This window comes from Mchenga conophoros, linkage group LG10, assembly GCF_057382185.1.
Source record: "Mchenga conophoros isolate Kocher_MC1m ecotype Shallow Benthic linkage group LG10, M_conophoros_male_GT1.1, whole genome shotgun sequence".
NCBI classification, from domain to species: Eukaryota; Metazoa; Chordata; class Actinopteri; order Cichliformes; family Cichlidae; genus Mchenga; species Mchenga conophoros.
The window spans coordinates 4121108-4183151 of NC_140535.1; the positions used below are offsets into that span (position 1 = coordinate 4121108).

The 62044-nt window shown below is 40.9% G+C and overlaps 2 protein-coding genes across 4 annotated transcripts; one reads left to right on the top strand and one right to left on the bottom strand.

Annotated features, from left to right (window-relative positions):
* The first annotated feature begins 295 nt into the window (after positions 1–295).
* On the top strand, positions 296–3774 carry ckma (creatine kinase, muscle a). Its single transcript, XM_085288250.1, has 8 exons — positions 296–443; positions 1632–1839; positions 1963–2117; positions 2280–2412; positions 2505–2676; positions 2787–2910; positions 3004–3193; positions 3278–3774. Exons 2-8 carry the CDS (start codon positions 1647–1649, stop codon positions 3454–3456), a joined length of 1146 nt encoding a protein of 381 aa, XP_085144376.1. The 5' UTR covers positions 296–443; positions 1632–1646; the 3' UTR covers positions 3457–3774.
* A 94-nt stretch (positions 3775–3868) lies between these two features.
* Positions 3869–37651, bottom strand: mark4a (MAP/microtubule affinity-regulating kinase 4a). 3 transcript variants are annotated; one of them, XM_085288248.1, is made up of 18 exons: positions 37025–37651; positions 34484–34681; positions 33059–33112; positions 29231–29279; positions 28916–28981; positions 21943–22013; positions 21793–21849; positions 21126–21362; positions 17581–17700; positions 17399–17498; positions 17186–17295; positions 16309–16495; positions 15837–16048; positions 15043–15146; positions 12133–12417; positions 10055–10137; positions 9438–9482; positions 9127–9338 (listed from the first exon to the last, which is right to left on the bottom strand). In XM_085288248.1, exons 1-18 carry the CDS (start codon positions 37076–37078, stop codon positions 9274–9276), a joined length of 2097 nt encoding a protein of 698 aa, XP_085144374.1. In that variant the 5' UTR covers positions 37079–37651; the 3' UTR covers positions 9127–9273. The 3 variants fall into 3 exon arrangements, with proteins under 3 accessions (XP_085144373.1, XP_085144375.1, XP_085144374.1); XM_085288247.1 differs by lacking the exon at positions 10055–10137 and having other exon boundaries at positions 3869–9338; XM_085288249.1 differs by lacking the exons at positions 10055–10137; positions 37025–37651 and adding an exon at positions 36133–36273 and having other exon boundaries at positions 3869–9338.
* Positions 37652–62044: the final 24393 nt, after the last annotated feature.

Consider the following 62044-nt stretch of genomic DNA (forward strand, 5'->3'; position numbering starts at 1 on the left):
AAGGAACCCTGACCTCCAAAGTGTGTTTGACAAAAGTGAAACTCAGCTTATTTCAGTGGCCTTTCCCCATTACCACCCCAGCCTCACTCATGTGACCTCCTCCTCCCCTTTCACATGCTCCCACACTCCAACTACAGCTATGTATGGGCCAAGGGTTGGTGGGGGGGTGTGCGGAGGCTGACGGGGGTGAGGTTACAGCTGCAGCACCCGTCTTGAATGACTGAGCTGTAAATGTGTCTCTTTCATAAACTGTGCAGTATCAGTGCAGAGGCTCTGGCCAATGAGGCTGCAGTAGGCACTAAAATGGCCAAGCCAATGGCTAGTGTCTGTGTGGTATATAAAGAGGGGCCAGAGACCTCCAGAGTTGGGTGACCCCTATTTTGGCTGTGGTGAACAGGATCTGATCCCAAGGACTGTTACCTCTGTACTTGTCTGGTGTGCAGGTAAAGAAATGATTAGTTTTGTGTGGTTAAAGAAGAGCAGACGTGGAGATATGGATTGGGAGAACAAGCAAAGCATTTAAAATAGCACAAACAATTAGTTCTGGCTACTTTTTCTTTTAATGAAAAGCTGTGGACATGAAGTCCATGATGAAATCAAAGGATAATTGTGCAACAAATCTGGTACATTTGCATCCATATGATGCATTAAAAAAAGAGCTAATTTCATTGAATTGTTCTCCGTTAAGATTAAGCTTAAAGATCATGCTTTAACAGACAGGCTGTGGTTCCAGTGATAACTTGTGTCACTCCACTCTTTATTCTCGCTCTCTGCATATGATTTTCTTTTGGACAGTGATTTATGTGGACAGGTGCTTCGCAGTTTGATACATGTAGGAGAGACAGACTGAAGTCCCCCATGTGTCATCTGCGACTTTTGCTGTTTCAAAGTTACACTTTTGGAGCTTTTTGGCTGTAAACTAATCAGAAAATTGTCACATTGAAAGGGATTACTGATTTAAAGAACGGCTAATTTTGTAAATCAGTTTGGGACTGAGGTGCAGATCATATTTCATGTGATGTAACGAGTGCGTCATTGCATGCATCATGTACGTACTCATGTTGAACAGCTTATCAGGTAATGAGAGTAAGAAGAGTATATATTGTTGGATCGCAGTAGCTGGACAAGTGTGCTGCTAATCAGGCTTCTTTCAGCATTGTGACAATTATACTGTTGCAGAAATCCTGTACAGTGACACAAAGACCTTGTAGTGCTTTCAGTGAAAACACGCCTGTGCTGGAACTGACCAGTCAAGTTTTCATTTATGTGCATTTATGTGTCAATGTGCAATCAGGACAGTTGTGATTGTACGTATAAAGCTTTGCTTGTAGATACTGAGGACATAAAGGGTACACATTCAGATGTACTTGTGCTAAAAATACCCAGCCAACAGGCACTCCTCCCTGTACTCTGTTTCAAAGTGACATCTGAGCTGCTGGAAATTGAGTGACACTTGTTACCAAGATTCCTCTGCCGACACCGCTTAAAACTTGCAGCTGTCACACAGAATATCCCGTATCTCCAAATGCTGCAGAAATTTTGTGACTATTTCGATCACCTCCAGAATCTCCAGATGAAACAGTTTATTATCGTTCCAAGATTTAGTCAAAGGCTTTTCCCTCATTTTGCAGTGTTAGAAAGCAATCATGCCTTTCGGAAACACCCACAACAACTTCAAGCTCAACTACAAAGTTGAGGAGGAGTTCCCAGATCTGTCCAAGCACAACAACCATATGGCCAAGGTTCTGACCAAGGAGATATATGGCAAGCTGAGGGACAAACAGACACCCAGTGGCTACACTCTGGATGATGTCATCCAGACTGGTGTAGACAACCCTGGTGAGATATGTTTCATATCAGATAAAGAAATCTGTTTCATTCCTGATTAACATTAGCCATAAAAACTAATTCTTTCATTTCTGTTCCCCCTCCGAACACACACTTCTTACTTACATTCTTCAGGTCACCCCTTCATCATGACTGTTGGCTGTGTTGCTGGTGATGAGGAGTCCTATGAGGTCTTCAAGGATCTGCTTGACCCTGTCATCTCTGACCGTCATGGTGGATACAAGCCCACTGACAAGCACAAGACTGACCTCAACCATGAGAACCTGAAGGTACCGCAGATTTCATGGAGAAGTACCTTAACAAAAGACTTACTGCACAAGTCTTCAGATGTTGAACTGATTTAATGGTTTAGCACATCTGTGCATTGCTCCAGGAACTCTGTTATTTATTTATCTTTTTTCACCTGGGACTCAAAGTTTATTTGTCTTTAGGGTGGTGACGACTTGGACCCCAACTACGTTCTGTCTAGCCGTGTTCGTACTGGTCGCAGCATCAAGGGATTCACCCTGCCCCCCCACAACAGCCGTGGAGAGCGCAGAATTATTGAGAGGCTGTCCATTGAGGGTAAGTATTCAAAGGAAAAGGACTGCGTCTTTGAATTTAAGCATCCAGTGTCAGTATGGACAATATTATCCCTGCTTTGCTCCTAACTGCAGCTCTGAACAGCCTGGATGGTGAGTTCAAGGGAAAGTACTACCCCCTGAACACCATGACTGATGCTGAGCAGGAGCAGCTGATCGCTGATCACTTCCTGTTTGACAAGCCCGTGTCTCCCCTGCTGACCTGCGCTGGTATGGCCCGTGACTGGCCTGATGGCAGAGGCATCTGGTGAGCACTGTCATTAAGTGTTAACAGGCTGAATGTGAAACATTTTCCTTAGAAATCTTTTGTCTGCATTATCTGTGTGTTCCCCTAAATGTGAAACTATATCTGCTCAGGCACAACGAAAACAAGACCTTCTTGGTCTGGGTGAATGAGGAGGATCACCTTCGTGTCATCTCCATGCAGAAGGGTGGCAACATGAGGGAGGTGTTCAGGCGTTTCTGCGTTGGCCTGCAGAAGGTATGCAGATATAACAGGCCTCGGAAAGCCGGGATGAAATGAAAACAATTGTTCAGGATGTTTCCACGATTCTTCTTCTTTCAAACCTGCCAGATTGAGGAGATCTTCAAGAAGCACAACCGTGGCTTCATGTGGAATGCGCATCTCGGGTACATCCTGACCTGCCCCTCCAACCTGGGCACTGGCCTGCGTGGTGGCGTCCATGTCAAACTGTCCAAGCTGAGCACACATCCCAAGTTTGAGGAGATCCTCACCAGGCTGCGTCTGCAGAAGCGTGGCACAGGTAAACACTCATATGCTTGTGGACCAGCTTGAACAGCCCAGTGAAATCTCCACTGCGACTCTGACTTTTGCCCTTTCTCTTTAGGTGGTGTGGACACTGCCTCTGTGGGTGGTGTGTTTGACATCTCCAACGCCGACCGTCTGGGCTCCTCTGAAGTGGAGCAGGTCCAACTGGTGGTTGACGGTGTCAAGCTGATGGTTGAGATGGAGAAGAAGCTGGAGAAGGGAGAGAGCATTGACAGCATGATCCCAGCCCAGAAGTAGAGAGGGACAATCTTCCGTTTTTCTCGTGACCGTTCATGTGTAATCGAGCCAACTGATGGACACGCAGAGGAAACAGCCGCTCAACTAGAGACTCTTGACTCTGAAAACTTCTTTCTCTTCTTTCCTGCTTTTTCTTTTCTCTGTCCTCTTTTTTTTTTTTAAGTTCTCCCGTGTTGGTTGGTAACATCCTGGGATCAGCCTCCACTGAGCTGGGCTTGCCTGGCGAATGTGGCATCACCTACTTTTTGTTATAAAAAGTAAAGATTATTGAAGCTGCTCATACTGCTCAATAATAAAGTGCCCTGTAAAACAACTAAACGAGTCGTTTTTTGTCTTGTTGCAGTATAATCGACAGATAGAGGTTTTGGAAAGTAGTAGCTTTGAAAACAAGATGGCAAAATGACGGAAAAAATTGCCAACATCAGTGAATTTTATTCATCTTCAGCTCCATGTTCTCCTTACGCATCACACCCACTCATTTCAGGTTACAGTTTGCTTCTGATGGGAGGAATTAAACAGTAGAAGAGAGTAAAATTACTCATACAGGTCAAACTGTGTGTGTTCTTAAGTCTCTTTTGCATGTAACATTAACTGTATCCAAAATCAGTTTTGAAATGACAGTGAATGTTAAATACTGAGCCCCTCGGGTTTCTAATACTGTCATCATCCACCATTTAAACCATTTAGACCAGTGATACACCTTTTCCGAGCAGGTATACAAGTATTTACCCAAACGCTCACGTCACCAAAACCTCTTTTTGAGAATTCTTCACAGTAGAATCCCCCTGATTCATCCATCTTATACTATGAGTGAGTTGTTTAACCATAAGTTATTTGCTTTTCTCTTTTTTTCAACCTATTTAGTTCAAAAGTTCCAGCTGAAATGCTCAGCAAACAACCTGAAACGTTTCTATGGCTTGAATGCAGACAGGGACTTGGAAATTCAAGTTAAAACTGCACAATTTATTCCAACTGCAGCTGTCCTCGTGCAGGATCTAAATCATTTTTCTTATGTACGAGGTGCACTCAAAGAGTTCACAGACTCCTGTTGTGCAGCATGGTACGGTCATGTGTATGTAAAAGATGTCAAGTAGGACTTTAAGAGACGTGATTCCACATTTTGTCACTCTATCAACATGAAAACCTGTGATAGACAAAGTTCTGTAGATAGGCTTTTGCACTTTGTACCATGGAGCTGAGGCAGCATGTGGGCATCTTTGACCCAACATTCAGACCCAGGATCTGGCATGAATTTGTCCCTCGGTGTCATATTATTGTTGGGTTTTTACCTCACAACATAAAGAGGCGAATTTGTTGTGATCTGGTGCTATATAAATAAAATCAAACTGAACTGAGTATTTCCAATGTAGAGTTCTATAGTAGCAGCCTACTACAGAACAATCAGCTCAAATGCACGTGCAAGTGTTTGGACCATACCAGCTCACCGCCTGCTCTGCTACACAGAGGTGCGTCTCTGCGACCTTGTCTTCTTCGCCGCAACAAGTCTTGTAATTCTTTGACTGCACCTCATACTCTACGCTGTGGTATGTTTTACGGCATATCCAAAGGCTTCTATAAACTCAAGATGCCCTCTTGAATGAGTGCTGAAGCTATCCTGTTGCAACAAGGTGGAGTGAAGTTACTGTGTCTCACATGAGCCCTTCTGTTACTTTTTGTGAAGGGGGGTGGGGGATATTCTGGCATTTCATTTAGCAACTCATATCTGAAAAGTGACTGTGTGTGTCTGCATTTCACAAAGCTTCCAGTCCAAGGTGTGCATCACATTTCATTTTTTCCAGTATAACCCAAACTCTGAACTCATGCAAGATTGCAGCTTGGTTTTGTTCCCCATTATCACTGACAGAAACTGCTTTAATCTAGAATTACTTCCCTTGCTCTAGCTATAAATAAACCTTGAGCTCTAAGATATATACTATATTCATATATTTTATATACAGCCATCAACTGACTGATATAAATCCTGTTTTTTTTTAATGATATTATTCTAAAAAATAAATAAAGTACCTGTGCAAATATCCACAAATCGAAGTGTTTCACATTTAAGACATTGGCGCCTTCCAGTGGCTAGTTCTGGGTATTACCTATACAGGTACACTGGAAGGAGCTGATTCAAGTCAAAGCAAAGTGCATTGAGGTCTATATTACCTAATGCTAATATACACCACAATGAAAAACGTCCAGGGAGAGGACAAGGACAGACTCCTGATGTCCACTCTGGTGTCTGCTTCTCACCCTGAGGGGGAGGGCAGGTCAACATCGACTTCCCCTGCTGGGCTACGTGAAACAGCAAACACCATACTGGACTGAAAATGTAGAACAATGTGAGAGAGTGGATGATGGCTGACCATTTCCCTGCAATAAAGAAAGACGAATGCTCGACCGGATAAAGTTGGCGGTACGTATGGAGGCGGCGAACAGAAGGTCAGCGATCCCTGTAAAATGTAGGGGTGGGAATGGAATGGGGTGGGGCTGGGTGGTGGGGGTAGGTCACCATGAGCAAAGCCACAACTGAGAGACAGTATTAACAGTAAATCAGCAGCCAAACAATATGATCTCTGTAGCCTACGCAAATATCACAGTACATTATTCACTAAAAACAGGGAGGGAGAATAGAAAGCTCTCGCACTTTTCTCTCTCTCTTTTTTTTGTTTTTTACTTTTTTACATTAAATGTGTATTTTATGAAGGCGCTGGGAGTAGTTCACTTTAAAGGCAACTGGACTAACAAGAAGAAAACACTGTCCACACTGCCTTCGTCGTGCCTTTCCGAATACAGAGCGCTCCCCCCTCCCCTGATCCCCACGGTCATCAGTAATGGACAGAGCAGTTAATACACGTACCACAAGAAAAAGAAAAGAAGAAAGAAAAAGGGCGGGCGTTAGAGGAGTGCACGCCGCCTCTGTGTGTGTGACGGCGAGTGTGTAATCCAAGCGCTTGCGCTGCTGCTTGGCCGATCCACTTTTTGGCGTTTCCCACCGACAGAACTGAGGCGACGACTAAAGTGAGATCACGACTGAGGTGAGATCGCACGGCACAGAATAGAAGCGGCAGAAGAGCTGCCCTGCACTGAAAATACACCAGAAATACTGAATCTCTCTAAGTCTGTGGTGGGGTGAGTGACGGCCCACCTCTGCTAATGACAACTGACTTATTACAAGGCTGCTAAAGAAAAGTGAAGGTTGGTGAAATCTAAATGACTCGGTTGGGGGTCGGTCAAAAATACTGAAGGACGTTGATTTTAGCCAATTTTAGCTCCTGTATTTATTATAGAGGGTCATTAAGGACAACTTACTGCACCGAATTATCATATGTAATAATTTAAGAGCGTTATCCCAGCAAACATAGTGAAATATAAATGATGGACATAGCCAGAGTGAAATCAGCAAATGGTTTTTAGCTTTGCATTCTGAAGCCTCAATGGTAGCTTTGTGGCAGCTGCCTTAATAGAATCTTTTTGCCCACACATTATTGCAGTGGACTGCATACAGGTCATACAGACTAACACATGGATACAGCCTCTGTGGCTGACCTATTGGTTTTTGGATTATTCGGGCAATTCTATATTATTTGCCAGATTATTTCTTTATAAATTATCCAAAAGGTACCAATACCACAAACATAGTTCAAGGATCCAGTTCAGTAGCTCATATTAACAAAGATTGGCAGACACCAATGAGCTACAGTTGCACATCTGTTAACACATCTGTAAAGGGACTGTAAAGGCCAACACTGTTTCTGTACCACAGTGCAAGCATGCTATTAAGTGCTGTGAAGAAGATGAGAGTCTATGGAGATTGATTCACATTTGGAGCCTGCCTCAAGTGGCCACTAGAAGAACTGCAGTGTTTGGCACTTGAACTTCTTTTCATTACTGGAGGTTATAACTCGGTTACTACCGGTAATGGGAAAAGAGCACCATCTGTCTTCCCTTTTTTCAACCCACGTGATTGACAGCTTAATTTTGACAGTAACTGTTGGCCTTTTGACTTAAGCATAACGTAGTTTGAGTCATAATTTAGGTGTCATAAATTGGTTTAGATTTAGTTTTGACTGGTAACAGTTGCTCCACACCATTTCCAAAGGATTTTTTTCTTTGACATCAAATGCAAAATGTGTCCACATGTCTGATCTTCTCTTCCTCCCAAGTGCTGGATATTTTGATTCTCACATAAGAAACAGGGAGCATGACAGCTAGCTGTGACGTAGTTGTACCATTTCACAGTGGCAGATCATATATGCGCATCTAACCTTTCTACACTTCTACACAACTTCATTAGTTCTGATTGGATCTCATCTCTCCAGGATGTTTTCATATCAGTTTTATCTGTGGATGAAAGTGCATTTCATCACACTTTTTGTCCTCCTGCATTAGCTTTTATTTAGTTATCGCCTTGTTTATGTCTGAAAAAGCATTTTGTTGATGACTCTCTGTGATAAATGATCAGCTGATCAGGATAAGAAATGTTTCCCTCGTGGTGAGAATGTTTTGTCCTCTCTTTGTAATCAGCACATTTTTCCCTTTGGAACTATTTTTCAACCCATGTTGGATGTTTAGAATGAGCACTGATCTAACTCACCACTGAAATGTTTGCTGGGATAATAAAAGGAGGAAATCAGCTGGACTGATTTAGCGTTAAAGAAGGCTGAAAAATGGAGCTTGACCTTACAGTTACTACTGACCGACATTAGCTAAATTTGAAGCGTCTGCTCTCGTCACTCAGAGAAACTAATGTGACTGAGAGGCCATAACTCCGTGCTGCACTCAAGCTTCTGACTGGCTGTTTCAACGGCCCGTCAACCCCATCCCCTGACCTTAATCCGGCGTGTTTGTCACTGCTGTATTTACCCGACTCAAAGCAACGTAACACTGCGGCTGCTCGTCTGATTGCTGAGTTGGACCATTTCCTTGTTTGTGCATGTTACTATTTCAGCAGGATAACTATCGGTGAGGGGGGAATATTAAAATTTTTAAAAACAAAACAGTAACACAATGTAAAGGTGACATATAAAAAAAAAGTGTTAAAAAAAGGATGGATGAGGATGTCAGACAGACAGGAGGTGATTTTCTGCAGTGGTGAAAGTGACAGTGAGTAAAAACAATGACCAGAACAATAAATAACAAAATAAAGAGTCATTATGGCTAGGAGTAGCAATAAAAAATATTCAACTTATTCCATCTGATCCAGGTCCAGTGGGAGCAGTAGCTCAGGGAAGGGAAAGCTGAGCTGTGTTGGGTAGGGTGGAGAGAGAAGGGGGCAGGGGGTAGGAGGGTGGATGTTTTAGTCTGTATGACTTTACGGATCAGGTGTGTGTCTATCAGTGTGTGTGTGTGTGTGTGTGTGTGCGTGTGTGCGTGCAGGGGGGAGGTTAGTCTTGAAAGAGACAGAAGGAGACATCTTTTCTTTCGGGTCCAGCCCCTCACCTCTTCTCTGTTTTTTTGTTTTCCTTTTTTGATTTCCTTTGCGCACATACATCAACAACACTCACACGGAACCACGCACTCGTATGCAAACGCACCCTCTCGATCAAAGTTCAAGGTCCTTAGAGATTTGGGTGGCAATGTCCCGAAAAGCTAGCGGCGCCCCCCAGAGTCGCGTGTAGCGCACCCCGTTAGAAGTCTCAGAGGTGCCTGTGGAAAGATGGCACACCTCGGCCTCGAAAGCCACGCGGCCCCCTGCCACGCCGTGGGTGCAGGAGAGCAGAAAGGGGCCGGCGTGGTGGACCTGGCAGCCACATCCGAGAGCTGCCTCCCGCAGAGCCAATACCACCTCCGCAGGGTCCCGCCGCCCGCCGCCTCTCAGATCCCAGCCACGTCCGACGGCCCGGGGCTCGGACGCTTTTTGATACCCAGGTAGATGGCAACTGAGGAGAGGGAGGGAAGAACAGGAAGAAAAAGGTCAGACATCTGACATCCTCTCTGTTTCTAAACGCTATCGACACAGGCAGAACTTATGTACTTACCTTGTGACCGCAAATCTCCTGATTCCCTCAGATTCATTTGTGACCCTGTTGGACAAACAGGCATCGTAAGAGGTAATCCACCAGAGCACAACGAGCCTCATGATGAGACGGCATTAACAAGTGGATATTAAATGTGGAACTGAGCAAGCATCAGCAACAACAAGCATGTGATGTTGCAAAACAACTTGTCCTGACAAAGGCACTCCTCACTCACTCACGACTTCTAAAGCATGCAGATATAAACAGTTTCCTTCAGCTTCTGTGTTACGACGTTTTCATTTTACTTACTTTCATTTACTCAACTTCACATGGAGAAAACATTAAATGATTTTTACCCCACCAACCACAAACTGGAAACACTATTCCTACAGGTATACACAGGATGCTAGTGGATAGTCTTTATAGACGATGACACTGATTCTTCCTTGATTGCAACCATGCTTGAAAACAAGTGTGTGGGACCTGGACAGAATGAAGACCATTCACGAGGCATGCAGACAAGCAGTATGAAAAAACATCAGGCATTTCTGAACTTGAGCAAATTCCAGTGTGAGCAGGCAGACAGGAAATGGGCGGCACAGGCAGACAAGAAAGAAGAGCGAGACATGGAAACTTACTAACTGTTTTTGATCCTTGTGGAAGAGTACAACCCGAGACTGATTTGTTTGAGCCCTGGCGCTTGGACGGGTCAAGATTGACCCTGATGCCATGACACGGAGAAAAGAGAACGAGATAAAGATGGAGAAAAAAGAGGGAGTAAAGGGTAAGAGCAGGGGATTTGGGGGAGGAGTAAGAGAGAGTATAAGTGAATCACAGGAAAGCAAGTGGTGGAAAAAGAGTGCAGCGCTGCAGCTGATTGGCAAGGATGAAGCTGAGGTTTGATAAGATTAGACATGTGTGATTATGATGACTGGGAGGGAGAGGGGATAATCCGGGGCCGCAGCAGGGCTTGCTGAAAGGCCTGGGTGGATAAAATGTTTTGATAAGCATGGATCCATCCCAGGCTGTGCTCAAGATGAAACACAGAACTTTACATCAACTCTACATGACTTTGTTTCATGCATTTGACGTCCTTGGTTTGAGTTCATAAGAATCTTACACCAACTGGAACAGCAAAGAAAGCCATAAACAAAAATCAAAAAACAAAAACATGTGAGAGACACTTGTGTCCTTTTTTCAATAACCATATAAGAATATGGAAATTGAATAAAAGCTATGTACATGTAGCAAGGGCTACACTATGAGGTAGTGTAACAGATTCATTATTAAGACTGTTTCCTACTGTGCTCAAAATTAATAAGATCAAGTAAAATGGATGTCTCATGTCAAGCTCTGTAGTGAGCCAGCACAGAGGTTTTATCCTTTTTTGTTCTTCTGCATGTTTATGGATTAACACAACTTCAGTCACGAGTGAGAAGCAGCAGTCCAAGACAAACGGCAGCAGCTGTCTTGAGAAGTGAAATTTCCCAAGAAGTACTCTCACCCAACGTCACATTAACACAACATAATACCAACATAGCGTTAGCTTAGCATACAAACACGTGTATATTGGGGGTGTCCAAATTCATAGGCTGCATCCTCCCGAGGGCCCGGCCTTCACAGTCTAAGTGGGCCGGGTCCTCCGAAGGCCAGGTAGGCGGAAGTGAGCAGCTGTGAAACTGGACGGTCTAGCCTTCAGTTTTGCGTCATCGCTGCCTCGGTGGAGTTTAATAAACTTGGCCGTCTGCTCCTTGCTATCTAAAATATAACAGGACCCTGGTGTAAATTCTCGATCATCTCACACTTCTGTTTAATCAGTTTTCCCTTTGACATTTACTCAGCTGTAATCTCAGCCAAACCGATTTACTCATGAACAAATAAAACACTGAAAGCCAAACAATAACATCCTTCAACTCTGGGGAAAAGGAGCACGCATTTGGAGGAGTCTATGAATTTGGACAGCCTTCGTCGCGTTGCTGTGATGTAATCGGCCTACAAATGTGGCCTCAGGAGGATGCAGCCTATGAATATGGACACCCCTATTATCTTCTTAATAAGTAGTAACTGCTAATGTTATAGCAAGTGGTTTCCACAAATGTATGATGCAGGGAGAAGCTGTGAGTCTGCTTCTGTTAAAAGTAAAAAAAACAAAAACAAAACAGCTCCAGCTTTCTTAAAAAGACTACAGCTTTTGTAGAGTATAGCTTATGTCAGTGCTTAAGGATACAGGTAACAGAACTACACTCACATACTACAAGCTACTGTGTTCAAAGCCTAACCAATGAAAATTTCAAGTCATTCAGGAAACGACCAGCTGGTTGATTTTACTTGAATTTGTAATATTTAAAAAACTTGAAGGCGTTTGGAGGTGAACTGGAGCACAGCTTTTATAACGTGCTTCTAGTCTTTATGCTAAGGTAAGCTAATGTCTCATAGCTCATTTATATTGAAGGAATACATAAGCCATACTATTAAATGTTCTCATCTCGAGCCATTACTTTAAACAATATCATTCTATTGATTATTTATTATCCTATCACTTGCAGAAGAGGCGGCTTGTACAAAGAGCAGTTTTCCCAGGCTGTAAATACTTTCCTGGTTAAATCAAAGAAGTTTTGATTTCATCGCCTAATGAAGACCTACAAAGCTACAGAAACTGTCATGTTTCTTGTATTCAGCAGTACTACTATACAGATCACACGTAGTGCAAGTCTACCTGCGAGTGAGTTTCGAGGTCAGCTTGGTGAAGAGGTTGGAGGTGGCCCTGGTGCGGGCATGGGTCAATGGGCTGGTGTCGTGGTGCGACAGAGTGGGTGAAGTGGGCGGGGCCGAGTAGACCGGGGGACCACGATCCCTCAGCTGTCCCCCGTGAAAGGTGCTGCGGATTGTGGAGCCTCGAGTCAGGCGGCATCGGTCTGAGGAGGAAGATGAGCCTGTAGCTCCAGCTGCAGAAATGCTGAGCGTGGAGGGAGACGCTGCCGGCATGCGGTGGCCCAGGGAACTGGAGCGAGGAAGAAAAATAAACAGGATTTAGTCTTTAGTCTTATTGACTTATAATTTTTGATAATCTGGCCTTTGAGTCTGACGTCATTAGCCGTTTCCGGGTCCAAACTCCGCCTCTAGTCCCAAAATCAAACAAACACTGACAAACTGTCTAAATTCATCTTTAATAAAATGATCAGTGTAGCTTCTTCACAAGGTGTAACAATTAAGTTTAACATCCAGGCATCCATGAAAGCAGGATTTATGGAGTTTAACGGCGTTGGGAGTTAGCTCGCTAGTTTCCATCTAAAGACGACATAACATGTTCTGACTCAGGGATTTCTGAAAAAATTACACAATTAGAAAGTACAGCAGTGATGTTTGTAGGGTTACTGAGGGGGGACTAGCTGGTATATAATGATGTGCTACGTAGTGGCTAGCTACACGGCTATGGTTAGCATAACATAAACACATTAGCACAGTGAAGCTGGAGGATGAATGCTAACTTTTTTCCACTTGATAAAAGTTAACGTGAGGGTTCCTGATGGTTAAGGTATCCTGAAATGCAATCGCATTTCAGGATGCTGTAAACGGACCAAACTCCAGTCAGGAGAACCACTGAGATAATCCATCCACAACACAAGGTTAGTCATTAATACAGTGGTTTGCAAAAGTATTCGGCCCCCTTGAACTTTTCCACATTTTGTCAAATTACAGCCACAAACATGAATCAATTTTATTGCAATTCCATGTGAAAGACCAACACAAAGGGGTGTACACCTGAGAAGTGAAACGAAAATCATACATGATTCCAAACATTTTTTTTACAAATAAATAACTGCAAAGTGGGGTGTGCGTAATTATTCAGCCCCCTTTGGTCTGAGTGCAGTCAGTTGCCCATAGACATTGCCTGATGAGTGCTAATAACTAAATAGAGTGCACCTATCGCTTACGGATATTTGCCATGTTAATGCAGTTATGGCGTTAAGGTCATTTTAAAGAGATTAACGCTGACAGCACTAATTGTAAGGTTTTAAAAACTGAGCTTTAAAACATGCTGTTGATGAATAGTGGTAAAAAAAAAATCACAGTTAATTTTGCAAATTGGCCACATTATCAACAAGACAACCACGTCATGGTTAAAAGGATGTCGTATTCTTTTCAGAACGTACCAATATGTTGGCATCTTCAACTCCGTCTCCACCATCTCCAAACCATACATCACAGCAGGTCATTACCATCTTCTAAACCTTTTTACTCTTGCTGCTGTCCCACCACACACCTCACTGTCCTCATACATGTCCTGCACCACCCACATACTTTTCTGCCACTCCTGAGTTCCTCATGCTGTACCACAGTTCCTCTCTTGGCACCCTATCACATGCTTTCTCTAGATCCACAAAGACACAGTGAAGCTCATTCTGACCTTCTCTATACTATATCCCAAACCAAACATCCCATCTGTAGTGCTCACTGTTCGTCACCTGTCTTCTTAACCTAGCTTCAACAACCATAGTTTCATGGTCGACCTTTTCCCTCTACAGTTATTACAGCTCTGTACATGACCCTTGTTCTAAAAAAAGCATACCAGCACACACTTCATTCCTCGAGGATCCTTTCACTCAGACTGTGTTAAACAATCTGGTCTCTGCTAGACGTTTTCATATCTCCGCAGGTATGTTGCTTAGACTGATCCCCTTTTCATTTTTCATCCCCTTCAAGCTGCCCTCCTTGCTAACCCCCTTCATTTCTTATTTCACTAATTTTCCTCCATCCTCTCTCTCCCATTTTCTACATACATCAGCTCCTCAATATACTCTTTCCATCTTCTCAACACACTCTTGTCACTTGTTAGCCCATTTCCATCTCTATCCTTAATTCCAGCTCTGTCTCACTGCATAGCCGATTGATACAAGTCTTTTTCTCCGTCCTTAGTGTCCAGCCTCGCATGCAGCTAACTATAAGCCTCATCCTTTGCCACCTCTCTCTTTGCCTCTCAGTGCACCTGTCTACTTTCTTCTTCTTCCTGACTACCTACTTTTTCTTTGCTAACCTCTTCTTTTAAATATTGTCCTGTACTTCATCCTGAACCATCTCAATCCTTCTTGAACTCTGCGAAACGCTCTTCCTTCATCAACTTCCACCACTTAATCCTTGCCTCTGCCTTTACGCACTTCCTCTTCTTGGCCAAAGCGATCCTATAGACCTCCATCCTGACACAGATACAGTATCAGCCAGCTCTCTCCCTTTACATTTACAGCCCTCTCACCTCCACATTCCTGCCTTCTTTTTTCCTATTGCTGCCTACCAACATGCCTTCCACCTCTCCTCTTCCTTTGTCTTTGGTCAACAGCACCACATTGACTGATAGCCTACTGATTTGGTATGGTAATCTCTTGCTTTAGGATCTGCATATTTGATTCAGCCGAGATTTTATGCTGGATGCCCTCCCTGGCATAACCCTCACCCTCACCAGGACACTGACTTGTGGTGCCCTGTGACTCAGTTCGTAAATATTATCAGAACAAAGGACTAAAAACCCCAATCCAATCCACCTTCCTTTGAAGGTTAATGATACCAAATATCTGCTACCCGCTTAAAGTCTCTGTGAATCTGTACGACTACTGACGACACAAAGTGGTACCTGTTGTCTTTGCCGTTCTGCAGAAGAGAGTGTCTATCAGTTCCTGAACGGTCGGTGCACACATATGTATTCCGGCGTGTCATGGCGCTTCCGGGGATGTTATTCTATCCGAGGAGAAGAGTAATTTCAGAACACATATTAGCTTAGAGAGTTGTTGAGGAAATTAAACTGTGATTCATACAGTGAAGCTGTACTGTAATGCAAATCCATGACCTGTACTGAACTTTGACATTTTACAAAGATATCTGTTGGAGCTACATTGGAAGCAGACAGGACCACGGCTGAGTGAATATAAAACACCTAGAATGCATTTTTTAAATGTTACAATATTTATTACAATGTTACAATATTTATTACAATTTACAGACCTCCAACAAACCATTTTAACCTTTTAACAACATGAAAACAAGATTTGTATCTAAAAATCTACCTTAAAAAAAGGTAGACAAAAAATATATATATAGTTTTAAGGATAAAAAAGCCATAGCTTCGCGATTATGTAAATAATTATTTTAGGCCTTTCCTTATTTTCCATTATATATACACATCTATACATATATATACATATAGACATATATATGTCCTTCTGACTATACACAGCACAAGGTTTGTGTTTTTTTAACTTGTCTAAGAAGCTATACAACCTTAATGACTACTTATGTGAGTGCTAACAGTAGTAAAACTATACTTGCTGAGGAGTAGTGAAGACCAACTTTCCGATTCTTGCAGTAAAACCTATGCTCTTGGTTCGATGCCCAGCTTTCTGCTTCTTGAAGAGTAAATGTGTCACTTACCGTGGTGGCAGTCATGTCTTTGCGACGGTCTGGGATTTCAGACTTGTTGGGGTTGTTGGCACTGCTAACCATTGGACTAGAGGGAGGCAGGCTGCGGCTCCCCATCACACTGCAGCTAGCCTTGCGCGGAGGCATCCTTCCCTCCCGCAGTTCTCGGTCGCCCGTGCTGGTTGGGCTCCGCTTGGGGTGCATGACGGGCATGGAGGGCCCGCCTTTGTTGTGGAGGACAGCAGAGCACAGACACATAGGAATTCATATAAGGAATATTCTGTGGATGACTGGGTGAAAGCAGAGCTGTCACAACAGTGCTCACAGACCTAAATAAGACCCTCATTTGAATAACTGCCAATTAGAAAACCTTCCTTGTCATATCAGCCGAGACCCAATGACAGTTTGTGGTCACTGGACAAGGAGGAAGTTCGTGGTTCCAGATTTCATCACAGCTCAGAAAGAGTTTAGAAAAGAGACTCACAGAAGTCACTGTGTCGTCGCTGCCTGTGGTAGGTGGAGGCACTACGCTGAGTCTTGCTATGTGACGAAGAGGTGGAGGAGGAGGAGGAGCCAGTGGCTGAGGAGTGCTTGTTGGTCCCGTTGGTGATAGGGCTGGGTCGTACCCTCGCCAGGGACAGGCTACTAGCAGTGCGGGCGTCACTGCCGTCCTATAATGTCCCAGTGATATTGGACAGAATGATATTAGAAAGTGTGACAGTGCAGAGGGTTTGAAGAGATAAGGAGATGGTATGTAGTGATTTCAGACACAAAGATTGGAGTCAGAATTTGGAATAAGGGCTCTGAGAAGAGATATGAAAAAAGAGATTTTTGAAAACACACAACAAACAATTAAATAATATTAATTTTGTCCCATTGGACCCATTGATCCTTGCCAGATACGGTCTGCATCGATATGCACTGCAACATTGACTGAGCTAAGTAGAATGTGTGGCTATCTGGCTTTATGTTGTTTATCTACAAGCCTGGTAAAGGCATCATACTATTCTAAACTAGGCAAACTTAAACACTGATGCAAACGATTCCAATTCCTGGTGATCCAGCACTAACATCTGCACCACCGTACAGGCTGGAAAGGCGGTGCAGTGGTTAGCACTGTTTCCTCACAGTCCAAAGGTTCTTGGTCCAGTGTCTTGCATCCAGTGTGCATGTTCTCTGTGTGCGTTTAAACCAGAAACTTCATCCTCAAGTTCAAAGGTAAACTGTTGATTCTAAACTGGTTATGTGTGAAGATGGAAGGTAGATAAAGCACTGAAGCGCTGTGTGGAAAAGGTTAATGTACCTTATAGTCAAATATGCATAAATAAATAATACAGGTAAGATACATCTACAGAACTCACATCGCCTTTGCGGCCAAGCAGTAGGTAGGTAGCGGTGACCTCGTTATATTTTTGATTAAGCAGAGAGTCCTTGATTTCCTCTGGAGTGAAGCCCATCCCGACCATAACCTCTGAACCAAAAAAATAAACAAAGATGAAGGTAAGAAAACACAGATGACCTTGTATCCTAATTACATAGAGCTCAGTGGACAGGCTGACAGCCCACTGACTCACCGATGCGAGCTGGATCACTGTAGTCCTCAACAGGTTCTATATGAGGCTTCAGTTCATCCCCCTCGTACCCTGCATTTATCCACTTGTCCTTCATGACTTGCTGTAGAAGCGGAAAGACAGAAGAGCTTCACATTAGCGGGAATTTCACAACACGTCTGCTCTGTTAATTGTGCGACGCTCACCTCAAGTGTGCAGCGTTTGGCGGGATTGAGCACCAGGAATCGGCGAAGGATGCCTTCACAGTCTGTGGACATATAGAAGGGCACGCGGTACTTTCCCCTCAGCACGCGCTCCCTCAGTTCCTGTTGGCCACATCAAATACATGTTTTTCCATATTTCCTTCAGCATAATACGAGAAGAACAAGACCAGGTCATTCATGTTCATTACCAATAGTGACATATGTGACAAATGAAATATACATCGGTCTCTACCATTCCTTTAGTGGAGCTCTGGGAGGAGGGAGGCATTCATTCATTGCCAACTATTAAATTTGAGATAAAAGTTCTATTCTTCATTTTTTATTCAGCATGGCCGACTGCACGGAGTAATGATATTACAAACAGAAGACTGATGATGATGCCTTAGTGTACAAACCATCTGAATGGAGTCCTTCCATGCTGCCGAAAGTCTAGCTACATTTGCCACATCCTTTCCTCTGACAGCTGTTTACTTTGATTCTCCAGGCATTATGGTATGTCAAAAAAGATGTTGCTGAAACGGTAATGGCTGTGAACGGCTAAAATCTGCAAACATACACTAAATGAAACAGTAGATAAAATCACATAAATGAGAAGAATTTTGAACAGCAGTCTTGAACTCAGCAACTTTGTACTATTGTTCAAACTCTTTTTAATTTTAGCAGTATGTACATATTTTTGGACATATTAAATAACTAGCCTGCTTTCTGAGAAATGCATCACCAACAAGAAGCACTCTGAGAGCCCAAACCTCCGCCAAGGCAGCTCTCTGTCTGGGCAGTATTTTAATGAAATGGAAATAGAAATGGAATTGGTGAGGTCAGAGGTCAAATGTGACATCATATTTGGATGCAAACTACAAGGTGAAGGCCTGTTGAAATCATGTGTGACATCTCCAGAACATAATGTCAGCATAAGCAAATATGCACATTTGTTTTAACATTTATGATTCTTTTATTTTTATCACTTAGAGAAATTAGAAAACGTCTGAAATGCAAAACGCAAGAAAGATAATCGTGTGCTTGTTGTTGCTGCAATGTGGAAACTGCACAGAGTACAGTGCTCCACTTGCTGCATGATGGACAGACCAGATATCTACAACAGTTGTCAGCATTTTACAGCATGCAACAGTTTTTAGAGGCCTCAGTAGCTGAATGGCAACATTTATATTTGTCTATTAGCTGATTAAATATGGCCTGAATACACCACCATTTTAAATCCTATCAGTTCAGTAGTGTGATGGCTTCCTAATCAATCCTAACTCTTGTAATTAAATGCATTTTGACTGTTTTGGCATTTATGTCTGATATGTATGTGCCACCCACACTGTCTACATTTTAATAAACATGCACCAATCAGCCACAACACGGCTTACTGGTGTGCCTTGTGCTGCCAAAACCTCTGACATGTCAGGGGATGGATACAGGACCTCTGCGGGAGTCCTTTGGTTTCTGGCACTGGAATGCTACTTGGGCATCCTTTGTGGATCCTCCAAACAAGCATCTGTGGTTCAGGATTATTTGGTGCATTCAGAGGATGCTTGGCCAAATTTGAATCAGAGGATATTGCATGTTCAGTCAGCAGCTAATTGTCCTGTTTTTGAGTTATGTTTGAGGTATGGGAGGTGGTGTGGGATTTGGAAGTGCCAGGAGGGCTGTTTGGTCTGCAAATAACCCACTTCCTACCCATTTAGGTGGGTGGTACTAGTCAAAGTTACTTTCACATAAAGATAAGATAAGATAAGATAAGATAAGATAAGATAGAACTTTATTAATCCCTCGGGTGGGTTCCTCTGGGAAATTCGACTTCCAAAAAGCACAGCAACGACCGAAGTTACAGTTACATACAGAAGACGTTACAGGTCTGTGAGAGCCAGAGATTTTCCATGTTTGAGGTGACCAAATACTTATTTTCCACCCTGATTTACGAATAAATTCTTTACAAATCCTACCATGTGAATTCATGGATTTTTTTTCACATTCTGTCTCTCACAGTTGAAGTGTACCTCTGGTCCAAATTACTGACCTCTGTCATTATTTTAAGTGGGGGAACTTGCACAATCGGTGGCTGACTAAATACTTTTTTGCCCCACTGTATATGCATCAATCTATCAATCGTTTGTAGGAAGATTCAGATAATTATTTTTTTAAAAGCTAGACATTTTAAATGAGAATAAGAAAGAAAAGTATTTCTTTGTGCCCCCCTTTCCCTGTTAATGCCCTACCGGCCCCCCTGGCAACACTTTGCTAGACCCGCCCCTGCACAGTTACCAGCTGTCAGCTACCTAAAAAAAAGGATCCTGGTGTTATTTGTCTCTCAGAAACAGTTCATAACTTCCCTTCAACTCATTCATGTCACCTAAAAGGTAAACCTGTTTCTCCATCACCTGTTCAGCTCTGATGATTCAGTAAGGACATCTCCTGGTTTTATCTTCATGTTTCCCTCTCACCAGATAACCAAACCGACATCATGGCCAGCAGCTTTACAGCTGTGGCTCCAGCAAACATCAGCTGATACTAGAAATTAATATTAAATAAATTCTAACAACAGCTGATCAAGCTTAAACATGCTGCTGTTGTTTAACGCGACCTCCGCTGGTTTCCTCTTTCTGGCGCAAAGTGAGCGATAAACAAACAAGAGAGCCGATCAGCTGATCATTGATCAGTTTCATGACTGAAGTAGAAACAGGAGAGGGAGGGTGAGAGAAGAAGAGGCAGCTGTGCAGCACAGACACAGAATAACTCCAGCTTTGTGTCTTTTTCCATTCTAGCTGAAGTCTGGGACAAACTGTTCCTTTTCACCTCAATACGAAACGCATGATATTTTCCCTGGATACGAGACGATTCTGTTTTTTTACGGGATGGTTGGCAACTCTACTAACTAACCTTATGAATAAAATAAAGTTCAACATCAGTAACATCATAGCACCCGCCCAGCTGTATATAAACTCTGTCAAGCTAGCTAGTACGCAGTACGAGTTATTGTAACTGACTGTAAAAAGTCAGCACAACGAAAATAAACTCCACCTAAACTTGGTTTATATCTGACCCAGATAGACTGCAGGTCATAACTTCTTACCTGAAGTTCAGTTCACCTGACACTCGGACCGGCGGCCGCCTCGGGTCTCTCCTCCTCCTGCGTCCCCTTTCCCTCATCCACCTGCTGCCTCCACCACTTGCTAATGTTACTGAATCTGTGGAAGCTCCGCGATAGCCACCACACGAAGTAACGAATAACGAGCCTATCTAAATCCCAGTAACGATTAACGCGTTCCTGATTTTGGCATAATAACTAGTTACCGTGCGCGTTACCACAATAATAACGTAGTTACTGTAACGCGTTACTTAATAACGCGTTAGTCCCAACACTGGTAACTAGAAGATCAAAGCTATTGAATAAATCAGTGATTTTAATGTTGTCGTGTACTAATGCATGAAAACCTATTGCTGCTACAATAAACCACCAAGGAAAACTCAAGTATCCCCAGACAGACAAACAGACGGATAGTTTCCTCCAGCCTTCCACTTGCCTTCAGATTCTGCCCATCAAAGGGCAGCGAGCCGCTGACCAGCGTGTAGAGGATGACTCCCAGACTCCAGACGTCTACCTCAGGCCCGTCATACTTCTTTCCTTGGAAAAGCTCAGGCGCAGCATAGGGCGGTGAGCCACAGAACGTGTCCAGCTTGTTGCCCAGGGTGAACTCATTGCTGAAGCCGAAGTCGGCAATCTTGATGTTGGCATCGGCATCCAGCAGGAGGTTCTCTGCCTGACTCACACATCCATTCACGCAGAGGAGGAAGCAGAGAGGGACAGCAGGATGGAAAGGACAAGGAAGAACAGGAAAGATGGATGGGAGAGAAAAGAGAGTACAATGAGAATAAAGTTGTACTGAATACAAAGAGTGCAAACAAGGAGAGGGAAGTTGCACTTGTGTGTTATCCACTAATGCACAAGTTCAACTGGGCATGACTTATAGTGTATATATGTCACTGTGCCCACTGTGCATTTGCACATTCTACCCTCCCATACACTCATCAGTGTGATTAAAAACCCTTTACAGAGACATAGATTAAGACTTGTCAGAGATTACAACTTTGAGTTCAGGGTAATCTGTCAGTGAAATAAATTTTCTAGTCCTAGACTAGCCTTAATCCCCCTCTGAAAGTTGCCCCAGACATTCCTCTGAGGTTCCTCACCTTCAAATCTCTATGGACAATGTTCTTCGTGTGGCAGTAGTGGACAGCAGAAACAATCTGTGGACATAGAAAGACAGACACCCTTAAAGTACCGACAAGAAAATGCAACAACTGGTGTAACGTTGACACCGAGAGGTAACGTATTCATACTTGTCGAAATTTGGCTCTTGCTTCAACTTCCTTCATTCTCCCATGAGACACGAGGTAGTCAAAAACTTCACCTGTGAGGAGCATATCAGCACATCAGTCAGGTAACAAAGCCAGAAGCTTTATGCTGTTAGCTAAGTAAACACTGCTGACGTACACAGTCAATTTTAATCACATCAGCAGCTTTTAATATTTAATAAGATGCAAGCACTGTAAGTTAATTTTAATATCCACAAATCATGTAATTGCATGAAAACATATAATAAACAAATAATACATGCAGACCAAAGGAACAGTTTGATATTTTAGGAAATGAACGACTGAGGCATAACAGAAGAGGGTAGCAGCGACCTTGGCTCCATCCGAAGGTGATGAAAATCCATGTGAGAATAGTTTTAAGGTTTATCTTGTTTGATAAGACCAGACTACAACTTTGGAAAGACTAAATAATACTTCCTTCTGTATGCTGAGGCGTTGCGATGCTACAGTACTAATAGGCCTGGTATGCACATTAGCTTAAAGTGGCTAAAATTAGCACATCCTCCTAAAAAGATGGCTGTCTGTAACAATGACTGGATATTTCTCAAAGATATTTTAAAATATAAAATGCATATACGTGTCTTGTTTCATGGTCAAACTGACACAAATTCACTGAAATGTATTTAATATTTCTGTTAGGCGTTCCCATTTGCTTGTGTGACCTGTATTCACATGGCTGCCATCTATGGCAGCCTCCAACTACTAACAACACGAAGGAACATCCATAACTACTGAAGCCATACAGGTCTGGTTATGTGGGCCATAAAAACTTGATAAAAGTCTTTTCTGCACCCTACTTCAATATCACAATTATCTCACTTCCCTTTTTTAGAGACAGAATACCTCCTGACGCCTTCTAACATATAATGAAATAACATAACAAACTGCTTAATCCTCAAAACAATCAAAACATTCAGTTTTAATACTTTCTAAGCTCTTTTGTGTGTGACCACATCTATGAAAGCAGAAGGTTTGGCCACTTTTTACGTGATATAAAAATGCCACATCGTGATATCATTGCTATAGTTAACACCATGTGTATATCTTCAGTAGTGTGCATGGTAACAAGGTAAATCTGGGAATATCTTTTTAATACCTAAAAAAAGGAGCTACTTCAACAAATCTGAAAGAAAGCACAGTACTTGGCAAAATATCCAAGAAAACTGTCCCTGCAGTGGAAAAAAACAAACATATTTTACCACTTGAGGCAAAAACACACCATAAAGTACAACCAGGCTATGAAGGAGGAAATACTAGCAGCTGGTGATGTGTCACCCAAAGTAAACATATGACTCCACTGAGCGTCCCTGGAGCACTCTCTAGGTGCGCCCCATACGACAGGAAGAGCAAACAGTGGATGGAAATTACTGATGCGGTGAGATGGAGGAAAAACAGGGCTTTATGCAAATTGTTAAAAAGCTTGACCGAGGATACAACATCAGCTGGCAGACAATACTTGTCAGTTCTATTAGGTGACAAAATTAAGCAACTCCTGAGGAGTTACAGGGTTTACTTGTTAAGTGTTAAGCAGTTATTTTATCATTTTTTACACATTTTACTAAGGAAAAATCATTTGACGGAACTGAACGTGCTTTATTGATGCACAGAATTCAATGAAGCTATTTGCCGATTAGACTGATGAAATCCCAGCGGTGACAGGGATTGGGGCCCCGTTCCCTGGAGTCTACACGCTATTGGTGGAAATGAAGATGGATGCTTTGATAGAGTCTGAGTAACATGGGAGATGCAGAGATGGCAAGAAAGGTGAATTGCATGAAGGCCTCTGCGAGGGAGAACGATCGGTGAGATTTAAAGTAAGCAGAGTGGAGGCTGATTCGGCTGAAGAAGGCAGGCAGAAAGATGATTGGACTGGACCACAGCTGCTGCAATGAGCTTGAAAGCGTGGGAAAGTGGAAGTGATGCAATGCTTAGATTAGCCACCAAACACCTGGGAAGCAGACAGATGTGTGACTACAGAGCTTCCTTACTGAACGCATAAGCTTCATTTCTATTGGAAACACCACTTTTACACTTCCATTTGACTTATGCTGTGTCACAGGCAATAATACTATGTTACTACTATTACATTGCTCCTGCTGCAGTATTTCAGTAGATTTACACTTAAAATGAGTAATTATGTAATCAATGTCAGCAGGGAAAGGATGGAAAATGGATTGCTAGATGCAAGCAACAAAAATGTTCACCGTTTTCTTTCAATATTGTAAAAAAAAAAAAAAAAATCTGATCATATATTTTATTGACATACTGTGATATCATTTTGAATTTATATCATCTACCCCTTTTCCCAGGAGTGCATGCCCCAGCAAATTCCCCACCAGTGTTAGACAGTACAAGGCTGAGAGAAATGTGAAAAACAAGACCAACAGATTCTACAGGACTCAGTTAGCATTTTAAATGTTAAAGTTCAGTCCCAAAAAGAATGAACGCATGGCTTGTTTGGAAGGGTTGGCAAGAGAAAGCCTCTTTATTATAAAAAGACCATAGGACTTCTGGAACAATGTCCTTTGTACAGATGAGACCAAAGTGAAGATGTTTGGCCTGTCGCAACATTTGGAGAAAACCAAACAGCATATCAGCAAAAACACACTGCATCAGCTGTTAAGCCTGATGGTGGAGGGTTGATGATCTGTGCTTGTTCTGCAGCCACAGGACCTGAACAACTTGCAGTCACCAAGTCAACCACGAAATCCTCTGAATGCCAGAATTTTAGAGTCAAAGGTCAGTTTGTCTGACAGTTAACGTTAAAAGTGAGTCATGCAACAGAATAATGATCTCAAGCAGAAAATCTACAAAAGATTCAAAATGTTGCAATGGCTCAAAGTTCAGACTGAAATGCCCGAAAAAATCCAACATTTTTAAGAAGCGTGCACCAAAAATCCTCCACAAACATGTAAGAGATTTATAAAAAAGTCCTGCAGACAATGATTCATGAGAATTATTGCAGCAAAAATTGATTCTACAAGCTACTGAATCATGGGGTTTATCATGGGTTTTTCACAGGACTCCACATCTGCTTTCTTATATCTGCTCGAAAAACTAGCTGTAAATCTGTAAATATGCATCATAAAAATACTGAAAAACATAACCCAAGTCTGACCTCTAATATTTCTCTACAGTAGCTTAGCTGTTGTTTTAATACTATTGTGTTTGTGCACTATTATGTACTCTTAAACATGCTGCAGGAAAAAGCATATTATGGCCTTCACAGGCATTTTACACCACTACGACTCCGTAATACTTGTTTTTTACCCCCTGACTTAAAGGCTTGTACAAAAAACAAAACAAAACCCCACAATGCCTCTGACATTCGCCAAGGTCACAGTAAAAAAATGATATGGTCTCAGACACAACACAGAAAAATGGGATTGGTGACGAGAAATTGACACAAATAGAAACCAATGGACGCAAACAGGAAAGGGATAGTGTACAGATACGTGTGCTGGCGGGTATTAATGTGTCTAAAGTCTGTTTAAAAGCAACATTATTACTGCACTGAGGCTGCTCACTTATTTATGTTGAGGTCCCATATGCTATTAACTTTAAATACAGAGCAGCTATTAGCGCATAGCCCACAGCCATCTTTTTAAAGAGTCTGTCTATCACATATAGCCATAAAAAGGTTTAGGCACACTATATTCCAATATGTCATAGTGCCTGAACATGACATATGCATTTCTGGACAGCTATCACTTGAGTTCAATCGCCCACCAAAATTATTATATTTCACAATTTTAGATTAAAAGATGTGATACTGTAGTTTTGGTTATTTAGATGTTATTTAGGCTTCTTTAAATTAGCTTTGTTACAGAAGGAACGTTTCCTTTCATTTCTTTTGAGTTCAAGATCGACAACACTGCCATTTGTACTATACGTATAAGGTTACAGCCCTATAGAATAGGCTGCTTTGTTCTGCTAAGGTAAGCTAACTGACAACTGGGTCTCATAAGATACTCTGGAGATGAGAGTGGAACAGACTTTCTCACCCTAAGAATAACATCTGTTTTCAATTTTTTGAGGGTGTTAATGCAATAGCATTGAGGCACATTATTTATTGCTCATCAGATGTATTATTCTTATTGGGTGTGCCAGTGCATCAGCATGAAGGCACACTATTATTAGTCAGATTTACTGTTGAGTATGTCAGAACACTGAAACACTGAGGCACATTAGATATTAATAAGTCAGACTTATTTTTATTATTCTCCTTCTTCAGCCTAACTTTTTTTATGCGCGTCTCTATATCAGGATGGGAATGTAACGACAAATTTTTGCAAATTTGATAATAATAATTATTATCATTATAATGGGAGAGGATACTGAAAACGCAGAAACCCAGGCCCAGTAGTTTAAGTTTATAAACAATTTTGATTTTTTTCTGGTGTTTTCCTGCCACAGTGTGATGATGCCATCCACTGTAAATAAATAACCAGAAAAAAATGCTTTCTTTCTTTCTTTTTATATAAAATATTTTTTAATGTGAAGGTGTTTTTGTCCTCTTTTATCTAGTGTTTTTCCCATTATGGTTGGACTTCTCTGGTTCTCCCACCAAAGTCCAGCCTCCTGCAACTGCCTTGCTCATTAAGAGCGATTCGATTAATAGCAAATTCTAGCTGAAAACTCGGAAGTGCAGGGTGTCTTTAATCATAACTAAACATAAGCAAACATGCACTTTCATTGAATTTCTGCATGTAGCGACATTTTTCTAGTCAGGAATTTATTTTCTTTTAATATGACACCAATGCAGAGAGTGTCTACCAGGCACTGGAAATACCCCAGGAGCTATTGATTATTTTGTACATATTTTTACATATGTAGTGTACATAAATTCTCTGAATGATGAGAGACAACGTCAAAGCGATTTTTCAAATAGTGAAGAACAAATCCAGCCGAAGTGAATGAGTGTTTGGAAGGACTTAAACCCCCTGACACTGTGTTTCTATAATGGATCAATTAACTGAGTCTGACAGATCTCAGTCTTGCTATTGATATTTCTCAATGACCAACTTCAACTACATCCCAACAACATTTTTATCAAAAATACAACATAACATTGCCAAAACACAAGGTTATGATTTACTCTTTCTATTGTGAAAATGTATTATCGGCTTTCATGTTTGTAAAATTGGTTGTGCGCAAGCAAGAAAACAACAACTGTGTGGATGTAGCGCGCCACATAATATTAAAGCAAACCAGGAAGCTATTGTTTTCAGACTCATAAGGCATGAAAGCAGTTCTCACAGATGGAAAAAGTATAAATATTCCTCAATTAAGTAGAAGTACAAATACTTGTAAAGTTAAAGTAGCAATTGAACTTAAAAAGTGAAAAAGTAAAAGCTCTGAAATGTACTTGAAGTATAAAAGAAGGCGCACTGACATTTCATACTATGAAGCATCATAATAGCTACAGATCCATGGATTGCACTAGTGTGTTGCTAAAAAAACCCCAAAAACCTAAAAAGTTCAGCAGTGCCCGCACCAAGACTGAAGCTATTGTCAATGGTGTGATACTGCTACATTCAGTGGAAGTCACTCTTGAAGCTCTTAATGAAATCCAGTACGGTGGCATTTCTCCGACTTAAGTAACCATGGAACAGGGAAAATATTCCCAATCATACTTTGACTGGAAGAATGGTGGCGTGCAAACAAAATTAACTGAGGTTAGAAACGCCAAATGAGACAGCAGAAACCATTGCACAATACCTCCCTGGTACCTCACTATAATTTTTCTTATACAGATGAGACATTATTTCTGTAACATTATTTAATTCCAGAGGTTTTTAAGTTATTTTTTTTGCATTTGTTGACTTGTAAAAGCCTATATGACATTTTCTATTTCACCATTCATTAATCGCACAAAGAAGGCATCTTTTAAATATGTTAAAATTTTCTTTAAACAAACAGTATTATTAAAATTCTTCATGACTGGGCCAAATGTCCTCTTTTTTGGAAATCAAAATATGGTCACCCTACACTACTGACACACCTGAATCAACAAGACATAAGTTATTGATATTACATGAGCTATCAAGGATGATTACGGTCAATGAATCTAATCAACATTCTCATCTTAAATTGAATTTGATGTCTGATACCTGCGATATAACCTAACATTGACCATGAACACTAGCTGCTCCAGTCCAATATGGTACATTACTATAAACCTCACCACAGTTAGCAGCTAGCTTCAAGTTTCCAGTCTATAAAATGTCACTGAGCACTCCTTATCTTTAAAAATATTCTCTCTTCTTCCTCTCCTGCCCTGTCATTGTTACACATTTTTCTGTCTCTGCGTAAAGTTGTTTCACATTCTGTCTTTCCTGGGAAATACAGCCTCTGTACCGTTAGCTAACACACACCCTGTGTGACTAGCCAAACAGACACACAGAAAGCTAGCTTAGCTTTGTGTAAATACTAGAAAGGGGAAAGAGCCACTCTGGCTCTGTAGAACATACCAGCCATTGATTATATCTTTGAGAAAAATCCCTTTTTTGTGCATATATTAGATACATGAAGTCAAATAAGAAGGAAAACCAGGGTATTCTTTCAATTCCATCTGCTAAATAAGGCTAACTGGCTGCTTCCACTATATATATATATATATATATATATATATATATATATTTTCCTCTATTTACATGAGAGTGAAAATCAATCTTATTAAGCTAATATTAAACTGAACCCTTTTTTAACCTGTTCTGTGGATATGGATGAAAAAAGGAATCAGTGTTTTTAAAAAATTGTACCACTTTTATTTTGTTTTATTGCACATCCTAAAGAAAGACCGCATCTGTAAAATCAGCCACATAGTGCTCTCACAAACAGTTTTCATTTTGGAGCTTAGATGCCAAATCTGCAACCCTATACATCATTTGGGCTCCATCATAGCTTTCCTGGACATGATGGTTGATGTACCTACCTCCACTGGCATATTCCATGACTAGGTAAAGGGTCTTATCCGTCTCAATCACCTCGAAAAGCTGCACTGTAGCCCAAAACAGAACCAGATCAACATCAAAACACAAAACAAAAGCTGTTAATGTTATAAAAAATGCACAGGTATCTGTCTGGCTCTCTTAATATGGAGGAAAGTCATTAGTGCAATGGGAGGTATTGATACATGTGAGATGTCACTCTGCACTTCAGTCAGTGACTGCTTAAGAGCTCAAACCTTTTTACTACTGGCTGCGCCCACACCTTGTGACAAAGTATGGTAATGTGTACATTAACTTACCTATGTTTGGGTGATTTAAGCCTTTCATTATCCGTACCTCCCGAAAAAGCTGGAAGAAGAAACAAAATTTACATTTCATGATAAATAAAACCTCAGTGGAATTAGGTGCTCAGGAGAACTGGTTTCAACTATGGAACCAGTCTCTATACAGTGGTGGAGAGGGCATTTCTGCATTCACTTTGTAGAGATCCATGTCAGTTAAACTAGAGTTTCCCAGAAGTTTTATGATCCCAGAGAACCATGAAAATGTCAAGCAATTATAAGTAGGCTGAGCTTCTCATTTGAAGCATGTTGCTGTTAATTCCCACATGTGACACTGAATACTAAAATAGTTGAAATGTCAGTAGAAACTGAGCACAGTTAAACACTTCATGTAAACTATTTTCTCCATTTCATTTAATTCACTTTTAAATTAAAATAACAAATCTGTCATTTTCTAATTGCACAATTTAGAACTTTTTAAAGATAAATTCCAGTTAGGGGCTCACATTTGTCCATTGCATGTTGCTCTTTGTATATACATATACATATCATGCTCATTTCCAGCCATACACTTTATTCTTGGACATCTCTAAAGTAGCTCATCATGATTCACATTAACAAATTTTTTTTTTAAATCTAATACTGTATGTTATGAAGGTGAGGCTCTCCCTAAAGTGTGCAATATTAGCTGCATACATCTTAATGACCCCTACCTAAAACCACGATTTCGTTTCACATGCAGATTTAGTAAGTCTGTCGAAGGGCAGCATCCAGTGCTTGCGAGCACTTGCCTTGACAATTCGCCAGTTTAAAGGTTCCAGAAAATTTAAAGTAACATCATTGTCAGGAGAGCCCGAGACAAACCTTTCTCAACAAACGGGGAGCAAGTGAAGCAACTACAAATGAGATAGCAAGATACTGTAGAACTGTTGACTGACATATTACCTGGTAGTGAATACATTGATGGGTTATCTAGGTAATCACAAACAGGCAGGAGTTAGCTTTAAAGCAACAGGCAATGAGTGTGAGCGTTAGAAATGTGTTTACTGAGAACTCAGCATCTATGCAACCAGAAACCCTTTATAAAACAGAGGTGCTGCCCAGCTGGTCAGTGGCATGAAAAAAATTGCCTCACTTTTCAAAATTGGAAATTATAGCCCTTTTGTACAGTACATGTACAGTCTGTGATGTAAATAACGGTGTGCCCTATAATGCCCACAACGCTTTTATAACAAAGAATTTATAACTTATCTTGTAATGCATCTCTTCTGACATGAACAGAGTACACATATAGTCATTCGTCTTTATAGTACAGTAATGTGCAATTCATTTTACCACAAAAAACCAAAGAGGAGCAGACAAATGTATAACAATCCTGATAATAAAATGATTTTCATTTTAAGAGCAAGCAAAGCCCACACAGCAGTGTGATGAATGGAGCCAAATTCAGACCAACATCTACTCTGACCCCCCCTCCTGTCTGTGATACTGTGAGGCACATATTTGTACACTTCAGTCAGGGGCTTTAAAATTGATGCCAGCTCTCCCAGTTCCATGAACATACAGTAACAGTACCACTGTCATAACAAAAGGCAGTTGGTGGCAACTCTCTTCCATGATGTCAACTACAAAAAAAAGGAAGAAGAAAAAAACGATGGTGCGATAAGCAATTCTATTCTTTTTTTTCTCACTCCCCTTTCCCACATCTCCCTCCATCCCCTCCTCCTCCTCCTCCTTCTCCATTCAATTCCTTCAGCAGTGCCCCAATATCACTGTTGCCATAGCAACCTAGGTATTAAGACCAAGCTCCTTCCCAGCTTCTCCAGCTGTGCTAGAGGGAATCTTGGGATGCGTAGCGCTTAAGTGTCTTATCATCCAGGCCATCCCATTAATTCCTTGCTCATCACAACGAGGCTGAGAAGAGTCAGATCCATCAAAACAATAAACAAACCCCCAACACTGCAAAGAAACAGCAGGTCTATGTCAGGATGCATGTGAACAGTGGTTATAAGCTTCCTGGCCGTAGCTAGGACAGAGCAGAAACGCGCTGAAATAGAAATTTCTGCTTGGATGTGATGTGTCTTTAACACACACTTCATTTCAGACAGGACTGTCGTATAAAGAGAAGACAATTACTTCCATCTGCAGCAATTTATATTTGGCGGCAAGGCTCTGTTCTGTGGCCTCTCCACCAATTCTATGCACATGTATGGAAGGCAGGGAGAGCAATAAGACCCCATAGCATTGTAAAGTAGACGATGGATGGCACTGATGAAGTCAGAAATAGCCAGAACAAGAGGAACTGGAATGGTGGTGAGCTGCAAAGTGGCACGCACCTGTAGCAAGTGCGGACAGGTTGAAGCAGCTCGAATATCTAAACGAGATTGACCAGTTACATACATACAAAGGTGTCAATGATGTGGGATGTCACTGTTAGCTTTTGTATTCTGCCTGAATTAACATGCTTAAGTTCGGACTTTGTTATCTTTCAACTAATCTCTACAAAACCATCCACATTGTGTTAATATGGCCTCTTTTGTGTGTTTAAATCTAAGGACTTTCACTAGCCCACAGGTATGTGAAAAACTATAACCAGTGGCCAGGTGTTGAGTTTTCTCCCTAATTGGTGAAAATTCCTTCACCTCTCTCGTCTCCCACAATCCAATCCAAAAAAAGGTGCACCCAGGAAGATGGCATGACATGGAAGTTAGGATTACAGCTCCTGAACCGGATGCCATGAAATAAGCACCAGAAATATGATTTTAAGAATGAGGATTGCAGGAAGTCAGTGATCAAAATCTTCCAGGACATTTTTGCAATGGTGTTACCCTCCACATTAATGTAAACAAGGGGTCCTATCCTATAGAAGTAGTGTCTTGTTGACTGCATCAAGCCAGACATGCAGATGTCTTCAGTCAAATGAAATCACACACATACTACACACAAATAAAACTGGATTATTTCGCCCCTGATTTGATTTTCCCTGGTCTGTTCACGTCTTGTGCACAGGCAGAGGAGCTTGTGCATGTTGTGATGTTGAGACTTTGGCATTATGTGGATATTATAGGATGCAGCACATGTCACATGCATTTTCTGAGCTTCTATAGACATTTTATTTTTCTACATCACACAGCTACATGAGGCGCACATTTTGAGACACAACAGCTTTTAATTAATAAAATAATGAAATCTTCAATCCATGTCTCCAGCTCCAAGTGTCTATAAACCCAGCTCCTGCTCCATCTATACCAGACATCCATGTATAACAAGCCATACAAGTATCTACAGTTCAGACTCACATCTCAACATTCTGCCCAGCAGGAACAAGAAACCAGACTGTGCCATGCACCCGACAGACACCAAGGACAGCTGATTTTGTTCCAGTCCACCTCTGAACTGCTACAAAATCTTCTGTTTTCTTTGTTATGCATAGAAACAAGCTTTTCATGGCAATCTAAGAAGGTATAGGTTGCATGACTGTGGTTTATGAAATAACTCAGTCCCTCTCAGGCCGGTGATTAGCCCGGAGAGAGACAAGAGTTGATCTCTGGAACAGAGGTCTCCTCTCACTCCCATCCAGTCCCTAGCACCTGTCAAACAGCATCACATCCCATGAGCCCGCTCTCTATCAGATGCTGTCTCATTCCTGTCCCTTGTGAGAGGGTGGAAGCAGCTGAGGACAAACCTGACCAGCCTCTAAACCCCCAACAGAATCCACCTCACTTGAATGCTTTGTTTCTGCTTATGAGGACAAATAACATCAAACCAGTGTGCGTTTCTATTTTGTACCTGAGCACATAACACATATATTCCCTCGTCTCATTAGTATCAAAAGGAAAAACTCACCTTTTGTAGGCTGGTTGGGTTCAACTGAGTTTTGTCAATGATTTTTATTGCAACCTGGAAGAGACATCAAGGAATTTTTGATGAGTGAAAAAAAGATAGCACCACTCTTATATGATGCTGTGAAGCCTTTCCTACTGATATAACTGACTCATATCTAAGAATTCTTTTCTCAGCACTCAAGAAATGCAGAAAAATCTCATTTTGAGAGGCATATTTAAATCGTCTTCTACAGCAAGTAAACATGGACTGAGGCCACTCGGAACATTTACTTCCACAAGCTGTTGTCACGCGAATTTGAGCGGATTTAATCCCTACTGACTAGAACTGGTGCTGCTAAGTAGATGATGAAAGTTCTTTCCGAGCTTTGTTAAATACATAATTAATCATAAAGTGTCATAAAGAAAACATGTACTACAAATTATAAAAACATGTATTAAAAGTTATTATTCTCTGTCTCTCTTCCACAGCATGTCTTTATCCTGTCTTCCTTCTCTCACCCCAACCGGTCGCAGCAGATGGCCCCGCCCCTCCCTGAGTATGGTTCTGCCGGAGGTTTCTTCCTGTTAAAAGGGAGTTTTTCCTTCCCACTGTCGCCAAAGTGCTTGCTCATAGGAGGTCATATGATTGTTGGGTTTTTCTCTGTATGTATTATTTTAGGGTCTACCTTACAATATAAAGCGCCTTGAGGCGACTGTTGTTGCTGTATAAATAAAATGGAACTGAATTGAAAAACTTGTTAACTCTTATCTTATTAGACGTAATGCAATTATTTAGTCGTGTGTTTAGATTAGGTTGTTTTTACCCACAGTTTGAAATAATTTCACTTCATAGTTTCCCAGTTTCCCTTAAAAGGACCTCGTATGTGTTTCCTTATTTCCTGTCATACATGTAGTATTGCAGTGGTGCATGCTCATGTTAAACATGGCTATAGTTTAATATAATGAGTCCACTGTATCCACAACTAACGCCTTGTGAGCACATTAGCCCCTCCTCTCTGTTTGTGAGTGGCAGCCGATGAGAAGAAAGGTGGCTTAAACTGAAGGACTTCGCTGAGGCACATGCAGTATATATGGACTATTTTGAACTTTGAGTCATCCAAAGAAATTCTACTTGAGTCCAAGAATAAAATATGGAGCTTGAAGCTCAGCATTAAAGATACAGAAGATAAGTCAATCTATTTGTGTTAAAATAGCTGGCTCAAAGAAAAGTACACAAATACATTTTAGAGAAGGACTAATTAGGAGGCAAGGAAAATTTACTTTTTAGAAAATATAATTAAAAGGAGGGCTCTCATGAAGACATACTACTGGATTCTTAAGATAATATTAAGGACACCAGCACATCGGCCAAGTGTTAGCTTTCATTTTTTACAGTTATATCCATCACTCACTCCCACCTTTGATGTCTGTTTCTCTTGTAACTCACCTCCCTGCCCGTCAAAATGTGGCGGGCCAGCTTGACCTTGGCAAAGTTTCCTTTGCCGATGGTCTTGAGCAGGCGGTAGTTGCCTATGTGCGGCTGTTCGTCAGAGCAAGAGGCAATCGAGTTCCTGCACCGGGCACCCAGAGAGCGGCTGGACTGGCTGGTGGCCTTATCTGAGCGGCTGGCCCCCAGTGACACATGCTGGAGGAAAATGAAGGGGAAGAGGTTAGGTCACTGTGCCAACAGCAATATCACACAGAGCAGCAGCAGCAGGCTGGAAAAGGACTTAAAGGATGATCTACAACCTCAAACGACTGATGGGCCTCCAGAAGTAAAATAGCATGCATTAGTTAGTGCCTGCAGCCTCTTCAAGCTACTCATAAACTCTGTCTCCAAACAATAAGACACCTCTCTCTTTTAGTAGCTAAAGTGTTTGTCACATTGATCGCTGCACAGTGTAACACATACTGTGTAAGTGACAAAAAACACATTGGTGACAACACTTACAATAACCAACCCAGCTTTGTATATCAAATACTGCTAAGCTCATAATGACAAGTTGGTGCCATATCCCATAATCATTCCAACAGATGTTTGACCCGTAATGACAAAGAGCAACAACCTGGAGCTGATCTGCATGTGACTACATGTCCCTCGTTCCTGGGCTAACAGCTGTATTCCAACACAACATACTGTTTCCATTTTGGGCTCAGCATCATCTTCTTCAGATGTCTGCTACTTCACTGCTGAGAGATGTCTTCATCCATTTTGACAGGGGATACAGGTAACGCTGTTGCTAGAATATGTGGTGGCCCTGAAGCTTTCACAACCCTGTAAACAGTTGATCCTGGACCCCAACACTTTAGAGCATTGCTGTGCAGTTCTGATAGTCTCAAGCTTGAGTCACAGATAATTTTCAAGCGGAAAACGACAACATGCAATCACACAAGCAAAGCCTGATGCAGCACAGTATGAAACAGCTACTTGTCATGTGACAAACAAAGGGAAGATATTAAAGAGGGAAACATAAGAACAGGTGGTAGTGAGTGGGGCAATAAAGAGGTATCACCTTTCAATGTTTGTAAGAGGAAGAAGTAAAAAAACAACAACACAAAAACAAAAAAATAGGGAGCAGATGCCGACACAGTGGTCCCTGGCCAGCCCTGGGCCCTGAGGCATCACACTTCCATTCCCCCCCAGCATGTCATCTTGCTCTTAGTTTCACACGCAAACACAACCACTCATAGCCTTAACCCCCACCTTCCGTTATTCCTTCTCTTGCTTCCAGTCATGTTCCTATGCCCCACCTTGGTGCCAGTCGGGATCCAAACTCCACAATCAAACATCTCCAACCAATACCACGGGCAGCACAAACATGCATGCGTGGCGAGCAAGCGAGTGCATTAATCCCCCTGCGCTGTTCGTTGCACATCAAGCCAAGCCTCACCTGTGACTGCCAATATGGCAAGACACCGCTTCATCCGCTCCATCCACTCATCTGTCATCATCGTATAATCGAGATGCAACAGTAACAGCTCCAGATCACTTCTAATAGATGAATCTCCATTCACAATCAATCATACACCTCGTAAAGTCACACACTCCTGCACATTCACTTCCACACACACACATCCACACATCTATTGGCTTACCCATCCTTCTGTGCTGAAAGCTCTGCTAACAAACAGATGGGGTTGGGGTGGGGGGAGGGGGTGCAAAAGTGTTGAGGGCAATGAAATGACATAATGCAACATAAATCAGTCATGCGCCCATTTAGATATTAGATGGATGGATTCCACATATGCAGAACCTGTTCGGTGTCAGCTTGCTTCTTTTCTGCAGGCCGTTTCTGTTTTCCACAGCATACAATGTATGGCGCTGTCTGACACCCACTGGCTCTGGGGTTGATCGCTTTGTAGGCTGCGCAGCAATGGACTGCACATCATTTTACGCAGTAATCCCCTGGCTTCAGCCGAACAGTCCAGATATTCTCTCTACGTTTATTTTGGCCTCTTGTGCTGCTCTCGTCCCACCCATCCAATTTCTAGGGAACACACACACACACACACACACACACACACACACACACACACACACACACACACAGCAGCAGCAGCAGCAGCAGCAGCAAGGAGTATAATGTGACATCACTATCTCTCCAAGCCTTATAATAAGAGGTGACGGCTGGTCTTCAGGCTTTCTGCGCATATCCGCTGAGCGTTATCGTATGCGGATGGACTCATTCCGGGCTGTTTGCCTGCCATCAGCTCTTTCCCTGCACAGACACCCAAGGTTAGCCTTTTTTTTTTCAAAGAGCCTGCTCTGTTTAAATATCCGTCCAATATCAGGACAGCAGAGCCTCAAACGGGAAAAACATCACCATCTACGACCCCCCTCCCCTCAACCACCCGCACAATGAATAAAACCACAAACTGCCCAAAGCCACACATATGCAGATATCTTTTTTTCTTCTTTTTTTAAGGGATGCACGATCTATCGTCTGCAGGCACACAAACACAGGCTGCAGACTGGAATTGCACTTACATGGTCTCCACTACTCCTGTCGTTTCCAGACGGTAATGCAGATCGAGAAGACATGTTGTTTTCTTTCTCCTTTTTTTCCCTGAGTAAGAATCACGGTGTGCGCGCGCGGATGAGATTTACAGGCTCCACAGACGGAATAACATCCGCAGATATGACCCACCGTCCCAAATCAATCTGCCTCTTCTCCAACCGGCCGAGCCACGGTCGAGAGGAGACCTCTGCCTATCATGGCAGCAATGGGTATGTGGAAGGGGGGTGTCCTCAAACAAGCTGCATGTTCCACCATGCACTGTCAAGAAAGGGAAAAAATGAGCGGTGCAGCAGATGCCGTGTAACGCAAATCCCGAGCACTGAAGAAGTGCTAAAATGCGGTGATGTTTGGACGGAACCCAGCGTCTCTGTGGCGACTCTCCACCCCCTGCCTCATCCTCATTTCGCCATACAAAACAAACACAGCTCCCTCTGGATGTGTGTCATCTCCCTCTGTCATAATACCGACCGACAGAGCCCGTCCTTAACCCCACAACGCCAATGCAAGCCGCAGCACGAAAACGCGGCTTTACGGTGCAGCGGAGGGAAAAGGCCGAAATGTTCGGAAATCGGTATTCCAGGTCGGTGAGATGCGCACCACCGTAAAGTCAGGAAGAAGACACAGGGACGAGACTTCCGGTCGGTTTGGGGGACTGACAATATGAAAGTTATGTTTGATGTTCGAGACAAAACGACTCAAATATCTATTATCTGATCTATCAGGTGATCACTTTCAGCCTTTGTGTATGAGGGTAAGAACCAGGGCCCCTCCCTCCGGGGGCTTTAATCTGAATGCACACTAAACCTATATTGTGGTCAGTTGTTACGCTCCATTAAATACCTTTGTGTTGTGTCTTTATGTAAAGGAACACACAAAACAGCATCAACATAAGGAACATATGCTATAATGCAGTAATGCTCTCATATTGTGTATCGTTTCCAAACAATTATCTCCTCCTAATGTTAATGATGGTGAGATTAAAATAACAATGATGACGATAAAAGAGGTTGCTTGGGTCAGGCGGAGGCCGATGATTCCCTAAAACATGTTGTTACATATTTACATTTTTCTTTTTGCTTTCTTCTGGCACCTGGATGTTGTTTTTACTCAGAGTTTCAATGAGTGGTTAATTCATTTTAAACCTTTTTTATTTTCACGTGTGTATCTTAATCGGTCTCCATAAAGAGCATTAATGTAGCTACAAATTAACCAATAATAAAGCAGGCCGTAGAAGTATCACCCTCTCGTTGTGCTAACTGGGGGTCAGACCGAAGCGCTCCACACATCGACCAACTTCACCATTTTATTTTGGAAACTCAATTTCCTAACTTCCTGCCTGAGCTGTCTAACCGTATTGCGTTTGATGCGACTTAGATGCGCCACATCAAAGATGCTGACAGGTCCAGCACAACACAACCCACTACCGGTTATACCAGCGTAGTTTTGTGCGTAAATGAGCATAAACTATCCAAAGATGGCCGAAGTGCAAGGCTTCTCCATCCAAAACAGTGATTCATAAAGCGGTTCTCTGCCTTTATAAGACCTGGTGTCTGGCTGGGGCCTGCACAGGGAGAGAGATAGTGTTTGCTGTGGGAGCTGAGGCTCTTCTCTCTGTTAGAGCGAATGCCTTAAAAGGCAGAGGCATCACAGAGTTAAAACGTGAATCCCTTTGTGTATAATGTAATGAAATCCCCTGAAACTTAACATAATGGGTGGAAAACTGTTTTGAAATTGTAACCAGGCAAATGTTGTCCCCCCCCAATAAACCTCTACACAACACTCCTAAAATTACACATTCTAAACATTTTAGGGATCCAGAAATAAAAGTGCCAAGCTACTTCATATCCACTCATCAACTCTGGAATAATGATACTTTATTCTTCACATTGTCAGTGAGGTGCTTCCTGGTTCCCTCTAGGCTACTGGCTTCATATGAGCACGTGTGTATATGTGAGTGTCTGCACACACACACATATACATGCTTTGCATTCTGTCTGATGGCCAGCAGGAGGTGACATTTATGGTTGCAGAACATGTCTGACTATATAGAAGTCTGTGATTAAATGGCCCTCAGCTCCCTTCATCTATCACCTCAGTCAAAGCTTTTCTGACTAGTTTTTTGGTCTCAGTTGCTGGTTTCAGTTCTTACTGAATACAGTATGATGTTTATTTTGTAAATTATTGCCTCCATTAATTTCCAGAAGGATGATAAAGAAGAATACATTTTGCCTGCTGTGTGAACAGAGTGCCTCAGTTTAACACTTGCTCACGACACACTGTTTCAAAACATATGGAATATAACGACGATGCTCCACTCAAGGCTTTAAAAAAAGAAGTTCACAAAGCAGCAATGTTTAATGTCTATTCTATGGTCCACACTGGGTTTGTGGAACACACCAACACACAGTCATGACACTACGACCTGTGCAGAGGTACTGTGACTGATGCCTTATCTATCTGTCTGTCTTGTCTTGCACTTAGTAAAAGATGCACATGTGCATGTCTACAGCTCCCTAAAACTAGGAATTAAGAAGCTATGGCTAGTTAGCCTGATTGTCTCTTTTGCTGTGCTTTAATGGCATTCTGTTATTTGCTTAGGTAGAGATGCCTTTTCTGTACTCACCAAAGAACTCTATAATAAATAACTTTTGCATCCGTTGTCATTCAAACGATCTCCTTGTCGTTACTCAAATTCCAGCTTTATTTAAGTGTGAGGCAAAATCAGGTTTTCTGAAACACAAGGCTTTTCCCTCTATTTCCTCCACCTCAGATGCTTTATTACACATCTGTCAAGTTGTTTTTTGTGTGGCTCATGCCTGATGGCTTATCTTATGTTTCTAAGAATGAAGGCCCCTGTTAAAGGTGCCATCCAGACTTTAATTAAATTGTGCTTGCCCTATTTTTGTTAAGCATATAGCCATTCCTGAGAAACCAATTTATGTCGTTTCCACTGACCCTCCTACAACTACACTGCGATCTTCCTAATAGTAGGCTACTTTCACAAGATGACTTCTTACACACTCTCCCCAGACTTCCAACAGAGACAGTAATCTGTCATCCATCATGTTTTCATAGCCCTCCTGTCTGCTGTCTTCTAGGAGAACTGTCCTCCAGTTCATACTTCCATCACAGCGCTCAGGTTTGTAAAATGTAAATGAGTACAAAGTATATATTTTCTCAGTGATAATATGTGAAGTTGCTACAACAAAACCAGATTCCAGCATCACCAGCAGTCCTTGCTGGTTCATAAGTAAATAGCTCAATAGTCTGACAATTGCTAAGAATTTAGGGATTTCATCCTCTGCTGTACACGATATCATTAACATTCTGAAAAGTAGACTGAAAGCCAGTAATGAATCAATCTTTGGGTCTTCATGCAGCATTGCATTAGGTTTAAACTTTAGGGAAAAATGTCAGTGTTGAACAAGTGCTGCTGGTTTCTCCAGGTGTAAATTCATTTAAGATGGAGCGATGCAAAGGAGAAAAATGTACTAGATAATCAGTTTTTTCTATCTGTGCAGTCATATCGTTATAAAATACCAGACTGAAGCACTTAAATGAGCTTTGAAAATTTTGTCTGTGAATCTGCCACTTCTGGCATCAGTTTCCCTCTACTTTCTTTGAACTTGATTCACAGCGATAGGAGCTCATTGTTAAATTAAAAGGTAAATGTTACTGTGGACTACACTGATTTAAGAATGTGAACACCTAACCGCTGTGCTAGGACCTGTATGAGACTGTAATTGGACACAAGACTGCTTGGAACTCAGTGCTAATGTCAGCATGCTAACAGTGAAAATGCTGAAATGCTGATCAGTCTAATGTCTAATGTTTGTGTGTTGTGCCATCTAAGATTAGTATGTTAGCATACTAACACTGGCCCATGTACACATGTAGATGCTACACTGGTCACTGGAATTATGTCAACGCAGCCACCATGTTGTTACAGAGCCTTGTAATGCATGCTAATCTAGAGAGGCAGAAATGTGTAATTAAAATTATTATAACTCACTCACTGAATTTTCAAACAAATTTCAAGCATTGTTTTTCTTTTTAAATATTAAAAAATGCTTATATTATGTTGATAGTAATCATAATGGTTCTTTAGTGTAATGTTTAAAATTAACATTACAGTTCTTCCCAATTTATAACTGAGCAACAGGCAGTATTAATCCATCATTTAAATGGCTTTATGGTCCAGTCCTGTCAAAGTTTAGCTTAAACGAGAGCTCCAGACAAATCATTCAGTCTCCTTTCCTCAGTGGCTCTTTCAATCTGTGTCTTTTTGGGAACCTGCACACAAAATAAATCCAGTCTGTGCTGCGCTGCATGTTTTGCTTGAAACAATCTACAGGGTGGGCCATTTATATGGATACACCGTAATAACATGGGAATGGTTGGTGATATTAAAGTCCTGTCTGTGGCACATTAGTATATGTGAGGGGCAAACTCCTCAAGATGGGTGGTGACCATGGTGACCATTTAGAAGTCGGCCATCTTGGATACAACTTTTGTTTTTTCAATAGGAAGAGGGCCACGTGACGCATCAAACTTATTGGTAATGTCACAAGAAAAACAATGGTGTGCTTGGTTTCAACGTAACTTTATTCTTTCATGAGTTATTTACAAGTTTCTGACCACTTATAAAATGTGTTCAATGTGCTGCCCATTGTGTTGGATTGTCAATGCAACCCTCTTCTCCCACTCTTCACACACTCATAGCAACACCGCAGGAGAAATGCCAGCACAGGCATCCAGTATCCGTAGTTTCAGGTGCTGCACATCTCGCATCTTCACACCATAGACAATTGCCTTCAGATGACCCCAAAGATAAAAGTCTATGGGGGTCAGATCGGGAGACCTTGGGGGCCATTCAACTGGCCCACGACGACCAATCCACTTTCCAGGAAACTGTTCATCTAGGAATGCTCAGACCTGGCACCCATAATGAGGTGGTGCACCATCTTGCTGGAAAAACTCAGGGAACGTGCCAGCTTCAGTGCACAAAGAGGGAAACACATCATCATGTAGCAGTTTCAAATATCCAGTGGCCTTGAGGTTTCCATTGATGAAGAATGGACCCACTATCGTTCTACCCCATATGCCACACCAAACCATCACTTTTGCTGTTCCAACAGTCTTGGAGGGATCCGTCCAATGTGGGTTAGTGTCAGACCAATAGCGGTGGTTTTGTTTGTTAACTTCACCATTCACATAAAAGTTTGCCTCATCACTGAACAAAATCTTCTGCGTGAACTGAGGGTCCTGTTCCAATTTTTTCGTTTTGCCCATTCTGCAAATTCCATGGTCACCACCCATCTTAAGGAGTTTGCCCCCTCACATATACTAATGTGCCACAAACAGGACTTTAATATCACCAACCATTCCCATGTTATTACGCTGTATCCATATAAATGGCCCACCCTGTAGGTATATATATATATATATATATATATATATATATATATATATATATATTTTTTTTTTTTTTTTTTTTTTTTTTAAATGTTAACTGTCACTGCACGCTGTGTTAGTGCCATAAAAAGATAATAAAACATAAAAACAGATAGCAGGATAGTGTCCTAACAAACACCATTTTCACAACTTATTATTAATGTAGCACTTTAATTAAAATATTCATTTTTTTTTTATACTTTACCCATGATAACTAACTTTAGCTTGATTTAATGTCAGGACAGTCACTTAATATTAGGTCAGAGTAAAAGAAGTTATTATATATTCTATTATATTAAGTTGAACAAACTAAATTACACATGTTCATAATCATAAAATGTTATAAACAATTTCCCCTCTAAGAAACCTGCTTAATTTAGTCAGTTTTGTCACCTGAACAATAGAACAAACTTTTATATAATCCAAAGACATGCATGTTAGGTTAAACTGGTGATTCTAAACTCCATGGTGATGTAGACAGAGTTGATAAAGTGCATAGAATAAAGCCCTGCAAGAATTTGTGGTTAAATGGGACTTATTTCACTCTAAAATTCAGTTTTTAAATTATAATTTCTTTGTTTCTGGGGAAAACAAACTACAAGTTGTTGTGTTTAGATCGCTGTCTTGCCTCTCACTCTATGGTAGCTGGGATAGGCTGAAGCTATCCTGGTATAGGTACCACATGAAGTAAGGACTAACAGACAGTATCACAAGTCATCATGTCTTCATCAAGTTTCATGGTACTCACCATGAGTTGTAATTTTGCATCTGTACACTGCAACAGTGAATCAAAAAATCAGAAAAAAATGAAAAGTGCAGACTTTCAGCTTTAATACAAGGAGTTTAACAAAACTTTACATTAACTAATATATCCATTTATACATAGCAGCCTATTTCGTTATTTTGTTCTACTGAGTTGAGATCAGGTGACTGACTTGACCATTTAAAAATATCCCATTTGTTTCCTTAAAAAACTCTTAGATTACTTTTGCAGTGTGCTTTAAGTAATTATCTGTTTGTGCTGTTAATTAGTGCCTGACCTGTTTTTACAGTAGCTGATTGAATCTGCACAGAAAGCAAGTCTCACTTCAGCGTTCATACTCCTTCTATTCACAGTAACATCATCAATAAACACCAGTGACCCAACTCCACTGGCAGCCATACATGCTATAACACTGCCTCTACCGTATCTGACAGATGAGCGGTTGAACATGGTCAAACATGAGCTGTTTCTCTGCTTCAATCATGACTTTTTATCATTACCAGTTCATCTGGATTTCATCGGTACAAAGAATTTGTTTTCAGAACTGTGCAGATGCTTTCTGCAAAGTTTTCTGTTGAACTCTAATCTGCTCTTCCTGTTCTTGAGTGTAACCAGTGGTTTTCAGCTTGGCTTGGTTAAATATTGTGGAGTTCACCATGGAAATAATTCTGTTTTCATGTCCTTTATTTGCCTTTTGTAGGCTTCCATCCGTTTGGTATTGCTGGTCTGGCCAAAGCATTCTTTCTTTTTAAGAATGTTCACAATTTTTGATTTGACCACTCTGAAAGTTTTTGCTGTCTCTCAGATTGTATTTTTCTTAATGGTGGTCTCCTGGGCTTGCACTGGCATCTCCTTGGGCTTCATAATTAAAATTACAGTTCAAAGCTATAAAATTCAAATTCGATGCGTCAGATATTATGTTATTAGGAGGCTTAGATAAATGTCACTAGAATGAATGCTTTAGGGACTAGTTATTTTAATTGTCAAGAAATAACAAGGGAACTGGTCTTACCTGTCCATCAAAGTGCTTGTAAATCAGTTCTCCCATCACTTTTGAATCTCTCAAAATAGGGGATTATGTATGAAAATGTCAGTAATTAACAGTTAACACTTGTTTTTGTACCATCCTTTGAATTAAGGCTGAAAGTCTGCACTTCAATCACATATTGACTGATTGATTAAAAATACGTTTGGTGGTGCAGAGAAGCAAAAGTACTACAATTATCCAGGAAATTCTGAGCCTAAATGTGTTTGACTCAAAATCACAAAATCTCATGACACTGCAGGAAAAGTGAGGGGATTATAGACGTCTCTAGAATGAATAATCTGGGGGAACTTTGACTGTTTATACAAAATTACAAGAGAGTCAAGCCAAGTGTGGACAGATGACTGGTGGAACAAGCTTGGCATCCTCAGAGCTTTGCCACTAGCTTGGCTAAAATTCAAGATGAATTGTGTAAATCCATTAGGTATACCCAATATACTCACTCACATTGAAGGAAAGAATACATTTAGATAAACACTATAGAGTGCTTGACTCATCATGGAATGATATCCAGATCGCCCAGTCCTGGGAATGCAGATGGCACAGAATAGCACAGCTATGACCTCTGTAAAGACCATTAAGTTCACAGGCTCATTTGGACTGATGACAGATATTACTGTTTGATATTAGTCCATCACAGCTATATCAATAGTGATGCATACGATCCCCAATATAATCCAACATGAAAACTGTTTTTCTTACAGAGCATCATGAATAAAAAGATGTGTGAGGTACTTTAGAAATGTTTCCAGAGTTTGTCCAGCTGTCTTAAACTTGAAATGTCTCCATGTTCAAAATGTGCCATAGATTTAAAAAAAAAAAGTCACATCAGCTTTGTGAAGTCTTCTAGTTTGGTCAGGCGATGCTTTGCAATAGCCACCAGAGGGAGACAATGTGTAGCTAATGTTGTTGCCAATAGCATGATATGATACACTGTAAAAAAAAATCCTAATATAAAAGTATTTTACTGTGTATTTTACAGTTTTGTACTGTTCTTCTAGAATATCATTAAATTCACATCAATAGACTGTGATTTCACATTTCAAATGTAAATTAACGTAAAATCACTGTAATGTAATAAAACATAATTTTCTTGTTTTTTAAATGTATCTGTCTTAGATTGTTAAAATACTTTCACAAATGCATCATGATTTCACAAATATTTGTTCGTTATTTGAAAGATTGAACTGTTAAATTCAAATGTAATGCTATGGAAAAATATATAAAATAATTCTCATAAACTTTTTTTACATCAAATAATTATTATCATTTTCATTATTTAGGGTGATCGTTGCTCAAGAGTTGGCAGTTCGCCTTGTAATCCGAAGGTTGCCGGTTCGAGCCCCAGCTCGGACACTCTCGGTCGTTGTGTCCTTGGGCAAGACACTTCACCTACTGGTGATGGCCAGACGGGAATTATAAAGAGGAATTGTAAAGCGCTTTGAGGGTCTCAAAGAGCGCTATATGAATGCAATCTGTTATTATTTAAGTTAACTGTATATTTCTGTGCATTTAAGCATTATTATACATATTGCCGCATTCATTGACCTTGTTTATAGGTAATTTCATTGTTTAATCACATTAAATTGTTCCTAATTTAATGTTTAAAAGCACTTGAAAAAGGCAAAATCCCATGTAAAATTAGGGCAACAAATTGTATTTTCATTACTGGAAATAACCATATTTTTATGAGTAAGTTATTTTCTGTTATTTTACGGTATTATTTTGGTGCCCCAGCTGCCGGAATATTACTGTTTTTTTAAGATGTTTTTTCTAACAGTGTATGGCTGTTAAAAGATATATAACAATATGTGGACAAATCAGTTTAAACTTAATGACAATGATGTTTCATGATTCACTGATATTTAATATATGCTTTAGAATAATCATTAGTTAGAATTGCTGAGGTTATGACATAAGATTTATAGGTATGGAGTCAAGAACTGTTGAACATATTTAACTTAACATCATTCTGCTGACTGGACACAAGAAACATACAAAGTTATAATCAAACTGTGTCCACAGGGTTCACACATGGTATCTATGCTAACCTGGCATCTGTCTCGCTCCCCCTCAACTGTTTTTTTCTTTTCTTTTCCAAGATCCACAGACAGCGACCTGTTGTGCAACAATGACGTTGTTACACAACAGATTTACTGATGAGCATGAAAAAGATATGGTTCTTATGTCAGAGGTCACAAGTGCGAGTGGGAAGGGAGAAGCAGCGTCAGCAGGAGACAGGAGAGGATGTGGAATCATTAGACTCAAGTTTTACGTCTCTGTTGATGAATGATGGTGCTGAGTGAGGTCAGGAAGAGGTGACGCTGGCTGATATAGCCTCATGTGCACTCACAAGACACCCGGATTTTTTATTTTATTTTATTTTTTTAAAAATAAGGTGCTTAATTTTTAAACATGTGTTTGGGATGTGTATTACTGGAGCTGACAAGTATAAAGGATACTTACTCATATTCAGAGTAACCACATTACTGTTGACCCGTATGCTCAGAGAAGAACTTCTACAGGCCAAAAACTGCTACTGATCAAGAGTAGGACGCAGCCTTATTATGAGTCAGGCAAACAATGATGATACTTGGATAAAAAACAAACAAACAAACAAACAAACAAACAAACAAACAAACAAACAAACAAACAAACAAACAAACAAACAAACAAAACAAAACTGCAGCCCCACCAAAAAGCCCTTAAGATAGTTTAGGTAACATCATGCACACGGACTTGCCTCGCTCTTCTCATGTCATATACCACAAGCCTTCTCAGCTTGGTTGTATTGTTAAGCATCTCTGCCTGCTCTTTCAAGCCCATCATCCTACTAGAATCAGATCATCATGAAGTCAGGATATAAGGTCCTATGTATAGGGACATAAAAGTGATCTAGTCCTTACCGGGTCTTAAAATTAGGCAAAAAAGCTAAATAAGCTGAGATGAGCACAATTAGATGCAATACCTTGAAGTATTTGTTTACTGTATAACTTTATCAGCGTCTCACATTATTGTTGAAGAATTTAGACTCACTCTTTTTTTAATATTATTTCAATTTGTTGAGGTTTTACAGGCATTTGTTTATGTACAACTCTCTTAAGGACTTTGGCTGGACCATTGCAGCATGTTGACTCTTTTTCAGCTATTCTGTTATTGCTGTGCTTGGAATCTTTAGTCTTTGGAAAGACGTTCCCACATTCGACTCTAGAATACTTTGGTATTCAGAGAAATTGATGGTTGAATCAGTGAGTGAAAGCTCCTATAGCTGCAAAACAAGCCCAAATCATCATCCCTTCACCACCATGCTTTATAGCCATCAAGGTGTTTGTGCTGATATGCTGTGTTTGGTTTTTAGTAAGCGTGGCTCTGTGCACTATGGCCACACATCTCTACTTTGGTGTAGTCTGCCCAAAGGACACTGTTCCTGAAATCTTCTGGGTTGTTCAGATTTAAGTTACAATTGTAAGATCAGTGCTGATGTCTTTCATCCTTGACACTGTGTTAACACACACCTTAATATTCCAGACCAACAAACTGCCAAAACATCTGTTTTTATAGAGGTGCTCACACATGCTCATAATCTGTTAATCAATAAGCAGTAGATCCTATTCTCTTAAGTTTCTCACACATTGCTTTTGCATTTTCACTCAGTTTTTGCTTTGTTGCAGTCTTCTAATTTTAAGCCCTGAGAATGGGCAGAGCTTCTGGGGTGGAGCCAGGAGACAGGGTACGCCCTGGACACGTCGCCAGTGGAGACAGTCAACCATTTGCATTTACATCCACAATTTAGACTTACTAACTGACCTAACCGCATGTCTTTGGAATGTGGGAGAAGGCCGGAGTATCCGGAGAGAACCCACGCAGACTCAGGGAGGACATGCAAACTCCACCCAGAAAGGGTGGAACTCAGGACCTTCTTGCTGTGAGTCAACAGTGCTAATCACCGCACCACCGTGCTGCTTCTTTTGACCATGACTGCATTTATGAAATGAGCTGTTCAAATGTAACCTGCTTTATTTTCAGCATACTTCATTGTCTTTTCAATGCTCTGCAAGGGACATTGGAGGGAAAAAAATGAAGATGTTTTGTGAGATCCTGCAGAGAAAGACTTTTCCCTGCATTTACCAAACTTTCATTGGTACCTGTGAAGCTGTCCAGAGTACTGCAGTTGGTTGTTAGTGGATTCAACTAACATTGCACTAAGAACTCTCTTCAGATGTCTCTCACTTGCATAAAAACTGTGTCTGCAGCCAAGCACAGGTTTAATTTCATAGTTCAGGCCAAATCTATGAATCTCTCCCACGGGTGTGTGTCCTCCATTACTGTGATTGTATCCAAGGTTTCAATACTGACATGGAAGTGCATGGACTTCAATCAAAGGCTTTTGCAGGATCTTCAGGGGTATTCTTTTCTTTTTTTTCTCCAATTTAATTTTGTTTGTTTTTAGTTAAAGTCCACGTCTATTTTATAGCATTTTTATTGTTTTGTCACTGGAGCTGAAAAGCTTTTCATATTTCAATCATTTTAATGATTTAATTAAATCTGACATGTGTAGCCTCACCAATCAAATTAACATTTAAAATGTGCTTGAAAAAAAGTTCAGACTTTTTAAACTGTCTTTTGGAAACATTGTTTTTTTTTAAAAAAGGCCGTCATTTAATTTAGTGAAAATAAACATTGTGCATGCAGAAATCTTGGTAACATTAATTTCTTCTTTAAATGTTTCTGAAATGTTCTTGTTTCATTCTTCTTTGGGTTATCACATTTTTAGCTTCTGCTTTTCAAAGTTTATTGTGCACCAAAAAAACATCTTAATGATAATCAGTATTGCTGGAATCAAATACAATGAACAGGTTGGACTATAAGTCAACATAAATAACTCCCCATGAATGTGAAAACATTACACCCAGTGAGTTCTGGTGCACAGGTCACGCTCATGTTTACCCTTTTTTTCCACCTCCATCTGGGATCAGATAAGCTGTCTTTTGGGGTCTAATGTTGTGAGTTTGCGCTAATTCCTACCTCAGTTTTGGGTTTCCTGCAACACCTCTTCCTGATGGGGTACAGGACACAACGTGCTTACGTAAATAAGCCGGGGGAGAAGGCACAAGGAGCCAAAGGTGAGACCCTGTTGCCATATTTCACAAGAGTAACCATTGTTTAGTTCCAGAGTTACTCCTCGCCATGTAAAGCAGTTTCCGTTGTTGCAAATGGCCCGAGCCAATAAATTTGTTGTTAACAGCAGGAACAGGCAACTTACTGGCAGGTACAGGACAAAACAAACTGGGAGTCTATCACCTCTGTTTGTGGGCAGAAACACCAGCAGACACAAACAAGCCTTCATCGGGAAACTGCTCCAGAATGTGTTAAAGTTTAAGTGACCGTTTCAGTTTTTTGATGTTTCCCAAATGGTGAATTTGGAGCAGAACATAACAGAAACACAAACAGTCCAAACATTTGAATTTCTTACAGTTGTGTGTTATGTTTCCAGAGACTAAAGGTGAGGCTTTCCTCATAAATACAGCCTTTAAGGATGTCCGTTTGTCCACCCTGTTTTCCATGAAAAGAGCCTCACAGTCACTCACTGTCATATCCACTCTCTCTTCTATCTTTTGCCTTCCACCTATTTTTACCCTCTTGTGAGTGTCAAGTTCCAAAAACGCTGCAAATGTCAACTAGCAGATAACAAGGGAGAAGGCTAATGAGTAATTCTGCCAAGGAATAATTAACACATGAAAACAATCGTTATTTTTATGAGAGTTTTGTGTCTGAGAAAAACTAAATGTGCATGGTACCTCGGGGGAATGTTTCGGATCATCAGTCTAAATGTTTCTCTAAATTAAACAGTGCATTTGAATTATTTTAAGCTTGCCCTTTAATTTTACTTCCTTACACTGACTTTTCTGCACTTTTTAATATATCCTTGCGTGTAGAGACTCCGGGTACTGTTATTGTCTAAGCTGAAATCATTAGTTCATATTGCAGGACTACAGACGTTGATTTTGCCATGGCTGTGTGATGTGGGTTTCCACCACACTGACTGAGACTCTTGTAATGTTTAATAACTTCCGGCCAGTGTTCACGACTGAGGCTGTTCTATAAATGTGAAATAAGCTGGTGCAGCTGTGAAGTGTACAGCTCTCAGCCTCCTGACAGGTAATGTTGTGTACAAGCAGAGCAGAATTTATGGAAAAATATCTGATTAATAAAAGAAATACAGCTGGAGATTGGCTGCTAACATGGAGGGTGCATGTACTTGTGCGTTTATTGGTATTTCAGTCTCCTGTGAACTTCCAGATACAGATTGGGTCTATAAGCAGTGGTTGAGCCTAACTTTTATCACAGGTGTGGTGAGCCTGAGACCATTAATTACATTTGCATGGCACAGAAGCAAAATCATTATTATATTCGTTTTATTTTCTGCATGGCAAATCACTGCATGCTGAACAGTCAGCTAATCTTGTACAGGGTTGATTGCAATGTAAAGGTACACTATGAGGACTCACAGTGAAACAGCTGTGACTGTCAGTGGACTATAAAACATGGAATGAGTGTAAATGTGTTTCATCAGCCTGTCAATATGTTATGTTATATATATTCAATTTAATTCAATTTTATTTATACAGCGCCAAATCACAACAGCAGTCGCCTCAAGGTGCTTTATATTGTAAGGCAGACCCTAAAATAATAGATACAGAGAAAAACCCAACAATCATATGACCCCCTATGAGCAAGCACTTTGGCGACAGTGGGAAGGAAAAACTCCCTTTTAACAGGAAGAAACCTCCAGCAGAACCAGGCTCAGGGAGGGGCGGGGCCATCTGCTGTGATATGTATATATATACATATACAAATTTAACAGTTTATTTTCATATGCCCTCTTTGCATCTCAGTGCAACATTTTCTTATTGATGCTAGTCACAGAACAGACTAGCAGAGGTAGCTGGAGGCTGTTTTCCAGATCTCTTCATCCACCTGCAAAGTCCTTCTGCAAGTTAGTCTTGCCATTCTGTGGCCACTTTGAATATCCATCCATCCATCCATTCGCTTCCGCTTATCCTTTTCAGGGTCGCAGGGGGCGCTGGAGCCTATCCCAGCTGTCATAGGGCGAGAGGCGGGGTACACCCTGGACAGGTCGCCAGTCTGTCGCAGGGCTAACACATAGGGACAGACAACCATTCGCACTCACTCGCACCTAGTGGCAATTTGGATTATCCAATTAACCTATCCCCACAAGCTGCATGTCTTTGGACGGTGGGAGGAAGCCGGAGTACCCGGAGAGAACCCACGCAAACACGGGGAGAACATGCAAACTCCACACAGAAAGACCCCGGCCTGATGGTGGAATTGAACTCAGGACCTTCTTGCTGTGCGGCAACAGTGCTAACCACCGTGCCACCGTGCTGCCCACTTTGAATAATCATTTTTAAATACACTATCATTTCTATGGTCTCCCTCTGAGGCATAAGATCTGTATTTTTTTAGATGCACTTGTGAAATATGAAAAAAGAAAAAGTTTGGGAAGATAATGTTTAAGTTGAAAAAAAAAAAGCTTTTGAAAATGCTCTTTTTTGCTGTTTGCACAATTCTCCCATAGATCACAATTTGGGATTTTTGGACTTATTACACAGCAAGCAGCTGTGCGCTCTTTGTTTTTTACACCTTACCTTTTTATGCCAATTGTTTTTGGAAGACATACCGACACATATTAAAGCGGAGGAATATCCCAACTTTGGGATAAATAAAAGTTGACACTTCCAACCACCATTTGTCGACACGTTTTGCCTGTGCATCTGTAACTAGTCAGACAAAACAATACACATCTAGAGCCGCACTTATAGCACTGCCAAAACACAGTCTCGTAGTTTTTGAGGCTTATAATTCACTTTCATTACTTCTGTTATTATGATCATTACCTGGAGGGCAGAGGTCTTCCTTCTGCTTATTTACTCAAGTATCACTGCTCGACTGGCGGTGATGCTGAGCATCCTGCCAGGTCTGTGAGGTTAGGGGATGTGCTTGCATAAATACAGACAATCGGGGCGAAAAAAGCATCCCCTTGTTTTTTTTTCTCACTATTATATGGACGTCAAAATGGTTTAAACAAAGGAAAACAAATAACTCTACAGGTTGGGATGTTTACAGTGTAAGTGGCTTCAGGCCAAAGCTAAATATTTATATCCATGGATCCACCCAGTGTCACTTTTAACACTGATCACATGGCTCAAGAGTAAACGGAATGAATTCTCATGCTTGTGTAAGGACTGTTGACTAATTTTAAGAAAAATACTTTAAGATATAGTCAGAGTTTATTTTAGATAACGTCCCCGCTTTGAACAAAGGTGAACTTCCTCTGAGTCCTGAGAACGATGATTTAATATGACCGCTGCGAAACAAACAGGCTGGTGTGCCGCTTCAGCGCAGCGTGGATTGAACGGGCACACACAGGCAGGGTCCTGCATTCCCCCCATCGCTAAATAAAGATCCACTTGATGGATAAACTCTGATAACATAAATCAGGATATCCCAAGAGGAGTGACGAAGTGCACCATTGTTTTGGTTCAAGTGGGCAGCCATCCTGACAGACGGTGTACACTGGACACGGGAGAGGACAGGAGGTTCTCTCTATTGAGTTTTCCTTGATGGGTCAGGTCAGAGGCAGTTTTTCACACGTAGTTATGAAATCTTCTGACGACAGAACTGTCTTTTGTGTTCCGTTTGAAGGAACAGATGTTTTATAATCTTCATAAACAGGTATATGAATATGCAGAATGTGTAGGCGCTGGGTAAGGTAAATGTTTGCGTTTGCAGGCCGCATCTCACTGACACTCGAGCAGACTTTGTTTGCGCAAACGGTCTGAATGCAGAGCAGTCTTTACATTTTTGGATGTGATCATGATATTTAGATTGAAATATAGAAAGCTTGTTTAGAAGTAAAAGTGACTGAATTCACATTTTTACACCCAAATTTGAGAAATTAGTCGAGCATAACATTTGCACAATAAAACAGATTTTTCTGTTCAGGGATGCAAGTAAATATATGTATTTTTGGCAGCTTAACGAAAAATGAGCAAACCAGTAAACATATAATTATTTCTAAATAATTAAATATGATTAATAAATATGATTATTGATAATAAATATGATTATTTGTCCACACTGATGGATTAAATACTACAGAAACATTAAAAAAGGATTTCTTTATTTTTGTTTTTGTAAAATGACACCCGGGAGTTTTTGAAAGTTTGTCTTCTCACCACAAACAAGAGAATTTCCTAAATGTTGAACTATTCCTGTTAATTGTTGACTAAATGTTGAAGAAAAGTATGATTTTTGTGTGCTGCTATACAATATCACCTACATGCATCTGCTGTTGGTTCATTCCATGTCTGGCTCATTTGGCCAGTGTTAAACATGATAACTTGACAATTTCTTAAATAGCGCTTTTCTACCCCTGCATGATTTCTCATTTTGCAAATCGAGCTCAACACTGCCCCTAGCGTCCTGGAGCACCTCTGTTGTGTTTGTATGTGCTTTGTCTCCAGGGGCCACTGCAGACAGTAAATAACTACTTGTTACAACAAAGTCATGCAGAAGAGCAACTGTGATTGACCCTTGAAGCAGACAACCACATCAGGTGCTGCTACAAACAGGAAACTGAGGCTACGATTTGCACAGGCTCGCCTAACTGCACCATCTCAATCATCATGTCAACATGGACCAAATCTCTGAGCAGTGTTTCCAGCGTGTTGAATCTATGCCCCGAAGAACTCAGAGAGTTCTGAGAAATGGGTCGAAGCGACCGGGAGAAACTACAGTGGTGCCTTGGAGTTGGTGCAAGTAGAACTTTACTGCCATCGCCTGCTTTTTTACAGCGTTCAGAAAGAATGACACCAATAAAGGAAAACAAAGTGGAGCTTTCTTCTCTTTAATCCTTTTTAGACTCTAGTTCCTGAGGGCCGAGAGCAGGAAATGTAATAAAAAGTCACCTGATGACGGATTCAAGGATGATCTGACACTCGAGAGTTGACCATTTTCTGCGGAAATTCATGAGATTCTTGAGATGTTCTGTTGAACAGTCAAATCCAGAGTAGACACTATAAATTGACATGGCTATTGTAAAACGGTCTGTGTTAATTCAGTTGTTTCCTGCGTTTAAAGGATGCTGTTTGCACAAGTGCATTAGCACGTGTCAAGGAGAAAGTCTGCATCTACAACAGCAGGAAAAAAAAAACCAGTACTTCACGGTTAAGGCTGCCCCAAATTCTGTTCCTGAAAGTTCATTTAAAGCTTTCTGAAAGCTAAATAATATCTATGGAAGCTATTTGGTTTCGTGTTAAACATGCTGTTAAAACTTTTGCCCTCTGAGCAGAAACAAATCAAGATTTATTTCCGCGGATCAGACCAGCACTTCAGTAAGCAGTCATATCAGTCCAGACTGAGTTATGAGCACTCATTTAGAGAGGAAAAAACAAACACTGGAATGAATTGTCTAGACTAAACCAAACCCAGTGCCCAGAGCTGAGCCAAAACAAATGCCATTCTTGACATCAACACAATCTTAAGGGGTGTTTTTTCTTCTTTTGCTTCTTTTTTAATAGAAACCAAACAGAGTGCTGCTTGAGAAACAAAAAGAAAAACTTCTAACTGTCAAAAGTGCATGACAGTGTGAACAAAGACAGGGTACAGCTTGCTTCCAAAAACAAACAGCAAATACAGCCAGATGGATTTTCCATTGCAGAGCTGTGTTAATGAGAGGAAGCAGAGGAGTGCTTCCCAGGGATTGCATTGTGAACCCGTGCACCACTCCACCTTAACTGCTTGATCGAGGGAAACCTCCTAGAGTTTGGCCCTCATTTTTACCTGCCCTTCTCAGTCAGAGATGGTAATCCCCACATGGGATCACTTGAAAACAGCCGTCCAGCATCCGCTTTCAGCCTGCTATATAATAGGATGTCTGATAATGCTCTTAGGTATATGTATGACTCAAAAGCTGAACTGCCAAACTTAACAGTTAGTTGATGCCAACTCCACTTAATGTTCTTCCTGTTCTGGCCTACAAATTCGTGGAACATATTTAAAAAAAAAATGCACAGTGCAGTCCAAGGTCAGAAATATCCGAGAGCTATTGTGGGTAAACATCTTGAAGAAATATTTAGATATGTCTGAAATCTTTTTTTAACACATGTATGAGTCTTTGTTGCATTCGCAGTCTTGGAACTGATCATACAAAGTCTTAAATCAAACACATGTCGTTAGCTTGAAGGTGGTACACCTCTCTCCGGCTGGTCATGATGGAAACCAATAAAAGTGGGGCAAAGGAGATAAACAGCCCACTGTTTATCTTCCATCTGCAATAGAGTCTGTTGTCTATCCCAACTCTTATGAACGCAGAGGCGGGGTACACCCTGGAGAAGTTTGCTAGTGTGTCAGAGGGATAATGCATACAGACACACAACCGTTTGTGCTCACAGTTACACTGACAGCAAATTTAGAATCATCATTTAAACTCACATTCATGTCTTTGAAATGCGGGAGGAAGCTAGAATGTCCGCAGGGCTCTCTCCTAAAGACCAATAACAGGAAGAAAAAAGGACCGCATCCAAAACTTGTTCGCACTTTGACTCTGTTTTGATAGAAAGGTGAAAACCCAGTGAAATCCTAACTCTAACAGGTTGTCTAAAGAAATAAAAAGGACAAAGACGTGTGTTCAGAGTTTCATTTTTGCATTTGTTAACTGATGGGGAACATTTCTCTAGACTCACCTTTAATCGGGATTTCTTTGTTTTTTTGACATAGCTGCTTTGAAATCCAGTGATGATGTTTCTTTCGTAAATTCTATGTGTAAAAGACATTCTGCATATGAAAAAAAGTATCTCTGGCTCTCTTCCACAGTTTGTCTTTCTTCCCATTTCCCTCCTCTCATCCTCAGCAGGTCGTAACCAGGGTCTGGTTATGCTGGAGGTTTCTTCCTGTTAAAAAGGAGTTTTTCCTTCCCATTGTCGGTAAGTGAGTGCTCGGAGGAGGTCATGGGATTGTTGGGCTTTTCTCTGTATTATAGTAGAGTCTTTACCATATAAAGCGTCCTGGGGAGACAGTTTTTGTGTTTGGAAAAGCACAAAAACTGTGCTATAGAAATTGAATTGAATTTGATTGACCTGAAAAATTTCTAGTAAAACTTAAACAATACTTTAGTTAAACCACTTGTATTAAAGCTGAAAGTCTAATCACAGTACCACAGTGGCTGCGGTACTGTAGGAAAGCTACAAAAAACCCCCCAATTTCATCAGACTACCACCCAGTAGCGTTTTTTGATACGGGCGACACGGGCGGTTGCCCGGGGCGGCATCACGCCCATTTACTCGTACTCATGCTGCCCGACGTCATGCCAGCGCATATTGGGAAAGTCATAGGCACCAATCGGTTTTCTATCGCCCATTTGCTGGGAGTAAAGGCGCCCTTGCGACGTGCGCCTGCTGCTTGCGGCGCAGGTAGGAGAGGGCAGGGCGGCGGGGGATTCTCTGGCTGGCTGGAGCAGCATCTAATAACCAACTCGCAAAATAAAACAAAATAAAAACAAACCAAACACGAAAACAACAGACATTATAAGACAGACTTATAATTTGCACCGCTGTTTTTTCAAAATGCCGCGAAAAGTGAGCGTGAGAGCCCTCGGTGCGCCCGCTTCAGGGGCGATTTTGTTGACAATATTTGCTGTTTGTGTGACACACTACTAAAAATATAAAAGCATACAGTACTTGGTTGAGACGTAACACTTTAACAACAAAAGTATAGATAACCTCCCCCCCTCCCAAAGTGGTTTGTTCCAGCTCGCCTCTCCCCTGCTCTGGCTCTAGCGCCCTTTCTGCCAGAGCGATGGTGGCTGAGACACAGCAGAGCGGAGTTGTAAGTGCCTGGCTTAAAACAGGACATGTTGGCTGCATTTAACCTTCAGTTACTCTTTATATAGTTAGGTAGGAGTCAGACCATGTTTCTTTTTAGCTGAAAAACATTACACCAGGTAACCTGCAGTGTTGAAAACGTGTTTTTCCAACTACGGTTGCCACCCTACAATCCGTCCTGCTCTGTAGTAAAATCAGCGACCGTCCTGTTGCTCCCATTGAAATGTATACAGCCTATTTAAAATCTAAAACTTATAATTGTCCGTAGCCTACTGTTGTTACCACTGTCCTGTTTGAAATCTAATGAGAGAAACTGGTTATTTTCTCATATGTGCATGTGCTGATATTGAACCCAAGGTACTAACTAGCTAACTGACTGGATGCCCATTAACCTTATAACTCCTGTTTTGTGTGTGTGTGTGTGTGTGTGTGTGTGTGTGTGTGTGTGTGTGTACAGAGAGACAGCCAGGTTAATAATGGATATGAGGAGTTTTTTTCAAAAAAAGGAGCCACATTCAGGTAAAAGTGTAAAATCAAATGATCCATCGATAAAGGATAATGTTGGATCAGTGTTTCAATATTTATATCTTTTATTAGATGTTCATGTGGTTTGGTTATTTGCCTTTTGGTTTAAAGTACACTGAGAGAGGACTTTTTTATTAGTGATCTTAATAGTTTTTGTTTTTTTTATCTAATTGAATACAATCTATTTGTGTATGATTGTCAGTCCAAAGAGGGAGAGAGGAGAACATGAGGAGAAAGTACAAGGTCAGGAAGAACCAGGTAAGAAAACAGGCAGGAAATACTAACAGGCACAACACAAACTGTTAAACTGGCAAAGAAAAAAAAACTAATTTTACTCGTACAATCTGGAAGTTGTGTTCTCCCTATATTAAAGCTGCTATACAGAATCTGCTAAACAAACTGGGTTGTCAGCCCTGGCACTGCATTACCATATTGAGCTTCAGTCAGAGGAAGTCACGGTTGCCAAAAACTTTTTGAAGCTCAAGAGTGAGGCTGGTGCCATCCCAGATATGTTTAACATTGTGCAATCTTCTGGATAATCAGATCTTCCCCACACTGAAAACTGCTATTCAGGTTGCCCTAACAAACCCAGTTAGCAGCTGTAGCTGTGAGAGGTCTTTTAGTGTCTTGAGTCAGCTCCATACAGTACCTGGCTGAGAAGGACCATGGGTCAAAGCTGACTCCAGCAACTGGCTGTGATGTCAGTTGAGAAAGATGCTTGAGAGACTTGACCACCAAAATGTGATAGACAGATTTGCCAACCTCAAGCTGAGGCGACATAGGTTAAAAGAAAAGATCTGCAGAGCAATAGTAGCATCTGCAGTAAAGATCTTTTCATACATTGTATACATTGTACCGTAGGCCAAGGTGTCTCAATTTTTCTAATTTTTTAATAATATTTTGTACATTTCAAGGACTCTATTTTTGGAGTGTATTTTTATGTATCTGTATTGTATTATACATACACTTTAAAAGTGAGTCTCTGTCCAAAATATGCACTCAGTTTACTTCTTACTCACTGTGAGCATCATTCATTATTTTCCTGCAGTAATTAAGGTTAGGATATATTTTTTTTAAAAATTCCAGTCCATTCTTCATTAGCAGCATTTAAATAACCTTTATCAAATTTGATGGTTTTGTTACAAACTTTTCAAAAAAGTGTTTTGCTTTTCTTTCACAAATGTGGGGATTAAATTGTGTTAAAATGTACAAAACAGTGATGTCATGTTTTGTGACGAGGACCTAGGCACAGAGAGACTTGATGAATTTAAGAATGTTATGATTTAATAAAGAAATTTGCAGACTTGCACAGAGATGGTAAAATTATGATGACTGATGACGGAGACGAAGAGGGAGGAACAGAGGTTTAAATGCACCAAGGAGACAGTCAGAGGGAACTCAGGACAACTGGAGACATTTAAGGATGCAGGGACTGACAGAGACAGGGAAGAAGTCTCATTGTGACGAATAAAGTTTATCTTGCCTGGATGGGCAGCTCTCTGGGTGCTCAGCACCCCCAAACCTGTGATTCTAGAATCGCCCCTGGCCTGCTTGCGGCTGAAGTCAAAGTAAACTTTATTGTCATCTCCGCTACATACAGTCCAGTATATAGAGAGACGAGACGACGAGGCTCCAGTTACAACAGTGCAAGTAAACAAACAATAAATATAATTAGAGTAAGAAAATAAATATACACTTTAGGACGAGGGGTGAAGGGATCAATAACAATTTAAAATTTATATTTGATGATTTAAAGTCTCACACACAACCCATCGAAAGGGGAAGGGGGCCGGCTGCTTCCAAACAGAGCACATTTCATTTATAATATTGTAAATCCAAGCCCATTATGTATTCATGATTTGAATCCTGGGTTGTGCGAAATCTCAGAAATAAACACTAGACAAAGTGATTCTGTGAACTAAGGTGTAGGTCTATGAGGTTATGTTGTGGTGATCCTCAGGTTGGGGGGTGATTGTTCATACTGGAGTGCAAAATTAAAACCAATGGAGGTTTGGACAAGAAAAGTTCAAAGCCATCAGGTGCTCAGTTTAGAAAAAAGAGAAAGGAAGAGGAGAAGAAAAGAGCAAAAGATGCAGGTAAGCAGATGTGTGATTGGATAATGGCAGCTCATCCTGAAACAATCAGAATCAGAATACTTAACAGTAACAGACTAAACTCCAAACATTATGTAACATTATGTTACAGATTTTACACATTTAAGAAATAGCATTAAGATATATATGCTATATATATATATATATATATATATATATATATATATATATTAGGGGTGCAACGATACACAAAATTCACGGTTCGGTTCGATACTTTGGTGTCACGGTTCGATATTTTTTCGATACAAAAAAAATGTTCATGCCTTTTTAATTTGTCATTTATTAAAATTATAAATATATATTTTAACTCAAAAGTACAGTTTTTAAATTTAACCCTAACCCTTGTGCGTGTTTTTTATTTTGACACCAAATGCGCACCTGCGGACCACTTATGTGCAGCCCTGGTTATTTAGCTCGTCATATTGCAGCCACAGAAATTATTTTGTCCATGAAACCATAAAGCTGCACTTTCTTTTTGCCTTATAGTCTGATTTGTCATAACTTTTCCGTTTTGTGGTAAGCTTTTCTTTGGCTGTCACTTCTTCACCCTGACCTGTCTTATTTGGCTCAGCAGAACTGAAATGCTTTTACACACTCACTCACATAAGCTCAGCGATTCTCTGCGCGATCAACCTCTCACATGTTTAAGCTTGCTGCGGGAGATTTCACTTGTCATGTTTGCATAGTAAGCTAACGATTAATAAGACGATGTCAGAGGAATTGGTGCACAAATTATCATCACTCACAGATCAGTGCTGTCGCTCTCTATACACAGTTCGCACGATTGCAAAGTGAAAGCAAAAAAACAAGCGCAAATTCAAACGCAACTTCAATATGTCACATATTGACAGTGGCTCACCGATGCCAATGACATAATTACCCAGCTACATTTCTGAAAGAATGCAAAAGCATTGACATATATTTTTCCTACAATAGCCCGACGGGCAGGGCAGAGATAGATTTTGGTAGCCCGACTGAAAAGATCGCTAGCCCCGGGACGTCGGGCTAGCGATATTGCAAGCCCTGTATCTGATTGAGGAATCACTCATCTTTGGAAAAGAGAGTTTATTACAGAGAAATGGCTCTTTCCAAAATAAAAGCTATACTATCTGCTTCTTCTGGGCTATATTCTCAGCAGCATATTAAACATATAAGGAGAATCATGTGCTAACAGCTGTCTAAATGACTTGGCTAAAGTTAGTAGCATGCTTGCTTTTTTTTGTCTGCTTCCACTTGTCTTTGCACTAGGATGATGTCGGGGTAAATGTGCAGTCATATTCGTTGTGTTCCCACTAGTGCTTTCAGGTTAATCTCGTTGAAATGACCTTAACGCCACAACACGGCAAATCTCCGTTAACGAGCTACCGCCGATCGCTCCGTGCATGGGGCTAGACGGCCAACACGTTAACGAGCTAACTGCGCTAACACACTAGTTCCCACCCATGTAATTGAGCATTGCATGGCACATCCAACATACTGTTTTACTTTAGTCCATGACTCGCTTACCTTCAGGGTCATACGTCACATGAAAACCAAAATAATTCCAAACGCCAGATCTGAATGAGGTTCAATTTGCCTGTTGCAGGGAGAGCTTACTTCTGTCTCGCTAGCTTGCCCTGTGCTCTTCCTTCTGACTATGCTGTCTGTGTGGAGCGCTCAGGGGATCTGCGCTCGACAGTGCAGCCTAGGCAGAGTAGTCGAACACAGATTCACTGAGCGCTCAACACAGACAGCATCGTCAGAAGGAAAATTGATAAAATAAATTACAAATGTTGTATTGTTCGATACATATGCGTACCGAACCGAAAGCACTGTATCGAACGGTTCAATATCGATACGAATATCGTTGCACCCCTAATATATATATATATATATATATATATGTATATATATATATGTATATATATATATATATATATATATATATATATATATATATATATATATATATTGACAAGAAAATTGACAAGAATATTCCAGAGTAGAAAAGAGCGTGTATAAAAAGGGTGTAACTATTGCAGTGTTCACAGTGTATTACTTCCTGTTTTATTTTGGCAGTCTTCTGTCCCTTATATCTTGCCTTTAGAGTTTTTTTTTTTCCTTTATCCCCTTATCCCTTGCTGTGTGTTTACCCACCTGTTCCTCAGTCCCCTAATTAGCCTTTTGTGTGTATATATAGCTTT

Bases quoted from the DNA above. Each gene is read 5' to 3' on its own strand.
- ckma (XM_085288250.1), top strand. From the start codon at position 1,647: ATGCCTTTCGGAAACACCCACAACAACTTCAAGCTCAACTACAAAGTT. The intron at 2,677-2,786 runs GTGAGCACTGTC...ATATCTGCTCAG, and splicing joins CCTGATGGCAGAGGCATCTG to GCACAACGAAAACAAGACCT. The intron at 2,911-3,003 runs GTATGCAGATAT...CAAACCTGCCAG, and splicing joins TCTGCGTTGGCCTGCAGAAG to ATTGAGGAGATCTTCAAGAA.
- mark4a (XM_085288249.1), bottom strand. From the start codon at position 36,234: ATGTTGCATTATGTCATTTCATTGCCCTCAACACTTTTGCACCCCCTC. The intron at 17,701-21,125 runs GCAAGTGGAAGG...TGTGGCCAACAG, and splicing joins TTGATGGGCAGAATCTGAAG to GAACTGAGGGAGCGCGTGCT. The intron at 9,483-12,132 runs GTAGACTTGCAC...TTTGTCCAACAG, and splicing joins ACCTCGAAACTCACTCGCAG to GGTCACAAATGAATCTGAGG.